We start from the raw sequence: 69,962 nt of genomic DNA on the forward strand, positions 1-69,962 counted from the left end.
CAAAATTTGTTTAGCATTCAGATCGTTGAACTTAGCAAATCGCTGATCCATGCTTTGCATTAAACTAGGAGAGAAGTCGCTGATCTGTGGCACCTTTTTGGCGCTATCAACGTCGTTATTAAGGTCGTCACCACGACGCTTACCATTGGCTGGATCCATAGTGTTCGTAAAAAACGGGCCAAAAATAATGCTCGAAGAAACTGGATGGCAGCTCTAACGCAGCTTAGATTATAATGACGCACAGACGCAAACCACAAAATAAAGCTTCAAGCGCAGACGAACTTCGGTGACTATAAAACTTTTGGCGGGAGAAGATACACAGTTGATGAAGGTGTGTCAAAAAATCAAGTGGACTGACAACAACAAAGCTAGATCACCAATTGCAATATACTGCCAAATTAGTAAAGTTGAATTAGAGATACCTGGACAGAGGATCTTATTTTCCACAGATAAATGTCACGCGCGTTTGTTAATGTTTAGAAGCAGGTTGTAAGAATCAAGGCTCAAAATAAACAATGAATTTGAAAATTTAAAGAGGAGCACAAATTACTTTAGCTTTTACACACCAGAGTTGCCAACTTTTTTTCTGTGTATCATGATAGTTGATATTTTTGTATTGTTGTATAAAATAATGTAAATAAATAATAGTAGTAAATATATTACTTACTTAATTGGCGCTTAACCGTCTAAACGGTTGTGGCCGTCCAACAAGGCGCGCCAGTCGCTCCTTCGCTCCGCCAACCGGCGCCAATTGGACACACCAAGGGAGTTTAAATCGTTTCCCACCTGGTCCTTCCAACGGAGTGGGGGCCGCCCTATACCTCTGCTTCCATAGGCGGGTTCCGATAGAAACACTTTCTTGGCCGGAGCATCATCATTCATTCGCATAACATGGCCTAGCCAGCACAGCCGCTGCGTTTTAATTCGCTGGACTATGTTGATGTCTGCGTATAGCTCGTACAGCTCATCATTAAATCTTCTTCTGTGTCGCCATCGCCAACGCGTAGAGGTCCATAAATCTTTCGAAGAACTTTTCTCTCGAACACTCCCAAAGCCGCTTCATCTTCTGTTGTCATGGTCCATGCTTCTGCCCCATATAGCAGGACGGGTACGATAAGTGACTTGTATAGTATGATTTTCGTTCGCCGAGAGAGGAATTTACTTTTCAATTGCCTACCTAGTCCAAAGTAGCATTTATTGGCAAGATTGATTCTTCGCTGGATTTCAGTGCTGATGTTGTTGCTAGTGTTGATGCTGGTTCCCAAATAAACCGCGTATGCGCTGACTCTTTGCTGGATGACAGCAGGTACTTCGTTTTGTCCTCATTCACCATCAAACCCATCTTTACCGCTTTTTCCAGCTTGGAGTAAGCAGAACTAACAGCGCGGGTGTTTAGGCCGATGATATCAATGTCATCAGCATATGGCAGTAATTGCACGCTTTTATAGTATATTGTTCCAGTGCGGTTAAGTTCTGCAGCTAGTATAATTTTCTCCAGCATCAAATTAAAGAAATCGCACGATAGGGGGTCACCCTGACTGAAACCTCGTTTAGTTTCGAACGGCTCGGAGAGGTCCTTCCCAATTCTGACTGAGCTGATGGTGTTGCTCAACGTCATTTTGCACAGCCGTATAAGTTTTGCGGGGAAATCAAATTCAGACAAAGCGGCATAAAGGCAGCACCTTTTCGTGCTGTCGAAGGCTGCTTTAAAGTCGACGAAGAGGTGATGTGTGTCGATTCTCTTTTCACGGGTTTTTTCCAAGATTTGGCGCATTGTGAATATCTGGTCGATGGTAGATTTATTTTTATTTATTTATTTATTTATTATTACGGTCTTTAAGACCTAGTTTAGGTTAAAATAAGAGATTAAACATAAATACTTATGTCACATTTAGTGACGTACAATATAAAAACAATTTTTCTTTGAACTTACTAATATTTTCACAGTCTTTCAAATCAGAAGGTAACTCATTATACATTTTATACCCTAAATATTCAAGAGACCTTTTGGCGAACTCAGTTCTTATTCTAGGCAGTCTTATATTATTGCAATTTCTTGTTCCATAATTGTGGATTTCATGATTATAATGTATTTTACTACTCAGGTAATTCGGTAACATTCCTAACCTAAGTTGGTGTATAAATTTCAATGTGAAATAACTAACTGACTGTTTAATACTAAGCCAGTTTAATCTATTGAGCATTACAATTTTTGGCGTTCTTGGAGGACATTTTAAAATAAATCGCATTGCCTTGTTTTGCTGTATTTGAAGTTTCTTAATATATATATCATTACTTAATAGCAGAATAGTAGGACAATAAATAAAGTGTGGTTCAATAATTGAACGATATACCAATATTTTATGACTTTGACTGATATGTTTACATGTTCTATACATGAAGCCTATTTTCTGTGCAATTTTCCTTTCCAGATAAGTTACATGCTCTCCAAAATTTAGATTATCATCAATCAAAACTCCTAACTACTTAATTTTGTCTACTCTTTGGATTTCCATGTTTTTTACCTTCAGCGTAATATTATTTAAACTATTGTTACTTATGATATTAGTGTTTTTACAAAATATCATGAACTTAGTTTTTTCGACATTTAATTTCAGTTTTCTAAGGCATAACCATTTGTATAGCGAGTCCAGGTCTTCTTGTACTTTCAGCATGGCACATTCTGCATATTTTTCACTTATGATAAGCAATGCATCATCCGCAAATAGACGTATTTTACAATATTTTAAGCATCTTTTGATATCATTGATATACAATGTAAACAATATTGGCGCCAAGACCGAGCCTTGTGGTAAACCAATGTTAACATCCACCACTGATGAAACCTCCTTACCAATTATCGTTCTCTGTTTTCTGTCACCCAAATAACTCCGGAACCATTCCAAAGCCTTTCCTCTTATACCAATTTTAAACATAACGTCCAATAGCTCAGATCTATCGACAGTTTCAAAAGCCCGTTTTAAATCCAAGAAGACAGACACCGTAAATTTTTTGTCCGCCATGTCTTCTTTCCAATCTGCAATTACCATATTCAACGCTGTTTCACAAGAATGGCTCTTCCTGAATCCCGATTGTTCTGGGATAATCACATTGTGCTTCTCTAAGTATGCCACAAGTTGATCCTTCACCACTGTCTCCATAATTTTTTCATCTGTAGGTAACGTGTTACCAGGTCTGAAGCCGCACTGATAAGGTCCAATCAGCCGGTTCACGGTGGGATTCAATTTTTCGCACAATACACTTGAAAGGACCTTATATGCGATATTAAGAAGGCTGATTCCACGATAGTTGGTGCATTTTGCAGTATCCCCCTTCTTGTGGACTGGGCAAAGAACACTTAGATTCCAACCGTCGGGCATGCACTCGTCCGCCCATATTTTGCTAAGAAGCTGCTGCATGCACCTTACCAACTCCTCGCCGCCGTACTTGAATAGCTCCGCAGGCAATCCATCAGCGCCCACGGCCTTGTTGTTTTTCAATCTGGTTATTGCTATTCTAACTTCGTCATAATCGGGCGGGGGGACATATATTCCATCATCATCGATTGCGGGATCGGGTTCTTCATCTCTGTGCGGTGAATTGCTGCCTCCATTTAGGAGAGCAGAGAAGTATTCCCTCCATAATCTAAGCACTCTCTGGACATCAGTTACAACGTCGCCGTTTTCATACCTACAGGAGTTTGGCCCGGTCTTAAAACCTTCCGTCTGTCGCCGTATTTTTGGTAGAATTTTCGGGCGTTATTCCTGGTGGCTAGCAGCTCAAGCTCCTCGCACTAACGCCTTTCTGCTTCTGCTTTTTTCTTCCTGAAAAGGCGTCTCGCTTCCCTTTTCAACTCACGATAGCGTTCACACACTCCTCTTGTCGCGCTCGCTTTTAACGTAGCCCTGTAGGCAGCGTCATTTCTTTCGGATGCAACGCGGCATTCTTCATCGTACCAGTTGTTTTTTCGTGGCCGCCGGTAACCAATTTTTTCCTCGGCGGCAGTACGAAGTGCTTTGGAGATATGCTCCCACTGCTCCTGTATTCCTTCAGGATGAGTTGTGCTCTCAGAGAGAAGGTGTGAGAGTCGAGTTGCGAAATCATTGGCAGTCTGTTGTGATTGAAGCTTTTCGACGAGTAAATATATTATATGTTGATTTATTTAAGTAACGTGTTGCGATCTATGAGTCGAAACTATATCAGGAGTCGTGTGGTTGTACTGTTGAGAAAGCAAGCTTTGTAGCCCGGCTTATCGCTACAACAACAACTACAGTAGCCCGGCTTTGCTCAATCCTGACTCCTACGCTCAATCGTGGCAGCAAGAGAGAGGGACATTATCGCATTAAAAGCTCCCCGGGATTTACAGTGTCCTTTCACCATTCTCACAGCGGCCTAAGGAGGTTAGCCATTTTAACAACTTCCCTGTCCCCATAGAAAACGCTTTGAGAAGGCCCCACGCCCACTAGTTTTTATATTGCTTAACTGAGTAATTTGAATATATATTATAAATATTATTTTTATAAATAATTTGACATATATTTACCTCATTTTGGCTATTTTATTTTGTGAGTCAAATGTGACTCATGAACGTAGCAAAAACAATTTTGTTTACCACGTTCAATGAGTCACATGTGAACATATAGGACCATAAGAAATAATGTGCATGACAGATAAGTTTTCGAGTCACAATAACGGTAAATTGATATATAAATGTCAAAAGCGTGTATTAGTGTGCTTTTTTGTTTAATTGAAGTTAGAAGTATATACTAAAATTGGAGAAAATGGCTAACAAAAGATTTACGACAGAAGAACTGACCCGATATTTAGAAAATTTTGATGATGAAGCATTTAGTGATGAAGAATATCTCCCCAGTGACGAAGATGAAGAATACGATGATACAGAGAAAATTGCAAATATTATAACAATTAGGCAAAATAGAAGTGAGGTGCCTTTACGACCATTGGAAGCCTTCTCGACATCTAACGCACCGAATTTGCAATGGAATAGAGATGTTTTGCCTTGGGGAGAGAAATATTTACAGGTAGTTACGGTGTACAAAATGTTTCCGCTATTACTGAAGATGGAAGAATTAGTTTGGAGAAAATTTATTCTAATTTTATACCTGATGATTTTATTGAAGAAATGGTTATTCATGTAGGGCAAGTGCATACTGAGTGCATAATGTGCAAAAAGGCCTTTTGCTTGGAATGCTATAACGAAAGACACGCTTGATTTTATTAATTTAAATGAATAAAAACATTCTCTTTGTATTTAATTTTTATATATTTAATGTTTCTTCTACTGAATAAAAGGCTACTATCAGAAAAAAATTTCTAAATTTTCTTTCATTTTGCTAAAGTTTAGGTCTTTTGATATACGCTCACATATAATTCACAATTATATAACGACACATTCATAGCAAGAAATCTCCTCTAAGTTTTACAGAGAAATGAGTCACATGCTACTCATGAACTTATTTCAATACGCTCTCGTGAGTCACATATGACTCATTGAACAGGGAAGTTGTTAAAACTATCAGAAAAAACAAAACAAGCCTCGGTTGAGATCACCTTTTGCTGATGACGATAATGCAAGCGTTATAAGGACTATGATTTCAGGGTCCTTTTTAAGCTGTCGAAGTCGGCTTTTTAAAATGACAAATTTATGCAAGCGCCTTAGCAGCTGCTCGCCACCATATTCAAAAAGTTTTGTAGAAAAACCATCATTAGCCGCGATATTGTTTTTCAATCTGGTAATTTCTATTATGACTTCATCGGGTGGGGGAACATTTTTCCATCATCATCGCCTTCTCCATTTAAGAGGGCTGAGAGCTCCATCCAAAATCCTGGGGGCTAGCAGCCTAGGCTCTTTGCGCTTGCGCCCTAAAGCTTCTGCTTTTTTCTTCCTGCTCCTAGAATGCGTCTTTCTCCTCTGGTAGAGGATGTATTAGATGTTTAAGAGCTTCGCCTTTAAGCAGATAGCGGCGAGACCTTCCTCCACACGAGTGAACGGCACTGCCTGCGCAGTCATTTTCACACCACGAATCCGAAACTGAAACTGCTGGTATTTGCACGACCACTCCAGTAAATGTCACAACTTTTTATCGTATTTTCTCCATATTTCATCTCGTGGATTGGACGAAGACATTCATCAGGCAGGAGTCGGCACAAATCACAATTCGCAGAGAACGAACATATCAGGTGAATGCCCTGAAATCACGTGCCTTTAAACGTTAACGTCATCAAAATAAAAGGTTGTTTTATTATCCGAGGCTTGGTTTTTCTTTTTTTTTTGACTCTGGTTTTACGTGGAGGGTCCCAAGCCCAGCGTCCAGCCCGCTTAGCGGGAATGAACGTTTTACAATATAAAAATATAAATATAATCCCATTATAGTATTAAAACAGTACCGAAATGATCCCGAAACATTCTCCATATCATCCGGAAATAGTTTTAAAATCATCTTTAAAAGGTTTCTAAATTAATTCAAAATAAATCTGCAAGTGTTTCGCTTGTTCTCATTTCCCTCAAGACCCACTTTTTCTTCTTTACTTAATCCCGCGAATAACTCACAGCGCTTTTGTTCTGCTCCCCTTCAAAAATCGTTGGAGCATGTGGTCCCCTTGTGTCTTACTGGAGTATTCCATGGATAACTCTGATGTAAAGCTGAGCTGGAGCATATGGTCCTAGGACATCGCAACGTTAATTGGACCATATTTTTTGCATTAATTTGGAGTACTCGCTATGGACCATGCATGCATGGAGTACCCGCGATTTTTGCAGGGTATTAGCAGCCGGCTACATATATGTACATATGTATGTGAAATATTAGCCGTGTTTTTTTTTTTGCACGGGTATACGTTTACGTTATACGCTTAGATAATGCTTAGGAGACCCATCTAGGGGCAGTGGTTAAATAACTAGCTACAAGAGAGGGTGTACCAAAAGCGCAGACACAACCCTCTGATGGCCATAGTGTATAACATATTGTGACGAATATTCACATCACTAAATAAATGCACAACAACAAAAACCTTAAAGCCAGCTGCATAAACACATTAATCATCATGTACACACATACATACAAGCAGCAGAGAGATACTCACAGACGCTTGTCATCATCAAGTAGTACTCACATATACGCACGCATAGTGTTACACACTACAAATACACGCGCGTATGGCTGGTGACCAGGTAGAGGATTCTAGAAGAAGAAACGTCTAGACATTTGGGCAGAGAGTATAAAATCAGCGAAAGCTGAGTAGTCAGTACTCAGTTTTGATTTAAGCACGCTATTGGTTGCGAAGTATAAGTGTTATTGTGAATTACTTTCAAAGTAGTCTAATAAAGACCATTTTTGCATTATTGAATATTCGAGTTATTTATTCAACAATTTAGCGATACGAACGTTAGTAGAAGGTGTAAAATAAGTGCAGTTTCCCTAAATTCGTTACAATATAGCTGAATCAGTTGCGATGAATAGTGGACCCACACAATTTTTAGAAGTGATACATAGAATTAGGCCACCGTGGTGTGATGGTAGCGTGCTCCGCCTACCACACAATTTTTAGAAGTGATACATAGAATTAGGCCACCGTGCTGTGATGGTAGCGTGCTCCGCCTACCACACCGTATGCCCTGGGTTCACACCCCGGGCAAAGCAACATCAAAATTGTAGAAATAAGGCTTTTCAATTAGAAGACAATTTTTCTAAGCGGGGTAGCCCCTCGGCAGTGTTTGGCAAGCGCTCCGGGTGTATTTCTGACATGAAAAAGCTCTCAGTGAAAACTCATCTGCCTTGCAGATGCCGTTCGGCAAAAAACATGTAGGTCCCGTCCGGCCGATTTGTAGGGAAAATCAAGAGGAGCACGACGCAAATTGGAAGAGAAGCTCGGCCTTAGATCTCTTCGGAGGCTATCGCGCCTTACATTTATTTATTTTATTTTTTTTACATAGAATTAGTTAGATCTGCGTATAATGCGTATTGAAATTTAGTAGTACTAATTTTATGCGCAGCAATTTCAGTAGAGTAGATACAGTTTGACGCTTAGCAGTCCATATAAAGTTTAAGCGTAAACGTCTATAGATGTAAAAAAACAAAAACACAGCTAATATCAATATCATCAGCGTACGCCAGTCGTACGTTCTTATAATAAATTATACAATCACGTTTAGTTCTGCTGGTAGAATTATCGGCATTTATCAACGCAACCGTTTAAAAAAAAAAAAAAAAAACCAGCAAGCCTTAAGTCTAATTGAGGCACAGTCGGAAACGCCTTGGCAGGCTGCGCCGGTCAACCCCGTTATCAATATTCGTAATCCAACAGTTGCAGAAGAAAAAAGGAGACTACACAGGGAGACAGGCGTCACGCTGGCTCAGCATCGCTCTTGCGTCCAACAGCTCCTGCATTGAGAGAGCTTGTGTGGGCTACTGACTGGCGATTAACCTGAATGTTGGATATGCGGCTGCCGAATTGCTGGTTAGATACTGGGTGGATGTTGGTGGTCTAGTTGTTGTTGTCGCCGGGTAGTTGCTTTTTGTTTTCAGGTCTTACCGGGACGAAGCCAAATCGGTAGTTCACCTTAAAACCAGCATCCCTAATATTATTGAAGAATACTTCGTCGATCGCCACGTTTAGTATTAACCACAATCCTCAGAGCTACCGCTAATGACTCGTCACATCCCAAATTTCAGACGGTGTTATGTGCTTTCAGAAGTTTAAACGCGAACGCTAAGTCAGTGCTACTGAGGAGATGCTTTGTGATGGTATGCTTTATAGTATACCCTGTTGTATGTATCGAAGGTATCACTCCATACCGGCTCCGCTAAGCCCTACTCGCCTCGGATCATCGAAGCCACCTGGCTCTCCCACGCCGGGTAGGTTTGCGCTACAGGGTTGCTGTCCTCTAGATGTCTCAAGGCTATGATTTATTGCTTCTATCTGAGAGTCAGATATCGATGAAGACCTTGTTATTGGCGTTTTTATCTGAAAATAAAGTCGCCCTGGTAGTTTTCCTCAGCTCTTTTACAAAATATTTTCCAATAAATAAGAAAAGGAGTATCTTGCCTAAATATAGAGTCATTTTGCATAGCTCCAGGTGGCCCAGTTAAAAGTTTGAATTTAAGAGTGCGACATGAAGGTAATATTTTTTCCAGAAAGGAAAATAACATATGTATGCCGTGCCTCTGGAACCAAAATCCCTGTACAACGAGCGTTTGTATGTTCTCGTCTGTTCGCTCTCCTTTGTCTCCCTGCCTCTGCCTTGCCTAGCTTTGTTGCCCCTGGTTGTGGATTCTCCAAAAGTATTATGTCGCTTATTGGGGGATGAGCGACTGTTGCTATCTCCCAAGTGTCTTTCAGGGGTAGATTGTCTGCTATTGTGGCGCTGTCTTTCTCTGCAGGACGAACGTTTTTGACTCTTCCGCCGTTCACCTTGCCCCTCACCAACACTAGAGGGCCTCCTTTGCAGGTCGTCGCATGAGCTATGGCTGGCTGTACCCTTTATGGTCTCTTGGTGCTTTGGCTCTTCTTTTTTGCGTTTTTGCCGCTCTTTCCAACAACGAATTGCTTTGGTACACCTGTGGTGATCAACTCACCATGATGTGGTTTAGCATCACTTTCTGATTTAGTGATGCATTACACACTGTGGTGTCGAGTTCTATTGATCGTATCCTTCTTCACCTTCCCTATGGTCCCACTCTCGGACGTTTGGTCATCATTGTTTCTGGTATGCTCCTCAAAAAGGCAAGGTCTTCTGACGTTGGATTAAAATGGCTTAGAGAGTAGGTCTTCTTTTCCTTTCGGCGTTTGTGGCTACTACCTCTTTTAATGCCCATTCGGCTCTCCCTTCTTTCTATTTGTTGTTTTAGTTGTTATTGGTTGATTTTGCTGTTGTTATTCATCATCTTGTTCGTACGACCACATGCTCGACGTGGGGAACTGAGGTCGTCCTCCGCACCAGAGTCCCTTGACGCGGTAAGACCATACTTACTCCCCAAGGCGGCCAGTGTTGTGAACCTCCTGCCTGCAAACCAGTCCAATGGGCTGGGTGCCGCATTACACCCTGGGTTGGGAGGTGGCAGTTCTTGGTTGCAGCTCTCATGCGGAATTGACCACCCCTATGAATAAGTCACAGCTTCCTCCATCAATATGGTCAACGCCCAATTATTGATGATGTATTGAAATGACCAAACTTTAGCCACTGTGCGAAATTTAGTTCACATTCATGAATGCATATGTATGTGTGCAAACTGGAAACGTACGGAAACATACGTGCTAGCCCTGAAATCAACGCTTTTAGCAAATGCCGCCACTAATATGAGTCGTCCTCTTCATCAGTTAAATAGTCAAACTATGTAAGAATGTAAAGTTGATGCTGAGCTGCAGTTGTTGTGATGATGGAAATTGCAATTTGTTTATGCAAATTTTATGTAAATTCAAGAGCTTTTTTAAGCAAACGCCTAACACAGAAGCCTGCGTCAAATACTTTAATAGCAATACATCAATCGTCAATAAAACTACATTCATTCATCCATATGTGCATACATAGGTTGGCATCTAAAGGAACTAAACAATAAGATTTGTGTCTAAATATAACGCTGGTCTAATTGTCGAATCGCCTTGCTTTTTTTATCCTCTTTGGTTCTACAAAGTTCCAAAGGTCTACAGTGCACCATCTTATAATTATAAAAATCTTTATTCTGATCCGCTTCTTTTTAGTTAATCTATCCACAAAACGTTTGTTGCCATAAAAAAATACTTGGCGCAATTTTACTCCGAGGAGATCTAGGCCGAGCTTCTCTTTTAATTTTCGTCAAATTGGCGGTTCGGATCTACATATTTCAAGGGAGATGCATTTTCAATGAAAAGCTTTTCATAGCACAAACACACTCGTAGTTAAGAAACATTTCTGTTAAATTGAGGAAACCTTTTTTATTCAAATGTCGACCAATTTTAATAAAATTTGTTAAGAATATAGTTTTTATGACATCAATTATTGCATAGCCTCTTACGGAACTCGTCTTTGAATATGTAAGTATGTATGTATAACTAATTTATATCAGCTTTTAAATCATTTAATTTTTTCCCAAATCATTAAATAAATTATAAAATTGAAAATTGCTTCAATAAATGTTTTTATACATTTAAAGCAATAAGGGTAGTCCCGCTTAAAACTCATATAAATCATTTAATGTTCGTGACGTTTTTATTTAAATGTGGTATATATGTGAGAGCACACAATTGGGTATATAACGTTTGGCTTCGCTCAAACTTAAATGCCTCACTTGTTTCCTACTAAATTCTAAATAGCCCAACTAAAAAAAGTTTCTTCACTTTTGGCAAAGATTCCGAAGTACTCACTTCGATCGAGTATACTCGATACTTTTACCGAGTATGACCACTAGAATCAATAGTTTGTTCCGAGTATTTTAAATGAGTACCGGTATCAATACTTTTTCTAAAATTTTGATCACTAATCCTAACTTCTGCTGAGAAATTTCATTTTGAGAAAACTTTTCCATTTTCTACACAAATAAAAAGCCCACATAAGAATAGATACCTTGGGCCTTGGGATAGGTTTGTAAGTAACTTCTCGCTGAGCTAACTTACCTATTAACTAGCAATTAACCGTTTAAAAGGTTACGTCCGTCCAAGAAGCTGCGCCAGTCGCTTCATCGCTCTGCCAACTGGCGCCAATTGGTCACACCAATGGAGTTTAAATCGCTCTCCACCTTGGCTTTCCAGCAGAGTGGGCCGTCGTCTTCCTGTGCTTCCATAGGCGCGTTCCGATAAAAAATATTTTCCTAGCCGGAGCGTCATCATTCATTCGCATAACATGGTCGTTGCGTTTTAATTCCCTGGACTATGTTGATGTCTGCGTAAAGCTCGTACAGCTCATCATTAAATCTTCTTCGGTACTCGCCATCGGCAAAGTGAAGAGGTCCGTAAATATTTCGAAGAACGCTCTGGAACACTCCCATGATGGAATAAATGTCGCCCCACCGATTATGACGAAGTCAGAATAGCAATAACCAGATTAAACAAGTAAGGAAGTCTAAGTTCGGGTGAAACCGAAAATTACATACCTAGCTGTACACTTGAAATGCTGTTGTTGTTTGTTTTGTGTGCTTAATAATGTTACAAGGCTGCGCAATAATACATATTCATATGGTTCTATTCTGAAATAATTTTCATTTAAAAGAAGCAAAAAGGATACAAAGGCTAACACCAATGACCTTGAGCGGGTAATAATGCAGTTTTCCTTCAGATATGGGGATTTCCGTATCGTTTACAAGTAAGTATACGCAAAAAAAAGTATAAACGAAAAAGAGTACATATTAACGAAATTTTCCAACTTTTACTATAAATAGAATTTTTACAAAGTCTTTTATATTGTAACGAATTTACTTGCAAGCGGCCACCGTGGTGTGATGGTAGCGTGCTCCGCCTATCACACCGTATGCCCTGGGTTCAACTCCCGGGCAAAGCAACATCAAAATTTTAGAAATAAGATTTTTCAATTAGAAGAAAATTTTTCTAAGCGGGGTCGCCCCTCGGCAGTGTCTGGCAAGCGCTCCGATTGTATTTCTGCCATGAAAAGCTCTCAGTGAAAACTCATCTGCCTTGCAGATGCCGTTCGGAGTCGGCATAAAACATGTAGGTCCCGTCCGGCCAATTTGTAGGGAAAAATCAAGAGGAGCACGACGCAAATTGGAAGAGAAGCTCGGCCTTAGATCTCTTCGGAGGTTATCGCGCCTTACATTTATTTTGTTTTTTATGATTGATAGCTCAAATGAAACTTTACCATCCAAAATAATACTGCTATTGCTCGCTAGATAGCGTCTCAATCGAAACTTGCCATAGCGCCTCTACCGCTGATGATTTATACTCTGTGATTTCTTCGTGGCATCTTCTAGGCGCTTCCAGAATTTTACTTAGTTATAAATTTCTCAGCTACAACTACAGATGTATAATTTCTCATTTGAGTAATACTTGCACAAATTATTGCCCTCTCTTGTGACAACTCAGATAAGATATATGCATGTGTTTGTGCATTGACTCTCCGCTGCTCGTATACATACATGGTACATATGTGTAGACGCAATTATTGTTTCGTTTATGTAGATACATAGTGATTGAATTATTGATGTGAATTCACGTCACTGCTTAGCATAGGCTTAGAGATAGCAGCACCCCTTAGTTTTTCTAATATTCGTAACAATATAAAAGAAGGCGATTTAACCGATTTAGTCCATTTTTACTGAAAATATTTCCTGTTAAAAGGCATATATGTGCACCAAACTTTTCGTCGAGTTATGGCTCCAGAAACGTTGGGAAATGCATTGTAATAAAGGGGCAGTGCCACGCCCATTTTTCAAGATTTGAATTTGTTCCCATTTCTTGTTATAATGGCACAAAATACGATTGGTACAAAACTATTTTTCGCTAAGATGTAAATTATTATTTTTGCCTGCGACCCCTTTTTAAAGTCATTTATATAAAAGTGGGCGTGGTCCTTAACCAATATTATCCATTTTTACTAGAAATATTTCCTGCTATAAAGAAAATATATGTACCAAATTTTGTTACGATATGTAAATTTTTCTTCGAGTTATGACTCCCGAAATATAGAAAATTGCTTAGTCATAAAAGGGGCGGTGCCACGCCCATTTTAAAAAATTTGAAGTTTTTCTTATTTACTGTTATAAATCCACTTGGGAAATGAAATACCATTGATATAAAGCTCGTTTTTGCAAATATATAGCTTATTTTATTCGTCCACGACCCTTTTAAAAATCTTTTATATAAAAGTGGGCGTGGTCCTTAACCGATTTCGTTAATTTTTCTTCAAAGCATTCATTATAGTAAAGGCAACCTCTCTGCCGAATTTTGTTACGATAGGTTTAACGATTTTTGATTTATGATTAATAATATTTGTAAAATTGATTTTATCACAAGTGGGCGGTGCCACACCCATTTTTTCAAATTTTTATCAAGAGTCTCAATATCAGTCCACACGTCAAATTTCAACATTCTAGGAGTATCATTTACTAAAGAATCAGGTTTTATGTGTTTTCCAAAATGTTATATATATAAAAAGTGGGCGTGGTTATCATCCGATTTCGTTCATTTTCTATTTTGGGGCCAGATAAGCTCGTGTACCAAGTTTGGTAAAGATATCTCAATATTTACTAAAGTTATCGTGTTAACGAACGGACGGACGGACGGACGGACATGGCTCAATCAAATCTTTTTTCGATATTGATGATTTTGATATATGGGAGTATATATCTATCTCGATTACTTTATACCTATACAACCAACCGTTATCCAATCAAAATTATAATGCCCTGTGTAAAAGTACAGCTGGGTATAAAAACAGCAAGGCCGCGGGCGCTGATTGCCTGCGGAGCTATTCAAATACGCCGGTGAGGAGTTGGTAAGGCGCATGCATCAGCTTGTTTGCAAAATATGGTCGGACGAGTGCATGCCCGACGATTGGAATCTAAGTGTTCTTTGCCCAGTCCACAAGAGAGGGGATACTGCAAACTGCGCTTACTATCGCGGAATCAGCCTTCTTAATATCGCATATAAGGTCCTGTCAAGTGTATTGTGCGAAAGATTGAAGTGCGGCTTCAGATCTGGTATATCCACCATGGACCAGATTTTCAAAATGTGCCAAGTCTTGGAAAAAACCGCGAAATAAGAATGGACACACCTCACCTCCTCGTCGATTTTAAACGCCTCGACAGCACGAAAAGGAGCGACCTATATGCCGCTATGTCTGAATTTGGTTTTTCCGCAAAACGTATTCGGCTGTGCCAAATGACGTTGAGCAACACCATCAGCTCAGTCAGAATTGGGAAGGACCTCTCTGAGCCGTGCGAACCTAAACGAGGTTTCAGACAGGGTGACCCCCTCTATCGTGCGATTTCAATAATTTGATGCTGGAGAAAATTATACTAGCTGTAGAACTTAACCGCTCTGGAACAATCTTCTATAAAAGCGTGCAATTACTGGCATATGCCGATTGATATCATTGGTCTGAACACCCGCGCCGTAAGTTCTGCTTACTCCAAACTGGAAAAAGAAGCGGTAGAGATGGGTTTTGGTGGTGAATGAGGACAAAACGAAGTACCTGCTGTCATCGAGCAAAGAGTCAGCGTATATGCGCCTTGGCAACCACGCTACTGTTGGCAGCCGTAATTTCGAAATAGTAAAAGACTTCGTTTAATTGGGAACCAGTATTAACACTAACAACAACATCAGCTCTGAAATCCAGCGAAGAATCACTCTTGCCAATAAATGCTACTTTGGCTAGGTAGTCAATTGAAAAGTAAAGTCCTCTCTCGGTAAACGAAAATAATGCTTTTCAATTCAGTTATAGTACCCGTCCTTCTATATGGCGCAGAAGCATGGATCATGACAACATCAGATGCAGCGGCTCTGGGAGTATTCGCGGAAAAGTTCCTCGAAAGATTTATGGACGTCAACGCGTTGGCCATGGCGATTACCGAAGAAAATTTAATGATGAGCTGTACGAGCTTTACGCAGACATCAACATAGTCCAGCGAAGTAAATCGCAGCGGTTACGCTGGCTAGGCCTTGTTGGACGGCCATAACCGTTTAAACGGTTAAGCGCCAATTAAGTAAGTAAGTAAGTTAAGGGCACACCTTCTGCTAAATTTTGTTCCATTTATTAAAAGGAAGTGTTTCAAATGTATTGTAACGAATTCTATGGGTATTTATGCACCTTCTGCTAACGTTCGAATCGCTGAACTGTTGAATAAATCACTCCAATATTCAGTATTGCAAACTGGTCTTTATTTAGATTACTTTGGGAGTAGTAATTCACAATTATACTTCAGAACCAGTAGCGTGTTTAAATCAAAACTGATTCGTTATTACTCAGCTTGCACTGCTTTTATACTCTCCGTTGTTTCGTTCACAGCGGACCAACACCGAATTGATAGACTATTTAAAAGCATCAACCAACTTCCTATATTCACTGGCCAAGGCGATGTAATAGTGAATTCATTCTTCTGCAGTACGGAATATTTACTATCAACAATCAACGGTGAAAAACTGAAGAAGGAGGCAGTAAGGACAATCTTTTATAAAACTGTTCAAGGCGAAGCAAAAAATGTCATCATTAACATACCTCAACCGGACAACTGGGGGATGATAAAGGACACATTAAAAATGAGGTTCAAACCCGACACGGAGCCGCATGAAATATACCGGAAAGTAAAGCCGGAGTCATTGGTGCCGTATGTCGTATCGCTGTTTCCGTATCCCTAACGTAATCAGCTGTTTATCGTTACGACGGTAAACCAAAACCCAATTGGTTGGCTACGATACGGTTACGACCTTAGCGGCACCAATAATCGATTGCATTGATTCTCATAAGATTGGTCGAATCAGCTGTTAAAAGGTTACCGATACGGATACCGATAAAGCACCAATGTCTCCAGCTTTACTAACCTGCGGGTAAATACGGTGAGTGAACTCGCGGTTGAATTACAAAATATAAAATATAAGGCAGATGAATTGATTGTGTGTTATAGAGGAGGACAGGGTATCGACCTCACCAATATCGAAAGTTTGTTAGTAAATACGTCAAAAGAGATGACACAGGGTACCTTGTTAGATAAAATATACGGATGTACACAATTAGGGGAGATAGTAAAAATTATGAACCATAGAAGATTTGAGGACACATGCATACGACCAGAATACAGGAAAATAAATAGAAGAGATGAAGGGTCAAGCTACAGGGAATGGAAAAGGAAGAATCTAAACACAGACCGATACGACTACCAAAAACCTCAAAATACTACTGATAAAAATACAGGATATCACGACAAAACTTCAGGACAAGTAAGACAGAATTTTAATCAAAATACTAATCACAGGCAAGCTAGCTCAGGGCAAAACAGGCCACCCTACCAATATTCAAACCAAAATAAAGACAATATGTCTTACCAAAGAAGGCAGGGACCTTCAAATAATCCCCAAGTTTCGGGAAATTCAGGACAACTTCACAGGTCCCCAAAGGTAGGAAACCCTAGGCCAAATTCCGGCCAAAATCGCAGGAATCAACCTAGGCAAGACCGAGAGGAACCTATGGAAGTAGACAACCTGGAGAAGGTTCAAAGAAAACAAGACTCTAGAATGTGCTTGTACGATATCGGTATCAAATGAAAGGTGTTAATGAGTATTTTGAAATGGAATGGGCCTTAGTTCTATAGGTGAACGCCTTTTCGAGATATCGCCATAAAGGTGGACCAGGGGTGACTTTAGAATATGTTTGTACGATATGGGTATCAAATGAAAGGTGTTAATGAGTATTTTAAAAGGGAGTGATCCTTGGTTCCATAGGTGGACGCCGTTTCGAGGTATCGCCATAAAGATGGACCAGGGATGACTCTAGAATGTGTTTGTACGATTTGGGAATCAAATGAAAGGTGTTAATGAGTATTTTAAAAGCGAGTGGGCCTTCGGTGTATAGGTGGACGCCTTTTCGAGATATCGCCATAAAGGTGGACCAAGGGTGACTCTAGAATGTTTGTACGATATGGGTATCAAACGAAAGGTTTTACTGAGCATTTTAAGAGGGAGTGGGCCTTAGGTCTGTAGGTGGACGCCTTTTCGAGATATCGCCATTAAGGTGGGCCAGGTGTGACTCTAGAATGTGTTTGTACGATATGGGTATCAAATTAAAGGTATTAATGAGGGGTTTAAGAGCGAGTGGCCCTTAGATGTATATGTGAAGGCGGTTTCGCGATATCAACCAAAATGTGGACCAGGCTGATCCAGAAAATCATCTGTCGGGTACTGTTAATTTATTTATATATGCAATACCACGAACAGTATTCCTGCCAAGATTCCAAGTACTGTTGATTTCGCCCTGCAAAACTTATTAATTTCTTTCCACTTAATATGGTAGGTGTCACACCCATTTTACAAAGTTTTTTCTAAAGTTATATTTTGCGTCAATAAACCAATCCAATCACCATGTTTCATCCCTTTTTTCGTATTTGGTATATAATTATGGCATTTTTTTCATTTTTCGTAATTTTCGATATCGAAAAAGTGGGCGTGGTTATAGTCAGATTTCGGCCATTTTTTATACCAAGATAAAGTGACTTCAGATAAGTACGTGGACTAAGTTTAGTAAATATATATGGGTTTTTGCTCAAGTTATCGTGTTAACGGCCGAGCGGAAGGACAGACGGTGGACTGTGTATAAAAACTGGGTGTGGCTTTAACCGATTTCGCCCATTTTCACAGAAAACAGTTACCGTCATAGAATCGATGCCTCCACCAAATTTAAGAAGGATTGGTAAATTTTTGTTCGACTTATGGCATTAAAAGTATTCTAGACAAACTAAACGAAAATGGGCGGAGCCACGCCCATTTTGAAATTTTCTTTTTATTTTTGTATTTTGTTGCACCATATCATTACTGGGGTTGAATGTTGACATAATTTACTTATATACAGTAAAGATATTAAATTTTTTGTTAAAATTTGACTTAAAAAAATTTTTTTTTTTAAAAAGTGGGCGTGTTCTGCATCCGAGTTTGCTAATTTTTATTTAGCACATATATAGTAATAGTAGTAACGTTTCTGCCAAATTTCATCATGATATCTTCAAGGATTGCCAAATTACAGCTTGCAAAACTTTTAAATTACCTTCTTTTAAAAGTGGGCGGTGCCACGCCCATTGTCCAGAATCTTACTAATTTTCTAATCTGCGTCATAAGGTCAACCCACCTACCAAGTTTCATCGCTTTATCCGTCTTTGGCAATGAATTATCGCAATTTTTCGGTTTTTCGAAATTTTCGATATCGAAAAAGTGGGCGTGGTTATAGTCCGATATCGTTCATTTTAAATAGCGGTCTGAGATGAGTGCCCAGGAACCTACGTACCAAATTTCATCAGATACCTCAAAAGTTACTCAAGTTATCGTGTTAACGGACGGGCGGACGGACGGACGGACATGGCTCAATCAAATCTTTTTTCGATACTGATGATTTTGATATATGGAAGTCTATATCTATCTCGATTTCTTTATACCTGTACAACCAACCGTTATACAATCAAAGTTAATATACTCTGTGAGCTCTGCTCTGATTCGATTAAATTTTCTTAATTTCACATAAGTTAATAAAATTGAAATGCAATATGAAGGCACCGTGGCAAATTCTAGCAAAATATATTTAAATGCATATTTTTGGCAAATATGAAACGAATAATTGCAATTTCTCACAGATTACTATTAGAAAGATTTCTCACCATAGCAAAAAGATATCTAACCTTGGTAATTTGCTACCCTTGAACACTAGAAGCATATGTTCAATTTGAAAACGACATTAACGGCCTGACTCTGAACGTTACCGGAAAATTTGTAACCGGAGTATTATGTCACCGAAAATCGTTACCAGTACTTTTATTCGCGATTCTTGCCTAGGTGGTAACGCTGTCATCACGAAAAAGCTCACCAGTGTCTTTGGGGAAATTTAAAATAGAATACATACATATATAAGTGTGTAACCAAACAATAAAAGCGGCAAAATGGAGATGAACAAGTAAGTAAATTCTGTGAATATTTTTGAAAGTTCTCAGCAAATTAATAAATGCATATAATTATAGGAATTATGCACGCACTACCCAAGCGCAGCTGCGATGGTATATCACATTTTGTAAGGACCATCCCGAACTAATGCAGGTAAAAAACTGCCCCAAATAGCCGAACCAGATTCAATTTTCACTACAATTCTGTTTTGCGCTTAAATTGTTTTATTTTTTTTGCAATCAACAGCTGTTTACCACTTATTTTAGTGGGTAAACAATTATCCGGCTACTGTCGTGGGCAGAATACCAAAAGGTTGCAAAAGTTTCCACATGAAGAAAGTTGCCGTGGTGAAGAAAGTTGTTACCACAACTAAATCTATTTTTAAGGAAATCAAATATTGGTAAGTAAAAATATATAATATATGTACATAAAAAAGTAGAGTTTGATTAATGATGACATGTAGAATAAAGTGTGTTATGCGGCATACTCGAAGATTGCCGAGCAAAGCTCGGTCGCCCAGTTTATATTATATAAACGACCGATCTTGACGATTTTTTTAGAACACAATATTTGAGTTATATGTAAGCATCCTGCGTTACATGAAGCTTCTAGCTTTTAAAATGAGGAAGAAACCCTGAAAAATCTCTTGTATGGGATATTTATTATGTACATATGTATATGATCGATCTTGGTGGCCGCCGTTGTATGGCGGTAGCGTGCTCCACCTACCATACCGAAGATCCTGGATTCCCGTTCCGGGAAAAGCAACATCAACATTTTTCAAACAAGTTTTTTCAATCGGCAGTTATTTGCAAGCACTCCGAGTGTATTTCTGCCATAAAAATCGTTTCAGTGAAAACTCATCTGCCTTGCAGATGCCGTTCTGAGCCGACATAAAACATGTAGGTCCCGTCCCGCCAATTTGAAGGAAAAATTAAAAGGAGCACGACGCATAGAAGCAGAGAAGCTTGGCCTAAAATCTATCGGATTTTATTGCGCCTTAGATTTGTATATGGTCTATCTTGGCTACCTCTTCAGGCAATAATGTGTGCCATATATCAAAAATCTGAAGAGTTTCTTGGGTCGGATATATATTATATACATTACCGATCTAGACGATTTTTTCGATTTTGTGAAGTTTCAAGCTTCCAGCTAATAAAATGAGTAAGAAATTATGAAATCCCTCTTATCCGAAAATTTGTTGTATAGGAGATATGTATTTGCTATGGTAATTCGATCCGATCGTTGTCCGCAAATGATCAATTGGTCACGCTGGTAAACCCGCTCACCGAATTTCACCAAGATATCTCAAAAATTGAGGGACTAGTTTGCGTTCAAAAAGACAGACGGGCATGGCTAAATCAACTAAGCTCGTCATTCTGATCAATTCGGTAGACTTATTGGTGGGTCTAGATCTTCTCCTTTAAGGATTTATAATTTTCAAATTTCGGACCAAAGGAAAAAAAGAATACATGTGTACATTTCGACAGATTGGCAGTTCTCTGGAAGTGAATAACATAAATGCGTCAATCTATTTAGGTACTCACCATAATATGTAAGGCGTATAATTGAGATAATTTTTAAAAAGACAGCTTTCTAGATACCAACATACTTTCATATATGTGAACGTAATAAATGCATACATTAGCGTAGAATAATGAGATTATACTTATGGACATATGTAGATGAAAGTTTGTGAGCTTAACCACATTATACACATTAAACAATTTGATTACGTTGATTGAAATGATGTGGACTATAGTTTGAAGCTGGTATGGTAGTGGTAGCTACTGTTTATTTTACAACTTGAATATACTTATGTATATACTTATGTAGGTACATACATTAGGGTGTCCCTTAGTTTGTTCAGTGTTATCCCAAAATATACGCGAAAAGCTGAAATGGTATAAAACAAAACAGCAGGTTATAATATTGTTACGAATATTAACAACACTAAGAGGTATTGCCATCTCTAAGCCGATGCTAAACAGTGATTTGTATGCACATCAATAATTCAATCATTATGTCTACACACATGTCCATACGAGCAGCGGAGAAGTAACGCACAAACACATGAATATATCTTATCTGAGGTGCTCACAAGAGAGGGCAATAATTTGTGCAAGTATTACTTTTTTTTTTTTATTACTCACGCGCATATGAGAAGCTATAAACGTAGTTGTGGCTGGTGATTTTGTAGCTGATAACTAACTAGTAAGTTCTGGAATGGAAAAGCCTAGAAGTATGCAATGAGAAATCATAAAGTATAAAAGGCCGCGACAGTAGAGGCGCAAAAATCACTTTCATTTAAGCTATCAATCAGTTGAGTAACGCAAGCTATCAGCTATCAGTAAGCAAAGTATAAGTGTTATTGTGAAGTACTTTAATAAAGGCCATTTTTGCAATATTGGAGATTGGAGTTATTTATTCAACAGTTTAGTGATTCGAACTTAGTAGAAGGTTGCAAATAATAGGATTTGCAGTAAATTCGTTACAATATCTTTATAAATAGTTGGGTTCGCTCCTAGACAGGGGCGGATCGAGAGAGATATTTGGGGGGGTGGGGGGGGGGGAGGGTGCGGTGGTAGGGTTAACTTCGCGAAGAAGAATCTGATTCTTCCGGTAGCTTTTTTTAACTTGATTGGAGGTAACGTCTAACAATTTTTTTATATAGCCGATGAAAATAAAAAAAAAATTTTATTGCTTATCCATTCATCAGTTCATCCGTCAGCTTCTCTGTCAGAGGAGTCATCCTTAAATGTTTATTTTGCTATTACTTTCATTCAAAGAATTAAATTTTAGTCTACATTTGTAGAAAATTTGGAAAAAAGTCAAATAAAATAAAAAGTTCGAAAAAACCAAGGCCCGAGGTATTTAGTAGCTCACTAATTATTTTTTCTAAGTCGATTAAGTGCATACAATTATTCGAACTGTTATTTTCCTGACCCCTAATGGCCCTATTTAAAAAGGAAAAATTGTTATGCACTAAGCTGAAAATATTTTCACTACCAGGCCCCGCATCGTGTTAAATGATCACGTATCTAAAACCAATTTCACTCAAACGACCACTTTGAATCTGTCAAACTATTTGTAAATATGCCAATAAAAGAATTAAGGGAGCCCTTCCATAGCACCGTGCAGCATTAAAAATTGTCAATCGCTTAGGAGCAGTGGTCGACGCAACAAACCTGAAGAGTAGGGGCTTGGCATCGGTCCGAGGGGCGGTAAAAGCAGTCCGAACGCAGTTCAAGGCGTTTGCTGAGGGGGAAGCTTTACACAGCAGAATGAAACAAGCACGTACAACTATTGAAACGGCACTAAAACGACACTTTTCTGCAACTTCTGATGCTTCCAACGAAAAACAACTTTGTGCGCACTGTGAACTGTTTGAAATAACTCGAGGTTATTCCGGTGTTTGGACGCTTTTACGAAGATGAGATGTAAAATTAAAGCTAAATAGCCAAAGTGGCAAGATTTAATTGACTTCCCTTCTTCCAGTAGTTGAAACTGGAAAAGCTGGCGTTCAAATTAAATTGAATTTTAAAATAAAAACTTTAATAATACACACAAAACAAATAACGTAAAAGAATTTTTTCCTAAACACCATCTTAGTTTTACAAGCAGCAACTGCTTGCTTTATCACCCGGACACATGCAGGTTAAGAGATATTTCCTTAAGTTATAAAGCTACAAAGCTAAGGTTGGTTTAAAATTCGTATTGAATCATTTTAAAAAACGGGCGTGGTAACGCCTTCTACGGCCGCTCGTACCGTTCGTGCAACACTTCTTCTTATTTTATCCATTCCCACATATTGTCCTCCCCCCCCTCCATCTCACTCCCACTCCTAACACCCGAATTGAACAGGGCCTAGGTTAGTAGAACTCACTGTGCGAAGAAAACACAGTCAAAAATATCTAGGATTCATTCTAGACACTAGACATCAAGCTGTAGTGAAAGGTCAATGTAAAGTGAAGAAAACCTCCGCACTATATATGCATGTTAAAGAATGCTGCGGTTTAAGTGGAGCTTATGGCCCTCCCTCTCTGATTGGATATTTACAGCGGTTGCGAAGACTATCCCGTACCACGGATCCCTTATTTGATGGACAGCCACATATCTATTAAAGAAATTATGCTAAGACGCTTTAGTAGGTATGCAGACTACAATTATCAGTGAATGCCATTTTGCTCATGGGGATAGTTTGAGGTTATTCCTTCATACTAGTATGGCGTTATCGAATATTGAGCGAACAGAATACCTTAAAAAGTATCAGCGTTGACATAGGGATCTTGGAGCCAGATAGAGAGTGTCGAATGTGGAAATGGAGTACGATACGATACATATATATATGTATGTATAAACCGGTACTTTCTAACTAACGAAACGGGTAGAGTCTGCAGTGTACTGTGCTGATCCGATAAACATAGTGTTTTCAGGTGGAATGGGTAGCGCTAGACCCAACCAATGGAGCGGAGATACTACGTAAACAGAAGCCGCTTGAATTTTTACATAGACATTCAGAATGTCTCCATAGTACAGCATCGGGAGATGTGTTGGAGTTAGAAACTTCTGTTTGGATTCCGGTCTTATCGGTAAAGATGTTAATGAAACGTTTAATGAGCTGGCAAAGCAGGGTGCAACCCTTGAACCAAATTTGTATGTGTATGTCGCAATCACAGAGTAAAAGAGACAAAAAGAAAACGTTTTGTTAATCGGCCTAATGTACATATACATACATATATGTATGTGTCGATTTCCTTGCTTTCTCAATCAACGTGAACAAGTTTGTTACTGCGTGGTAAGCCACTTTTATTCCTGACACGCTCTTTACAAGATTAATTACATTGTCTCAATGCAAATCCCATAGTCATAAAGTGCAGATTAAGGGACATTTCCTTATCCTCCTACCTGTCATCATTTTGTCCTTCCTTTTATTTTTTTCTGATCTTTGAAGGTTCACATCAATGGAATATGATTTGATTCAATTCTTTGTTTGAGTGCTACCAAATATGATGTCCTTTAATACAAATTAAATAAGTATCTGTAAAAATTTAGTAGTAGGTGTTACTTATAGCTACATCACTATTTTATTACCTTTATATTAAGTCCCTTTCATGTTTGTCCCCTCATTTCCATACAAATTTTTGACCCAAGGAAAAGTCTTTTTCGGTAACTTCCCTTTAAGCTAGACTAGAACATAGTTCAGATCTGGGAGACAGTACAATGCAAGTGAAAAAAAAATGCGCTAGGTGGCGCACGGATTGAGATATACAGAAAATTAATTTTAAAATGGAAATTTTTAAATCGACTTTTAACTAACTTGTCGATGATCCAGAGACTTGAAACTTAGCACATAGTTTGCGAGTCGATGGTACTACAATTCGTGGAAAACAAAATGCCGCCAGGTGGCACACGAATCGAGATAAACGAAAATCCCTGAAAATACGCAGGGAATCTTGCGATCGATTTTTAAGTAACTTGCCGGTGAGCTAGAGACTTGAAACTTGCGCCGTAAGTCAGAACCCGGTGACAATGCAATATTTGATAAAAAAAAATCGCTAGGTGGCGCATGGATCGATATATTAAGAAAATTAGTTTTGATTTGGGAATCTTCCAATCCATTTTTAACTAATTTCCCGATTACCTAGAGAGTTGAAACTTGGCACATAGTTCGGGGCTTGGCGACAATGCAATCTAAAACAACAAACACAAAATTCCGCCAAGTGGCGCGCTAAGTGAGATAACTACCAATCCTTGAAAAACGAGGGGAATTTTGCAATCGATTTTTGAGTAACTTCCCGGTGAGCTGGAGATATGAAACTTGAGCCGTAAGTCAGAACCTGGTAACAATGCAATATTTTGTAAAAAAAATTCCGCTAGGTGGCGCATTGATCGAGATATTAGGAAAATTAATTTAAATTTGGGAATTTTTCAATCCATTTTTAACTAACTTCCCGGTTAACTAGAGACTTGTAACTTAGCACATAGTTCGAGACCCGGTGACAATACAATTTATAGAAAACAAAGTTCCGCTAGGTGGCGTGCTAATTGAGGTAACTACAAATCTCTGAAAAACGAGGGAATATTGCGATCGATTTTTGAGTAACTTTCCGGTGAGCTAGAGACTTGTAACTTGGGCCGTGGGTCAGAATCCGGTGACAATGAAACATTTTATCAAAAAAAATCGCTAGGTGGCACGCGGATTGAGATATTGAGAAAATTAGTTTTAAATTGGGAATCTTGCAATCGATTTTTAACTAACTTCCTGGATATCTAGAGACTTGAAACCTGAAACATAGCTTAAAACGGCGACAGTGCAATGTTTGATCAAAAAATTTGAGCTACGTAACGCACAAGTCGAACTATTTAGAAGATCAATCCATACCTTCGTGGCTAGCCTCCTGAGTGTTGCAGGCGTTGTAAAATTCCACCTCGTTGAAGGCCCAATTCAATGCACCTCCTTGCATACTTTTAGGCGTACGCGACTTTCACCACAATTCTTTTAGACATTCAGGCGTATGTGAATTTCACCACGATTTTCAGCTGTGCAATTTAAGTAGCTGACAAACGAGGTGGAATTCTGTTGTTTTCCCTTAAATCTTGCTATTTTGAACAAATAAATAAAGATAAGAATTTTCACTTAAGAATTACTTAAATTACTAATCAAAGTTGCAATTGCCTTTTTGTAGGCAGTATTAAAAAATTGAAAATAAAACGATGATAAAAAAATTTTAAGGACTACCTTTATATAAATGGACCAAAAAATAGAAGGCAATTTTTCCTTTAATGCAGACATAGCCTTGTTGAATTTTGACTAAAAAACTTTAACAATAGCTCTTGTAAAAGAATTTTGGGATTTAAAATTATAAATGTAGAGTGCGTGTTTAAATTTTAAATAATCAATTAGTTAATCTCAAGTACATGGTTTGCCTTAAATTGAAAGATTGCGCTCCACCTTTATAGTTTTAAATCCCAAAATTCTTTTACAAGAGCTATTGTTAAAGTTTTTTAGTCAAAATTCAACAAGACTATGTCTGTGTTAAAGGAAAAATTGCCTTTTATTTTTTGGTCCATTTATATAAAGGTAGTCCTTAAAATTTTTTTATCATCTTTTTATTTCTTATATAAATGTTATAGAAACTTAGGGGTATAGAGATATATTGATGATCTACAAGCACGAAATCCACAGGGATTCACAGGGCTTGGTGACCGATACCAAGATAGAATAGGACGACTTTTCTAAATTTAAATCGCCGCGCCCTGATGGTATATTTCGACGGATGTATGAGACTGAATCATGTATCAAACTCTTGGAGACCTGCTCTTGTCGTTTTCCTACCAAAGCTGGTGAATATCAGTCACCTGTATCGCAAAGACTACAGACCCATTAGCTCATTTCTGCTCAAAACCTTTGAGAGGCTTATGGATCTGTATATTAAGTCCAACAAGGATAAAAACTGTTGTCCAGAACAAGAAATTCGTGTGCCTATGTTACCGTATGAAGTGCCTTTTTAGTGAGCAGGTATACAAAAACGAACCTACCTCAAAAAATTAGAGAAGGTATGCAGCCTGTTAACGCTTAAGATAACGGGGCCCCTGAAAGCAACCCCGCTGCACTGTATGGCCTCCTAAAAACACACTTGTAGACCTTGTGACACTCAATACCTAGGGGCATCTTACGCGGAGCCCATACGTCTCACATTTTTTGTGTGACTAACCCTCAATACCACTGACCACACACAGGGCCGTAGAGAGAAAATCCGGGGCCGGGACTAAAAAATTTACGGGCCCCCTATAAAAAATCCACTAAAACATTTCATTAACTTGAATTAATGACGTCTCATTCATGAATCATTATAGATGGATTACATCAAAACAAATTTTTGCCACATCAACTAAATGATTTTTGGACTAAGAGCTGACAATAAAATTAACACAGAATATTTACTATTTATACTATTTTAATGTAACGTAGAAATAAAATTCTCTTTTAACAGCCAAAATTGTTTCAAATAATCTTTTCTAGTTATTTGGTAACATTTTAATACATTTCTGATAAATTTAATGATGATTAAAAATTCTGTTCGGATATCAAGAGTGGCTTAACTTGCTTTTTTCGCTGCAAAATTGTTTATAATAATATCAAAATTTAACTGTCTTGCCAAAACGGATTCAACACAAAGCGTGGCAAGTCCTGAAACTTGCTCTCGAGATGAACACGATCTATGAAAGTTTTTGATTCTTGAAAGGACGCGGAAGGAACGTTCTGCACTAGCTTCAGTGACAGGTATAGTGCAAAAGATACGTAAAGCAACACAAATGTTGGGGAAAATCGTAAACAGATTTTGAACATATGTAGATGGCATTTAGTAATTCCAATGGTGACAGACCTTTATCAAAATTTGCTTCGTAAATGTGTTTCAAGTGAATTATTTCGCATTCTAAGTTTTGAGAAATTTCCGACTTGTATTTTTCGACAAATTTTGCTGCGCTCACCCGAACCGTATTTTTATCCATCTCTTCAAATTGCCACAAAAAGGAAAACGTCTCGCTCAAATTTCTCTTAGCTGCAAATCGTTCAGTAATGCCAGTGATTACCGAATCAACGATCACCAGGAATGTATTGGTTTTAAAATCAGAGTCTGAATCATCCGTAATAATCTCATTTAAATTATCTTCAGAACGTCTTTTGAGGTTTCTCTTTCGAATGTCCGGAAACTTTGGCGAGATGTTCAATTGAATAGCAACTGTTTTGCATTCGTTTAAAATTGTTTCCCATTGGTTTCTCATGAACTTCAAATCAGCTAATAAGGCATCTAGATGTCGGACCTTGGAGGATCACGCTTCTTTCATTAATGGTAGTCAGTATTTTGAACCAAATTGAGGACAGCAAGATATATTCGAACTTGTTAATGTACTTGACAATGTCAGTAACATCGCCGCATGCTTGCGCAGTCAAATTTTACTTTTGGCTGAAAGACTATGAAGAGAGCTCGGTAACTTTGTTTTGAGGATATCCCATCGTTGTGGAGTGCTACTGAAAACAATAAAACATTTTTGTACAACTCCGAAGAAAGTAATTGCAGCCGTACAACATTCTGCAGCATCAACACCACATAAACTGAGACTGTGGGTTGCACAAAGCGAGTAATCAGCATTCGAGTTTTTGTCGAGAATGTGACGTAGAGCTCCGTCGTAAGCTCCTTTCATATTGGCGCCGTTATCGTACCCTTGTGCACGACAATCTTCAATCAAGTATGGCAAATTAGATCAGCGATTTTCTGACCAGTTTTTTGGTTACAATTCAGGAAAGCCAAAAACCGTTCTTGAATTGTAAAATTTGTTGCTTTCGAATTGAAATGAACGTGACTAGCATCAGGCATAGCATCAATGACAATAGCAAAATACTTGGCTTTCTTGCCTTGATCTAATATAGTTTCCCTCACGTGTTTTGCGCAAATTTCTATAAACTCGTTCTGAATGTCTGGGGAAAGATAGTGAACTTGTAAACGTTTGTGCTGCTGTTGTGAAATCCTGACTTTCCCCAAATGATCTCTAAGTATCGGATCATATTGGCTTATGAGACATTAGATGCCCAAAAAATGTCCATTGTTTCGTTCACCAAGATATATACTTTCACCTCTGAAAGCTAGGCCTTTTTCACCCCAAAAATAAAATAATGTCCAAAATTATATATAAAATTTCTTTCCACTTTTGAGTTTCAGTGATTAGCTGGTCATTGATAAGTGTATCAATTGTAGCCTCCTTTTGAATTAGATTTTGTAAAGATCGCCATTGAATATAACATTTAATGTGATCTTGAGTATTTTCGTGTGATGGCAGTTTATCATATAGCTTCTTTCATACCTGGAATTTCGAATATCCGCACAACAAATTTTAGGTCGATTTAAAGTATTGGTGCTTAACAGACGACATGGTAGGCAATAAAAAGCATTGCTACTGGCACTCCACACTAACCAGTCACGTTCCACATTTTCTCCATTTGGCAAGATTCTGTTTAACAACGAGGTAGAAAATGCCTCGTCATGACAATCACGTGGAAAAATAGCAGGATACTTTTGATGACCTCGACGAATTATTTCGTTGACTTCTTCAGATCGCAAAAACTCATTATTCACGGTACCGATATCGAAGTCGTTTAAATAATCTGGACTTTGATACAGAGCTGATGGTATTGTTGGAGGGCTTTTTGAAGATGAACCTTCATCAGAGTCACCACGAAAACTTTACGATTTCGGATTCATGTAAACATAAATTTTTGTTTGATGTTTTTATTGTCTCCTCAGGCCCAGGCAAAAAGTCATTATCAATATTCGTTGCTTTTGAAATTCGACTTAAAATTTTCACATGGACTAAATACTACAACTAAATACTCTCCTGAATTAAACCTGAGAAACCCCGGGCCCGGGGGAATCCCCCCATTCCGCCCGGCCCTCTCGTCTCGTTATAAGTAATTATAGAAGTACACATAAATTTGTTCCCATCTGTCGGGAAAATTCAATACAAAAATTTCGGGTATTTTTTTTTTTGGTTATACATACATACACATGTATCTCGTTTAATACGTTTTTTATACTCAGCGTGCTTTGCACACAGAGTATATTAACTTTGATTGGATAACGGTTGGTTGTGCGTGTATAAAGGAATCGAGATAGATATAGACTTCCATATATATCAAAATCAGTGTCGAAAAAAAATTTGATTGAGCCCTGTCCGTCCGTCCGTCTGTCCGTTAACACGATAACTTTAGTAAATATTGAGATATCTTCACCAAATTTAGTACACGAGCTTATATGGACCCAGAATAGATTGGTATTGAAAATGAGCGAAATCGGATGATAACCACGCCCACTTTTTTAGTAAATAATACACCTAGAATGTTGAAATTTGGCGTGTGTACTGATATTGAGACTCTAGGTAAAAATTTGAAAAAAATTTTTTAATGGGCGTGGCACCGCCCACTTGTGATAAAATCAATTTTACAAATATTATTAATCATAAATCAAAAATCGTTAAACCTATCGTAACAAAGTTCGGCAGAGAGGTTGCCTTTACTATAAGGAGTGCTTTGAAGAAAAACTAACGAAATCGGTTAAGGACCACGCCCACTTTTATATAAAAGATTTGTAAAAGGGTCGTGGACGAATAAAATAAGCTATATCTTTGAAAAAAGAGCTTTATAACAATGGTATTTCATTTCCCAAGTGGATTTATAACAATAAATAGGAAAAACTTCAAATTTTAAGAAATGGTCGTGGCACCACCCCTTTTACGACTAAGCAATTTTCTATGTTTCGGGAGCCATATCTCGAAGAAAAATTTACATAACGTAACAAAATTGGGTACACATATTTTCCTTACAGCAGGAAATATTTCCAGTAAAAATGGACAGGATCGGTTAAAGATCATGGCAACTTAGATATAAAACAAATTTAAAAGGTTTAAAAAGGTCGTAGACTATAATAATAAGCTATAACTTAACAAAAAATAGTTTTGAATCAATGATATTTCACTTATCAAGTTTTATTGTAAGAGGAAATGGGGAGACATTTTTTTTTAAACGGGCGGTGCCACGTGTTATGTAGAAAGATAATTTATCTGAAATGAAATGTGCAATTGAAGCTCACGCTGAGTATATAATGTTCGGTTACACCCGAACTTAGACACCTTTACTTGTTTATTATATCTTTTAAGATTAAATATCTAATAAAAATCAAATTTACGAGCATTTCTTTGTAGTTTCCATAAAAAACAGGCATTTTCCTCCACAGATAATTAAAAGCATAAAAAGTATGTAAAAACTTATGAAACAATAAATTGATTATGATGACGAAAACTCGTGCATATCATCGCTAACAAATGGCATATGTGCATACAAAATATTACTACACAAACAACAATGGTGATTATAAAGTAACTAAAGCTTCAATAATGCACACCGATACACCTAGAGTAATATCAAAGTTAACGGGTGTAGTGTAACCATACGACAGCTAAAATTTCTAAGTTAAACTTAACAAAGAAATATACGCACATATACATACATCAATGCATGCACACATACACAGCTATGTGCTCCAATGAAGCTCGACATTCGACATTATGTTTAGTGTATGTATGTATACATGGACATACATATGTATATTTTAAAGTGTGTACTAAACGGAACGATTTTAACACCGAGGGCGTATGAGCAACTACAAGCCACACCATACCCATACATACATAAATAAATAACTTCAAAGCTATAATGGCAAACATAAAAAAATCGCCGCTGGAAATGCGAACCAATCGGAATAATGCGTAATTCCTTCCATCATCCAAGTTGTGTTTGTTGCATATAAAAACGCGTATCCTGTTGCATTGCGTTTCATTCAAATAAGTGTGCTGAGGCGATATAGTTGCATAATCTACTACATAAAATAAGCATCAAATAATTTAAATTACTCGTTGAAACGTTGAAGTCAAGTGACTGTTATTTTTGAAATTCTTTTGTGAAACTCACAACTGCAAAACACAAAAAAAAAAAAAAAAAACACAAAGCAACAGGTGCGTTGAGAATATAATGCAAATATTTGTTCGAAACTTATTCGCCTAGATATACTACTAAGTTTGCTATTCAATATGGATACAAAATGCTATGCTCAAACAATTTGACTCAATACGAATATGAACTATATATTCTAAAAATTGAAAACTGAATAATAATAAGAAATTAGTATTAATATTAAATTTCAAAAAAAAAAAAAACTGCTTTTGGTGATAGTTAACATTTGGATATCAAACTTATATTATCTACTTTTAACACCCCTAAGTGTTATATAGGATTATAGTAGAGCCCTTGGCACGCCTGTTTCTACAATTTTCGAATAAGTTTATTTCATAATTACAAGGCTGCATAGCAAAATAAACAAAAGTAGTACTTTTTTTTTGAGCTTACTTAAAAGTAATGGTTACAAAGTATAACTGCCTTGGTATTGAATTGTTCATGAAATGCACACACAGTAGCATGTTCCCTAGTGAAACGCATGTGCTCTTGAAAAACATGTTTCAACTTTTCATGCTCGAACTTTTAAGTGGTACGTTTTTATGCCAATGTTTTTATTACCCCAATTAAAATTGTTTCTATAAAAACGTTCAATATAAGCTGCCTAAGGGAAGCTTCACGAGAAAGTGAACCTTGATGCAGAGATTGTTAACTGGATACAAATGTTGTGAAAACCTTCAATCACCCTAATGCCAATTTCACAATGAAATAATAGGTAAACTTTTCTGAAGTAAAGCCTCATTGAATTCAATCTTCCTAGCAGAATACAGATTTTTAATTATATTCTAATTGATTTATTGTACAGGATTTATTTAACAATGACAAATACGCAGAAATAATTGTAATAATATATGCTATAGATTTATGATTTGGTGATTGTTTAGGGAATGATTTCTTCATCAGGGATTAAGAAACAAACGCTATTTATAAAAGAAGATATTTTGGTAGCTCCAAAAAGCTTTCTAAACACCCTTTGAAATCTGCAAACGAAAGAGATCATACCAAGATACGGGAACTAAAGTGGCATCATCGAGCGTTCGATATCGACTTGAATATCAATCAACGAGTGTCGACTATCGAATTACGGAAAGCCACCCCAGAAATACCCAGCTGGTTTCATCAGAATACTTCAACAAAAATGAAATAATGCGCACCCGTGACGATGGAACATCCCCCAACTAAGTTATTTTTCAAGTTGTTTTATAAAAACGACACAATGTATAGGAGATACGATACTGAAATAGCGGGCTGAAATCGTTATAAAACTCTGTAAAGGGGTAAAATATCCCAAGTGTACTATATTTTCGATTCTTCCATTGCATAATAATATATACTCGTATATCACTGGTGAAGTTGAAACGTTAGTTCTACAAGAACTAATGCAACGTTCGACATAAATTTGTACATTTACAATAACATTTAAATTTAAGTGTGTACTACGAAAAAAAGTGGAACATCCGAATGAGGTTCAATTTCATTTTTGACCAACAAAATACATCACCGCAGAAATAAAATTGATACAATTTTTAATCATTAAATATTCTTTGAGGAACCACTCCTAGAACATGCAGCGCTAATTCTAATAAAATATTATATCACCTTAATTATCTGGCACATTTCCAGAACGTCCGAACAGCAACTTAAGGTCGCCATAAAGTGGCTGCTTATCGCTAATTGAAAATATTTGCGATTGATTTGGATAGATGAATGTCATTTATGACAAAGTAAAATTGTATATCCAATGCCTATTATAATTTTTATACCCAAAAAAGTGTGTCAGGATGGAACGTCCAAATGACGAACATCACACAGAAACTATTCTCAGATGTTGCACTAACCAAATATTTACCTACATAAAAAAAAGACATACTACCTTTTGCAGCAAATGTTGTAAATATAATTTTTGATTAGAATTTGACATTGATAATAACATCGGAACAGCCAGGCAAAACCGCCTAGACTTTTTACGCCATTAGGTATTCAATAAAGCAATAATGAGATAATTAAGAATATATATTTTGTATGGAAGATTGAGTTCAATTAGGGTTTTAATGCAGAAAACTTGACTAACTATTTCAATAAGACTCTGTGTGAAGTAGGCGTAGCGATGAAAGGTAAAAGGTAAAAAAAAAAAATAGCTTACTTTTCATTTTAAACAATTTTTTTTAAATTGTAGTATAAGTAAAAAAAGCTTGAAGTTTTCCGATGAAAAAAATGGACTTGAGCATCACTTATAAATACGATTTAGTAAGATAAAATGATAAAAAGATTCGATCAATATGTACGTATAAGATATATATCAAGCACTCAAGCCCCTGTATCTTGGCAACCTGTTGTTGTTTTGGCATATAAACTGAGGTCCAAAAGCACAGCAATCCTACAAATTTTCATCTAAAATCGAAATACAAAAAAATTTGAGATATTTACTTCATATATATAGCTTTGAAGATCAATTTAGAGAGTAAGGTGGATATATTAACAAACGCTACTCCTTTTTTCTGCATCTTTCAAGCATCAGGACTCCGTCGTACATTTTTTAATTTGTATTGGCTGTATTAATTTTTTAAAACTGATCAGTAACTTGCCCCACGAGAACGAGTATTTTCCAAATTGTTTACAAAAAAATTCATTAGGGCTATTCTTTCTCTTCAGAAACTATCAAAAATGTAGACAGTTTTCCTTTATGCTGTCAAAACTTTCTACACGCAACAAATAAATACATTTGTCATTTTTACAATTTCTGCACTCAATGCCATTTAGTTTTGAACGGAAATATTAGGGCGATTATCTCAGTCTAGTATCCATAGAAAGAATGGAAACCTTTTATAGGCTAAATGTAACTACACAGAGAAAGCGCCAATCACACTTTCGATTTAAAATTGTATGTATTTGGAACTCATGTATGCATAATTTCACCCATTTTGCCTGCATCCGAACTGCGGCTTTCCTCGTCCAACTGCGGGATGTTGCCCCATAAGGTCAAACAGTTTCTCAATGTAGTCCTTCTTGAAACCTTGTTTTTTCTATAAATGTATTCCAAATTGCTGATGATAGTTTGTTTAAATTAATTAAAAAAAGGTTAGCGGGTAATCATTTTTTTTTTTTAATTTATACTTATTATTAAGAATTCATGAGCTTAACATCGGCTTATAAATAATAAGCATGAAAACAAATACCAGCAGGATAGCCTAGTGGTTAAGGCAACTGCAGTTTCACCGTTTGATTCGCGGTTCGAATCTCGGTGAAACCTTTGATAACATTACGAAATTGCCTGATGATGATTACGTTGGCGGTTTTCGAAATGGATCCATCGCAATATGCCAGTAAATGTTTGTTTCCTTCTTCTTAGAAAAACATAGTAATTTTAATTTTTTACGCATAAAATGGCCCGAGAGGATCCGAAATATAAGGCCCGATGCATAGTTTTTTTGCACAGAACCCCTTTCCGCGGTGGAGGCCTTCGGCCGCAATTTATAACAATAACCCTCAATGGGTCCAGCACTTTTCTACATTAGTGTGTGTGTGCCCAACAAATCAGGCAAAATACAACAACCATTTGAAAATTTGAACCGATTTTTTGCTTACATCTTTTGACAGAAGTAAAATTTTTAATTTTCGCTTTCAAATTCTAAAAACCTTTGATAAGATTTGATAAAAATTAGGTGGTGCACCGTCTTGTAAAATGTGACCTTTTTTTTCCAAAAAACAGCAAAATTTTCTGAGACAACTGCTAGTAATCAGTTGTCAGATTTTGATATCTTTGCCAACTACGTCAACACAAGGTTGTAAACGGTAATGCCATGCAAAGTTGTTAGACTAGGCAACTTCAACCGACAAGTTGAGTTGTAAACCGTAATAGCGGCATAGGAAACGTAAAGGCTGAACGAAAATGATAAGAGACTACCATTGTTTGAAGAAATCGTTTGTCTGAGCTATGGTTAAAATACAGATTTTATATTTAACTTTTGGCGCTAGATGCATAATCAGATCGAAAGAAAATTTCTTGGTTAATTTGGGCATTCTCTGAGTGTAGTATATTTGGTCTAGAAAACGTGGAATATTCTCTACATTTACTATGATTTCTAGACTCAAAGCATTGGCCTGAAAAAATTTTGGAAATGTTGGGTTTGGAATGGCTCGTCGAAATGAAAATATGCTAGAAAATTTCAGTTTTCCTAATACTCTGTAATATTTTGGCAATATTTCTAAGGATACTTTATTGGACGAGCTATTCTTTAAGTAGGAAAATATCTTTTATTCAATGCCAATAAAAAACTTGTTTATGGTGGGGTTAAGTATTATAAAGTTACGGAGCTTGGATTTCTTACAGGTTTGACATGGCGTATGATGAACATTGCATTTTTTATGTTTGTAAATTTTTTATACTCAGCGTGCTTTGCACACAGAGTATACTAACTTTGATTGGTTGTACAGGTATAAAGGAAACGAGATAGATTTAGACTTCCATATATCATCAGTATCGAAAAAAGATTTGATTGAGCCATGCCCGTCTGTCCATTAACACGATAACTTGAGTAAATTTTGAGGTATCCTGATGAAATTTGGTATGTAGGTTCCTGGGCACTCATCCCAGATAGCTGTTTAAAATGAATGATATAGGAATATAACCACGCCCAATTTTTCGATATCGAAAATTTCGAAAAACTAAAAAAATGCGATAATTCATTACCAAAGAAGAATAAAGCGATGAAACTTGGTAGGTGGGTTGACCTTATGACTCAGAATAGAAAATTAGTAAAATTTTGGACAATGGGCGTGGCACCGCCCACTTTTCAAAGAAGGTAATTTAAAAGTTTTGCAAGCTGTAATTTGGCAGTCGTTGACGATATCATGATGAAATTTGGCAGGAACGTTACTACTATTACTATATATGTGGTAAATTAAAATTAGCATAATTAAAAAAAAGTTTAAAAGTCAAATTTTAACAAAAAATTTAATATCTTTACAGTATATAAATAAATTATGTCAACATTCAACTCCAGTAATGATATGGCGCAACAAAATACAAAACTAAAAGAAAATTTCAAAATGGGCGTGGCTCCGCCCTTTTTCATTTAATGTGTCTAGAATACTTTTAATGCCATAAGTCGAACAAAAATTTACCAATCCTTGTGAAATTTGGTAGGAGCATAGATTCTTTGACGATAACTGCTTTCTCTCAAAATGGGCGAAATCGGTTGAAGCCACGACCAGTTTTTATACACAGTCTACCGTCTGTCCTTCCGCTCGGCCGTTAACTTGAGCAAAAATCGATATATCTTTACTACACTTAGTTCACGTACTTATCTGAACTCACATTACCTTGGTATAAAAAATGGCCGAAATCCGACTATGACCACACCCATTTTTTCGATATCGAAAATTACGAAAAATGAAAAAAATGCCATAATTCCATACCAAATACGAAAAAAGGGATGAAACATGGTAATTTGATTGGTTTATTGACGCAAAATATAACTTTAGAAGAAAATTTGTAAAATAGATATCTCGAAAAGGCGTCCACCTCCCTTTTAAAATACTCCTTAACACCATTCATTTCATACCCATATCGTACAAACAAATTCTAGAGTCACCCCTGGTCGACCTTTATGGCGATATCTCGAAAAGGCGTCCACCTATAGAACTATGGCCCACTCCCTTTTAAAATACTCTTTAATACCTACCATTTGATATTCATGTCATACAAACACATTCCAGGGTTACCCTAGGTTCATTTTCCTACATGGTGATTTTCCCTTATTTTGTCTTCAAAGCTATAAGCTGAGTATGTAATGTTCGGTTACACCCGAACTTAGCCTTCCTTACTTGTTAATATTATGTATTTTTAACTTCTAATAGTTTCCTCTCTAAAGAAACAAATATAAATTCAAAACTGCATTTTTGGAAACGCAATAATTCCAACTCTAAATGATGACCGAAAGCGATAAAACTTCAAACTTATTTTGCATCATTTGGCTTAATTACTTTTTTAATGTTGCAATATTTAGACTGAGTGATTTTGGAAAAAAGGTTGGGTACTTATCGAATCCAAATCTTATCTCAGCATACATTCGAAGTAAAAAAGTGTCACAAAGGAGAACTAAGTAAGATCGCTTACACTAGTTATGAGCTCGTTTAAGAGCCTGAAATGAGTGTTTTTCTCCTCTTACAATGGTCGTCCGATATGAGCCTTATTTCATACGTTATGTGAGCCAAAATGGGAGTCCAATCAGACTTCTATTGTGAGCGCAACATCTCATAATTAACTCCTTATACGACTCTTATCGGAGTCATTTTTATGCATTATATACAGGATTAGGATTGCAGCGGATTTTTGACAATAGGCATATCAAATGGGGTAGCATATTGCGAAACCATGTAGGAAGGTATCTTGGAATGAAAGCACTTAAAGGTGAGGCATTTCGACGTCAGCGTTAATCGAAGACATACAAAGGCTCGACACACCGACCGGAGTATACCGCGGACGTAATTTGTTGTTGCAATCAAAAAAATCCAAACTACTTAATGTGCGGATAATTAAGAAATGATTAGACGAAACGTCCATGAAAGAAAAAGCGACCATACTAATTTACAAAGGGAACAGCCAGAGACGTTATGATTATATTTAAATTTAATTTAAACGAAAATTTTTCCAAAGTAAAATATCATATCTGCTCTGAAGTTGCTTTGCTTGCTGAACACTCTTGGCTCAACGCTAAAATTTTTCATCATGTCATCATATGATCATATTTATGAGGCCTCCTCTCGCTTGGTTTTTAGAAAGTTGGCGTAAACTGGAGTTTTAGAGGTAGCTGGAGGGTTAAAGTACCTAAGTATTTTACGGAAAACTTTAAATATGAGTGGAGTCGGAGAAAATATTTGTTCATAAAATGTCAAAGACCACAAAAAAAAAACAAAAATACACCTTCATTATAGAGTTAACTTATTTCGCAAAACTAATTGCCCAGTCTTATAATAAAAGGGAACATTTGCTCATTAAGTTTGGTGCTTAATATTGCATACGCAATTCGGTAATATGTATAATGTGAACAGATGCAGATCACATATTACAATTATTGGAATTTTCTCAGGTATAAATCGCTCACATATACACACATACATTCATATATTTATGTATGTGTATAGCGTGCATATGAACAAACCCGAGTGCATATTTTTTTTTGGCACTCTAAATAATGAAGTCGAATATGATTGCAAACGTGATAGATACGCCATGAGGTTTGGGGGTAAAATAACTTATGGCTATGTGCATTCTAAAGCCTTTTTTGGGCAATTAGAACACGCACCAATCCACATCATTATGTTTGAAAATATGCGTGCGTGCAAAATCAATTAAAACACCGAAATATTTGTAGGTGAAGTCAAACATTAGTGCATACATATTTACTTAACAAGGCGATCTCAAAACATGAATCATTTTTGAAATCAGCTGTTTTTAATGTACATACATACATAGTATTTTGATTCACTATATAACGCCCCCTATTTGGCCTTAAATTCTTCCAAAAAAAAGCTCGCCATTGCGGGAGTCTTAAACATTTTGCTCAAGATTTACGCAGCCAATCCTAAATTTGTTTTCCGCAGCTGTTCTTAATTCTCTTAATTTTATTTGAGTGTCACGTACATACACGATCACAAAGCAATTACTCATCATATGGCAAATCGCCGTAAAATATGCAACAGTTTTACATTTCCTTTTTATGTATGACAAGCATAGCCATGGGCAAAGTAAACAATGAGAGTTTTTAGATTTATCTGAAATACTTACATACATAAGTACAATATAAGCTGCTTTGCGCAACTTGTCATTATCACCTGGTTCGTTTTTTTTTGCTTTATTTGCAAATGCGTTGATTTATATATATATATGTACATTAGAGTGTTTAATTTTGAGGTAAACATTTTTTTCTTCGTCCTGCTTAAAAATCTCATTCTTTATAAGTAATAAATAAATATAAAATTTAGAATGCAATTCAACATGCTTTTCAGACTTAGGTTAGGTTGAACTGGCCGGTCCGTATGGGCTTGTCCCTAGGAATTTTCTTCACAACCAAACTGAATGAGCTCATTCTGTAAAACGGCCTAGTTAGAAATTTGAAAAGAAGGGCGAGTTTTCGAGTCTGATGAAATTTGGTGGTAGATAAACTAATTTTTTATCTGTTAAGAATGTTGATAACGTTATACAACTACATTTTTAAACAATATATAATTGGAATATTTCTTGCTATGGCCATTTTTAGTCTAAAATATTAGAGCTGAGTGATTTTGGCATAAGTTGAAAATATTGTTAAAATACCTCGGATCAAGATACGCATTTAGGTTATACTCTCACTGCACTTACTGGCTTTCAGGAATTTTGATGGAAATAAACTTCTGGCATCCACGTTGGACATGTTGCAACATGACTATAACATTGAAAAAGGGCGGCACCGTTAAATTTATGGATTGCCGTATGGAATTAAGGCATTATAAAGATCTTGCGTCCAGTTTTTTAAGTCTATACGTAAATAAAAAAGCATCTCTGACATAGAAAAGAAAATTACGTAGGGTAAATTAAAAAATGAATCATTGAAATTTAAAGACATAAGTTTTGTATGTGCTTCAAATATTTTAAATTTCCCCACAAAAAAAAAAAAAAAAAGCACAGTAAATCAATTTTCCAAGGCAAGAAAGTAGAATAAAAGAAATATTACTGCTTTTTGTACTCTGAAATTTCATTGTACATAGAAATGTTATATATTAAACATTAAAATAACATTATAATAAAATTTTACTGAACACAAGATTTTAAAGCAAAACGGCAGTTTAAGTCAAACTATTCTATAAAAAAAAAGATAAAAAAGCAGTTATCTCATTTTATATGACATTTGGGCAATTCGCGCCTTATTTCAGGCACCGAAAAGAGTTATTTAACTAAAAATAATTATTAACCTCCATAAAGTCAATTAATACACTGAAAGAAAGAAACTGGTAATTACGAATAGCGAAGTACGCGTCCACTCAATTTGTATCCATTGTAAATAGCTGTTGAATTAACTTCGCACAAATTCTTCATTCTGAATTGAGGTTTAGTTAAATCAACAAAAAAAAAGTTAATCAAATGTAAATCACAGCTCTGTTAAAAAACAAACATAAATATAATATTTGCCGGGGCTACCCCGCTAAAAACTTTTCTTTCTAAATGAAACCACATCTTCCTAAAGATTTTGATATTGCTTTTCGAGGCCTTGAACTCATGATTTTGGGTGTGGTTGGTATAGCACGTTACCATCACACCACGGTGGCAGTCTACCTCTGCTCTGCTAACTAACAATAATTATTATCACCCTAAGCGAACTTCGGGGAGCTTCGGAAAATTATTCGCCGTTTACCTATATGTCATGTGAGCGCAAATTTGTTTTCCTAATGAAAAACTCGGTTGAATAAACATGCGATCAATTTTGCTAAATACCTGTTAACTCAAGGACAAAAACATAGTAACATATTTTCTATGTATAATAGTTTAATATGAAATAACTTTTAAAATATAACTACATTTTACAAAAATAACAAACTGTGGAGGTATTTGTCTTCAAAACTAGAAGGCCGAATTCGGATCTGATTATGTCCTTATTATCAAGTAGTCAAGTAGATATATCAAGCTAATTAAGCCTTTTTATTTTTTGTTCGACTCAACAGCTTTCTATTAAGACATTCAGATGGGACAAACTTAGAATTTCATCTGAATAAGAAACACCATAATATGCACACTCTTTTGCATCGCCTATGTATGTATGTATGCTGTGCCTCAAGGAATTGATTGCTATTTTGTGTATTACAGTCATGATGGTAATTTTTATCTATTATACCGTTATCCTGTTGTCTTAGTACTGATATAAGTTACAGCAGAGAAAGAGCATACCTATACAAACATTATGAAATAATTTTACCACGAGTCAAAAGATTACAACTCCCTGCAGGAAATTTGTAACTGCAGACAAATTGTTACACCTATACCTCCCAATAAACATGAACATACGTATACCTACTATGGATCTAAGAATGAATCTAAGAAAATGGGCTTAAGGTTCGGAGGGGTGACAAAAGGTCAACGGCCATAACGTCAACTGATCTTATGATCACTTTCTGATACTGAATACTAACGCTCCTATCTACCCATCTTGCAGATATTGTTGTTTCTTTCGTGTGCTGGCATTGATTTTGTTACTATGGAGCATAAAAAAACTTAGGAACTCGGGGAAGCCAGTGCATTAAGTACCACCTCAAGTTCCACAAAAGCAGTGTGCTTACCATTGCATTCCACAGAAGAGGCCATAGCACACGTATTCAATATATATAGAACAAAGTTATTAATTATTAACTAAGTTTCCTTTGCATTCGTTTTCATATATACAAATATAATTGAGCTATTCGTGACAGCTTGCTTATACGTGCGTTATTCGCGTAAACAGATCCCGCTTTTTTCTGGGCACGAAGTGATATTTTAATCGGTATGAAAAAGTCATAGGAAGATGAATATTTACCATCTTACAAATTATTTGTTTTTTCCCTCTCGTGTATTTTGGTTTTACTTTATTAAACCCACTCCTTCCCAAATTAAGAAGGATCTGTAGAAAAAATCAAACTGACTTTTTAATAGAAATGGTATCAAAAATAACCTTGTATTAAAAGTGTTTTGATAAATGCGTCTCAGTCGGTAGTACGAGTTGTGATTTAATACATGAAATTTAAACATATTTGGCAGTTTGAAATGTTTCACTTATTTATAGTTTTTTGCATTATTTGTGTTTTGTTGATTAAAAAAGCAACATTACATTTCTTACAATACATTCTAGGAAATACATCCCTGTTATTGCAATATTTGCAACTTTCTTTTATCTCAATTGGTAATGGGAAATGGTCACCATCATCATACTGAACATCTGGTATGAGTCTTTTAGTACTGCCTTTCCACTGTCTTCTTGGAACCGGACTGTTGCTGTTGTGATGTTTTTCCTATAAGTTGTAAGAAAACTAGAATTTATCGGGACCTACTATTTCCGCCTTGAGTTCTTATAGCGATTTTTGGCGGGCACTAGGTTTTCAATAACGTGCCTCTTATAGAAAGTCTTTGACAACTCAAAAAGAGTGCATCCAACATATCGCTTAGGTCCATCTCACCCATGAAGAGCACATATTGTGTGACAATATTTGGCTGCGAAACTTTTTGCTACCTCGAAACGTTTTCAACTGGATCGATTTTATAAACTACGGCGCAAAATAAAATAGATTTTTTTCTAATCATTTGACAACGCATATTTTTTCCCCTCTTTCGGTTCTAAAGCCAAATCGTCCTCTACTTTGGCATTTTAGAGCTTGATGTGTACCATTTATCTGGGAAATTTTTTGAGGTTTTAATTTTCAAACAGGTTAGGTTAGGTTGAGCTGGCCGGACAATAAAGACCGCAGTGGACTGAATGTGTCCATAGTGTTAGCAGATTTTTTTTCACGACCAAACGTAAGGACCCAAATCAGGTGCCAGAACTTATGTTATAGAACAACAACGTCCTCTTGGCAAATACTAGAAGTTTTCTAGGATCTAGCTTAACTGCAACTCTGCCGCCCTTAATAGCTGCGACCTTGGCCAGGCAAGCGCAGGACACAAGCACAAAGGTGCACAACCGTTTCTTCTTACATCTCGCACTTCCTACACCTGCTGTTACTGACAAGGCCTAACTTAAAAGCATGGGACGCCAGAAAGCAGTATCCAGTTAATATGCCCGTCGTGAGCTTCTCTCTCTTCAGAGATATGAGACACTTTGTGAGTCCAATATCGTAGGCTTTTTATATGTTCTTAGAAATTTGCAGCGCCGCGCTTTTGTCCATGCCTTTCCTGCTTGATGGATCCTAAGCAACTCCTGTCTCCTTTTGTTTCTGCTAAACGGACTGGGACGTCTATCGTCGATTTAACGAATGTTTCACCCTCCTTTCCCAACTCATAGGCATTTTCGTTCCCTTCTATCCCTTTATGGCCGAGAGTCCAGTATAGATATATGGTCCGGCCTGAGCGAAGTTTTTCCAATGCTTCTTTGCATTCCAGAGCACTCCTTAATGAAGTACTGTGTGAGATTATAGCCTTAATCGCTGCCTGACTATCAATACATATATTGGCGCGGCTGCAGCTTAAGCACGCTTCCTCCGGTCAAAACTTTTCAAAAATATAAAGTAAGAATTATTTGGGGCGCCTTTTTTTTTCCTTCTTATTACAGAAATTTTGCAACCGGACGTTCAAATAGAACCTTTTAATTTGGTAGCCAGATGGCTTCAATGGTAGCAAATGGTTAATAAGCACCTCAACTGTATGGAGACTTTTCTCACGAGGTATTCCCATGAGAGCTTGCATTTTATATGTAATTTTGTGACACTAAATTCATGCTTGGCATAATCGCATATTTTGTTATTGCTTCCATAGTTATAAAGAATATATATGTAGTTGAAAAAGAGGTGCGGAAATGCGACTTTTATATCTTATCAATGACAGTGATATCATTGGATTTGGAGTAGCGTCTTCTGCTCCTCTAAATAAAATCTCGACTGATGAATCAGTTTAACTTTGATATATGTATTGGCATTTGGTGCACTTGCAGTTAATACAGTGTGAACAAATGTACATAGGTGAACTAACATATACTGTATGTCATCTACTTACATATGTATGTATGTATGTACTGATATTCCTACATTTGATAGGAACTCCAATAAAAGCAGATTAATGCCGAACCCGATTATAAGGAAAAGGCAACTGTGTTGGGCATGCATCCATTCTTGTTCGCACGTACGGCTCTAACTAACGAACAAGTTCAGTTAGTCTCCTGCGAGCTAGACAACAACTCCAACCATCAAAGTTTGGCGACCACGTATATTTTGCAAGCTATAACCAAGTGCTTCAACTGCACGCTTGTGTGACATTGTACATTCGACCGTCGCACTGCTTTTGCTAATGTTCTAAGATGATGGTGGTTCTTGACTAGCATATAGTATGAATGTTGGTGATTTCGAGTTCAAAACTCAGCTCCCGAAAATCAAGCTGATGAAAAGTGATATTCAGAAACATATCCTAGTAACCATCGCCGTGTGATTGAAGGGGGAATATCGAATATTTATTTATTTTATTTATTTATTTATTTGTTTAAGTCTATGAATTTTAATCCTTACAGACTATGATACAATGAAAATTTAAAAAATACTCATGCCTAAAAGTAATCGGCGTACAGACAGATTCCAACATATTCATAAATTCATCTCTTTGTATAGAAAAATCAAGAGCAGCGGAATTACTTATTGAGTTAAGCTACCGAATAGCACGCGTAATGGGAGCATTCTGCGTAATTCGTTCTGAAATAATCGTAATAAAATGGAAATGAATTTCTGAGAGATCTCTGGGGAACATTAAATCGAATCCTTTCCAGCAAATATGGGCAATCAATGTAGCCATTAATAATATTATACATGAATGACAAGCACAGTATAGATCTACGATTTTCCAAAGTCTTGAGGCTTAAAAGTAAACGGCGTGCAGAGTAGGAAGGAATCGGCTCCGAAAAGTTTAAGGGCCGAAGGTTATATGTGGGAGAGGGGGAAGGGGCGATGGTAAAGGCGCAATTGGCTTGCTTTAATGCGCAAGAGTAAAATAATACACAATTCACACATTCATGTTACTACCCGCATTTAATGTAGTTTTTAAACGTTTTATTTAGTTTGACTTGACAGGGTGGACGGCCAGCTGGCACGAATTTTGTAATTGAAATTTAAGTAACTTCCCGATAAGCTACAAGTTTGAAACTTGGAATATAGTTCAGAACCCGATGACAATGCAATAATAAGAAGAAAACAACTCCCATAGGTGGCGCATGAATCGAAATATTTCAAAAAATCGTATTTGTAGTCCGATTTGGTTCATATTTGGAACACATAATACCAGGGATGCACCTTAACGTTAAGCTAATTGTTTATCAAAAAATTTCCACCGTTTCCGTTGAAACACTTCGAAATATTATCAATAAAGAAATTATCAAGATAAATTGCATCTCGTTTTTAACCGAAACAAAAAGCTTTCGTTAACGTTAAAAACGTTAACAAAAACGTGATACTTTATGTTTGAATCGTGCTGGCAATGCTATAGCCGTGGTGAAGCCGTAAGGTGGTAACAGCGAGCGGACATACACACAAACTCCATGTAATTTGTTTGTGTAATTCGTTGGTGGTAATGTTCATACTGTCAAAATTCATGAGAAAAGTTGCAATCAGCTTGGCTAATGCTTTCACCTTTAATGACTCCGCCATCAATCAGCTTTGCCAGCATAGTTTGAAATTAATAATCAACATAAACGATTTGATTCCGTTTTGATATGGCAGAAAACGAAACAAAATCATTTCGTTAATTTGACATTCTTAACGTTAATAAACGAAACGAAATGACTTTGTTTCGTTTACTAACGTTAATTATCGTAACGAAATGATCGGTTCGTTGGTTAAGCATGCCTGCATAATACATACAAGAATAGAAAGTGACCTATGAAGAAAATTGCCGCTAGGTGGCGCAAGGATCCAGGTATTCAAAAAAATCATATTTGTAGTCCGATTTGGTCCATATTTCGAACACATAATACATACATGAATAGAAAGCGACATATGATGTCCGATTTGGCTCATATTTGGAACAAATATTACATACAGTCCGGTAGAAGTGACATCAAAATATTTTGGAGTTCGAGGAGGGACAAGCATACGTGGCGCAGAGTAGAGTAAAGTCTTTGGAAGGATTATGTTTTGAGGACTTAGATTGTAACAAATTGTCAGGAAAGAGTCCTTGTAATAATGAGTCACTAAATGAACTAAATGGAATAAGAAATAATTGGCAATTAAATAAAGATTAAAAACTTGAAAATAAAATAATAAAAAAATGTTTTTAAGTTAAACGGTTTTATTGAAAACAATACTTACATGAAGTAATAATAATACTAAAATCTAGGTCCCGGCTACTAGTCATCACACTCCTTATCAATCTAGGGCATTGATCAGACAATTAAATTAAAGCGTTGGACGCGTAAAATTTCTATTGATAGTCATAAGTAAGCCCAACTGAACCTTAATAAGGTTATGCTACGCCTCACATTTTAGAAATTTCACGCGCTCAACGCTTTTATTTAATTGTCTGATCAATGCCCTAGATTGATGAGGAGTGCGATGACTAGTACCTGGGACCTACCTAATTATTTTCTAGCTTTTAGTATTGTTATTATAAATTATAATATTCAGTCAAGACTTCTTGCGCTATCCTATGGCCATGAGTAACATGCATATACATAACTTCAGTCAAATCTTTGGAGTACAAATCAGATTTATTATACTCAGTTGAGCAGAGCTCACAGAGTATATTAAGTTTGATTGGATAACGGTTGGTTGTACATATATAAAGGAACCGAGATAGATATAGACTTCCATATATCAAAATAATCAGGATCGAAAAAAAATTTGATTGAGCCATGTCCGTCCGTCCGTCCGTCCGTCCGTCCGTTAACACGATAACTTGAGTAAATTTTGAGGTATCTCGATGAAATTTGGTATGTAGGTTCCTGAGAACTCATCTCAGATCGCTATTTAAAATGAACGAAATCCGACTATCACCACGCCCACTTTTTCGATATCGAAAATTACGAAAAATGAAAAAAATGCCATAATTCTATACCAAATACGAAAAAAGGGATGAAACATGGTAAGGTAATTGGATTGTTTTATTGAAGCGAAATATAACTTTAGAAAAAACTTTATAAAATGGTTGTGACACCTACCATATTAAGTAGAAGAAAATGAAATATTCTGCAGGGCGAAATAAAAAACCCTTAAAATCTTGGCAGGTATTACATATATAAATAAATTAGCGGTATCCAACAGATGATGTTCTGGGTCACCCTGGTCCACATTTTGGTCGATATCTGGAAAACGCCTTCACATATACAACTACCACACCTCCCTTTTAAAACTCTCATTAATACCTTTAATTTGATACCCATATCGTACAAACTCATTCTAGAGTCACCCCTGGTCCACCTTTATGTCGATATCTCGAAAAGGCGTCCACCTATAGAACTAAGGCCCACTCCCTTTTAAAATACTCATTAACTCCTTTCGTTTGATATCCATATTGCACAAACGAATTCTAGAGTCACCCCTGGCCCACCTTTATGGCGATATCTCGAAACGGCGTCCACCTATAGAACTAAGGCCCACTCCCTTTTAAAATACTCATTAACTCCTTTCGTTTGATATCCATATTGTACAAACAAACTCTAGAGTCACCCCTGGTCCACCTTTATGGCGATACTTCGAAAATGCGACCACCTATACAACAACCACCACTCCCTTTTAAAACCCTCATTAATACCTTTAATTTGATACCCATATCGTACAAACACATTCTAGAGTCACCCCTGGTCCACCTTTATGGCGATATTTCGAAACGGCGTCCACCTATAGAACTAAGGCCCACTCCCTTTTAAAATACTCATTAACACCTTTCATTTGATACCCATATCGTACAAACATATTCTAAAGTCACCCCTGGTCCACCTTTACCCATTAACTCCTTTCGTTTAATACCCATATTGCACAAACGAATTCTAGAGTCACCCCGGGCCCACCTTTATGGCGATATCTCGAAACGGCGTCCACCTATGGAACTAAGGATTACTCCCTTTTAAAATACTCATTAAAACCTTTCTTTTGATACCCATATTGTACAAACAAATTCTAGACTGGTCCACCTTTATGGCGATATTTCGAAAATGCGACCACCTATACAACAACCACCACTCCCTTTTAAAACCCTCATTAATACCTTTAATTTTATACCCATATCGTACAAACATATTCTAGAGTCACCCCTGGTCCACCTTTATGGCGATATTTCGAAACGGCGTCCACCTATAGAACTAAGGCCCACTCCCTTTTAAAATACTCATTAACACCTTTCATTTGATACCCATATCGTACAAACATATTCTAGATTCACCCCTGGTCCACCTTTATGGCGATATCTCGAAAAGCCGAACACCTATAGAACGAAGGCCCACTCCCTTTTAAAAATACTCATTAACACCTTTCATTTGATACCCATATCGTACTAACAAAGTCTAGAGTCACCCCTGGTCCACCTTTATTGCGATACCTCGAAAAGGCGTCCACCTATAGAACTAAGGCCCACTCCCTTCTAAAATACTCATTAACTCTTTTCGTTTGATACCCATATTGCACAAACGAATTCTAGGGTCACCCCTGGTCCACCTTTATGGCGATATCTCGAAACGGCGTCCATCTATGGAACTAAGGATTACTCCCTTTTAAAATACTCATTAACACCTTTCATTTGATACCCATACCGTACAAACGCATTCTAGAGTCATTCCTGGTCCACCTTTATGGCTATATCTCGAAAAGGTGACCACCTATACAACAACCACCACTCGCTTTTAAAACCCTCATTAATACCTTTAATTTGATACCCATATCGTACAAACACATTCTAGAGTCAACCCTGGTCCACCTTTATGGCGATATTTCGAAACGGCGTCCACCTATAGAACTAAGGCCCACTCCCTTTTAAAATACTCATTAACACCATTCGTTTGATGCCCATATTGTACAATCAAATTCTAGGGTCACCCCTGTTCCACCTTTGTGGCGATATCTCGAAACGGCGTCCACCTATGGAACTAAGGATTACTCCCTTTTAAAATACTCATTAACACCTTTAATTTGATACCCATATCGTACAAACGCATTCTAGAGTCAACCCTGATCCACCTTTATGGCTATATCCCTAAATGGCGTCCACCTATAAAACTATGGCCCACTCCCTCATAAAATACTCTTTAATGCCTTTCATTTGATACACATGTCATACAAACACATTCCAGGGTTTCCCTCGGTTCATTTTCCTACATGGTTATTTTCCCATAGCTCTCAACTGAGTATGTAATGTTCGGTTACACCCGAACTTAACCTTCCTTACTTGTTTTTCAGTTGAATCTTTGTTCACTTTTCTCTGACTCCATCCGTACTTATGTGAACTATGTAGCAATTTGTTTGAGAAGTTTAATATTCATAGGGTCTGACAAATGTCGAAAAAAATCATGGTACGTCAAGTTTGCAAAATCAAATTGCACGATCATAATGTGCGTCATGTTTCACACATCGAAACGATTCCTTTCGTACGTCCATTGCGAATTTAGTAATGAAAACACTCGCTCACAGCGTTATGAGCTGGAATGGAAAAAAGAACTGAACGATTTTCAAAATCTCAGAAAAGTAAGCCAAATTCGGATTCGCAGGCTTTTTTCTCGTCTTATTTTGAATTTAGTAAAAACCGGGACGTGTCACCAAATCCGGGACATGTATCGGATTTCCGGGACGCATGGTCACCCTACTCTATCAGTAACAAATATCAGTAACAAAAAAAAATTATCTTTTCATATTTACATTTTAATATGTGAATGTGCGAAACAAAATAATTTGCTTTATGGCCACTTGAGAAAAAGGAGAGTTGATTGAGTGGAATGAAGAACAGCAGAGTTGCTTTGCATCAATAATATATATAAATGTAGAAAAAATTACTAAATACTTGAATATTAGCAAACATTTTCTCTTAATTACTGTCAATAAGTTGTCCTAAACGCTATATGTTCCAAAATTATCACAGTTTATGTCTGTCAAAAAATTTAACTTGACTTTCCCTAAAGATTTTCGTAAAATGGCCATTAGTGATTTGCGTGTGTGTGTGTTAATTTTGAGCGATCAGCTGTTAGTTGCGGTGGTTCTTGTTAAGGTTTACAATGGTCATAATATCGTTGACATTGTCTCCATTTCAAGTTTGGCGTTGTGACCATTTCATATGGTCATAACTTCAATTGACTTTGTGGTCATTTGAAGTGGTCATGAGGTCAATTAACGTTAGGACCATTGACCTTATGCCACCCCTTTTCTTAAATATTTACTAATTTCATCCGCCAACTGGGCTTTTTAAAAAATGACTCAATTCGCCTCTTAACATTACACATACTAAACTTTAGCCTCATCTGATTATTTTTTGGAAAAATCGTCCCCCATTTTGGATAAGCTTCTTCACTGGGCCTCGTAAAGCCATTAGTTTAAAGTTTGGTGCAAATATATATCAAAGTTTGGCGTAGATGTTTAGTTTTTTTCCGCTTGTCAGTGCAATTAAATACACTGTGCGCCGATCCAGCCTGAATGTATTTATTTCTCCGAATTATTTGAACAGTTGTCTCAAAATATACCAAACTTTAAATACCATTGGAAAGTGTTGACTTGATGCACATTTACATATGTAAATATGAATGTGTATGCATGCATTTATTTTTGTAAAAGTGCTATTTGAGCCATTGGTAACTTTATGGTATTTCATTCTGGCCCTTTTTTTAATATGGTTGATGCATTTATGTACATATGTATGTCTTCCTATAACTTCAAGTTATTTCATAGTTTTTAAGTTCATTAACTTACCCTATAGCTTTAACAAAACATTTAAACAAACGAATACGTCATGAATAAGAAATTATCCATTCATTATTATTATCCCAATGGAAACTATGATAAATTGTAGATGAAATAAAAGAAGTAAAACAAATAAAAAAGTGTATAAGAAATGTAATATGCTTGTTTTACAATTTGCAAATGCTGTGTGTAAACAATGAACAATGCTAGGGAAGAAACTTTGAATTTATTCACGCGCAAGTGATATTTGTAACAAGGACGAAGATTGAGTTAACTTTTAAACGTGACAAATGGGAGTTTCCACCAAATCTGACCTCTCTTAGATAGTAAGCAACGTTTATATACGCTCAAGTAAGGCTACTCAATTATAATTTAACAATTTTTTGCATTTGGATATTTTGACGAAGACGTAGGTTCAGCTCAAAGTTGATAACAAAATAATTTGAAAAACCTTCTTTTATAGACATCAAATTAAGCTGCGATGGATTTGACATACTTTTTCCATAATTCGAAACAAATCTCAAGATCTTTGGAAGAATGTACGGCTCATAGTAAATATCTACATTTTAATAGAAATGGTGTCGCGACCGTAACAGGAAAAAGAGGAAACACTTTAATAACACTAGAACTAAAATTTTTGCATACTAAATTCTTAACATACGTGTCAAACAACATCTAAATACTTCAATACCGAAATTTCATTAAGCCTTAACTTTTTTTGAGACTGAAGGCACTATACTTAAATCGGAATTTTTGTTTCAATCAAGCGGGAAATGCTACAGATTTAATTATACCAAGTCCATTTATTTTATAATTTTCTTATCATTTTTTTATGTATGACATGGTTATCGAGATAGCGACCAAAGTTTGAATCTGGATGACCTTAAAATATTTTACTTTAATATGGGTATCACACGAAAGAAGCTGTTCAGACTGTTGTGGAGATATCGATTAATATACACTTTAAGTTAAGACAATACACATTTGGCTTACATACCAATATATTTAATTGCATGGAACCATATGGTCTCAGTAACCAGGTACCCTAACAAAAATCGTTTATAAGTTTATTTGTAAACTATGATAATAATAATAATAAGAATAATAATAATAATAATAATAATAGATTGGGTATAGATGTTATCTTTTTGCAAAAAACATACTAGATAGAATAGTGGTATGCTAATGAAATTTTTGTATGTCCCACTTCTCATGTTAAAAAGGGCAAATATAAAATTTCAGCGAAATCGGGAGACGTTAACAAAGCTTTTATCAGGAGGCAAACTGTATGGGAGTGTTTTTTGTTTTTTTTTTTGTTTTAAATACTTACGCCGAGCTTTACATTTTGCATTGTCACGAAGTTAGTTTCAGAGATATAAAAAAATGTTTGGTGTGGGTATAAACCTGGACCTCTACTTTCTATCCCTTTGTGCACGCAACTCCTCAATTACTAGAGGTTTGTTTTCCAATGACAGCAAACCTTTGATATTCCCAAATTGAAAAAATTAAGACGGTTTGCTTTTTTGAAGCAAGGAAAACGGGAAATAATTCACTCTGCTCCAGCGGAAATTGTAATAGAAAACCACGAGCCGGACCCGTGCGCATCATCCGCAACCAATATACATAAAATTCTCTTATCAAATATCAACAAAAATCAGCTGCTCTATCAATCAATTAAAATGTACAGCTTGCGCTGCCATCTAGCGTATGATAGCAACTGCCAGTAATGCAGTGCAAATATTCACAATAGTGCCATAGTACAAATATATTTCTTTGTGTGCTCACAATCGTTTAGTTTTAACAATTTTTTTTAATAAAATATAGCTAAACAAAAGCTCTATGACCAAAATTGCCCAAAGCTCGCTAATAGCCCGAATCTCCATCTTTACGACCAACACTTTATTTATAGTTTGGATTCCAAATAAGAGCGGAAAAGGGACCCGTACATAAAAACAGCAATTAGAAATAATATACATTGTAACGAATTTGTTTCCCCTTATTTGCAATCTTCTGCCAACGTTCGTAAACTGTTGAATAAATAACTCCAATATTGAATAATGGAAAAATGGCCTTTATTAAAGTACTTCACAATAACACTTATACTTTGCAACTCATAGCTTGCTTAATAACCCAACTGATTGATAGCTCAAATGAAACTGACTTCCCGCCTCCACTGCTGTCGCCCTTTTATACTGTCCGACCTCCTCGTTGCATATTTCTAGGCTTTTCTAATTCCAGAACTTATTAATTAGTTATAAATTTCTCAGCTACAACTACAGATGTATAATTTTTATAGCTTCTCTCATACCCCATGCGCTTGTATGTTTGAGCGACACTTCCACAATCACAATTGCATACCTTTAGGAACATTTCAGATAAGATATCTGCATGTGCTTGTGCGTTGCTTATTCTGTAGACAAAATGATTAAATTATTGATGGGCATTCACGTCACTGCTTAGCATCGGCATAGAGATGGCAGTACCCCTTAGTGTTGCTAACATTCGTAACAATATGATCTTCAGTGGTATAACTTTGTAAATACCAAAAGATTTTGGGAAAATATTTATACGTTTTTAATAAATATTTCGTGAAATGATAAAGAACTATATAGCAAGCAATTTTCTGATTAACTGATTCGATAAGTTTTGTTGTTCCTAAGGCGATTTAAACTCATTACCCAAACAAAAAAATTATTTTAGAGAAACTTTTCCCTTAATTTCAATAATTGTGGAAATTTTTTTTTTAATTAAATGTTCTTTATTTCCCTAATTTGAATAAAAACTTTATTGTAGTAAAGGGTCCAAAGGTTTTTTGCTAAGCAAAAACCCAAAACTTTTCTCTAATCTATAAATTTGCAAAAAATATACTTTCACATTCTCATTTTTGGGGCACGAATTCATTCGCATTTTTGTATTACTTGATTTCCCACTGGCGCTTCCTGTTAACCCAGCTTTGGCAAGATATTGGCGAAAGTATCTCTCTTTGCCTCGCAAATAGCTTCCTAGGTTTCTGTCTACTTCTGATGAAATGTTTTCTTGCTTTAATATGAACCTGCTTTACCAATATCAACTTCCCAAAATATCCTATCGAATAAGAAACTTTTGTAAAAAAAAATACTGTCTCTCTCGACTCTTTTGGTCTTAACGCTATTTATATTCCTGTCGAAATAGTTTCTAAATGCTGTGTCGCCTTCGTGTCTAAATGTGATTTCGCTTTGGGAGAACAGTTCTTCCGGAAAGCTATGAGAACTCGAAACAACGGTGATATCTCTGGCGATAATTTCTTCAGAAATGTCGTATCGAATAAGTTATTTGCGCGATAGAAAATACTAACAGGAATATTACTTATGCCATTATATAAAAATTGGTTTCAAAAACACTTCACTTTTGAAATTGATTTAAAAACGTATTATCACAGAATTTGTTTCAAAAACGCTCTATTTTATTTATGCTCATATAAATTCAATACATTTCGACAGGAGATAAACCAGTTTTGAAAAAGTTCTGAGGTAGGGCGTTATTCAACCTAATTCTAAGAAATTGCGCTTTTGAGATTAAAATAAAATATTTTGAGATATGGCGATTGTTAACTGGCAGTTGATAAAGGGCGAAACTTCCCTCAGTAGTCAACGTTATCTCACAAAAAAAGAGAAATGGCTCATTTTCTTAGAACTTTAAATTCAAACTTTGACTTTGATAGAAGAGTTCGGCTTATGTGCGGTCCTGCTACACAGGGACTGCTTTATTATTGTAAAACTTCGAAAAGCTTTATTCCGTTTAACTATTCATGGAAGCTTTTCGGATAAGCCATTAATTTGGAATATTTCGACATGTTTGTTTGATACTACTTCATGTAATCCGAATACCCAGAGAATATATTTAAAAAATAAAAACGATTCCTTAAATACTAAATAAAATAGAGACGAATATTCCAAACATACGTAATAAATAAGTTAAAACGCTCAATGAGTGCAACAATTCGTTATGGTATCTCTATCTTACACTGGTAGATCCGAGTAGTTGTAAATTTGCCGCCTCCTATGTCTACTACCAATATTTTTTTATAAGATGGAAAAGAAATAACGCAGTTAATGGGCATCAGTTCGATTTGGGAGCAAGATTGCTGCAAATGTCATTAAAAATTTCCCAAAATACCACCCAATCTGTTTATTTATCCGATTTCCACGAGACTTGTTGATTTGTTATACTTCTGGACTCCAATATGTCAAAAAGTAAAACATAAGAACGGGTTGCCAAAATAAAGAGCTTAAAAATTGTATATATCCCTAATAGGTAGGTAGATTTTTATTATTTTATTTAATCGTATTTATAACAACAAAAAAGTTCTTTTTGTTGAAAATTAAGCGATTTTTTAAACGGCTTTATTTAGCTTGAGTTGACAGGCTGACTGGTTGCCACGAATTTTGTAATTGAAATTTAAGTAACTTCCCGATAAGCTACAAGCTTGAAACTTGGAATATAGTTCAGAACCCGATGACAATGCAATAATCAGAAAAAAATCGCCGCTAAGTGGCGCAAGGATCGAGATATTCAAAAAAATCGTATCTGTGGTCCGATTTGTCTCATATTTAGAACCCATAATACATACACGAATAGAATACCTAGGACCTACCTAATTAGTTTCTAGCGTTTAGTATTATTATTACTTCATGTAAATTTTGTTTTCAATAAACCCGTTTAACTTAAAATTTTTTTTTAATTATTTTATTTTATTTTATCTTTACAATGATTTATACGTTTTGATGGATACACTTGGGAAATTTTACCGCGTACATGGAATCAGAAAGTAAATATGTACATATGTATAAAAATGCATTTCAACTTTATTTCAGCATGTCAAGCCAAATGGTCGCCATCTTCTGTTTCGCAATCATTTTGATCGCTACCATGCACACCGCCAACGCCATGGGTGTGCCACCATTCTGCCAGACTGGTATGGTGGAAGATATGCCAACGCATATTCAAAAGGTCTGCTCAGCTCTTTCCAATTCAGAACAACTGGCTACAGCGTTAAAATCGTATTTAAATAGTGAAGCTGCAGGTAAGGAAACATTTTTGATAGAATCTGGATCATTCAGTTTAACACAGGGGAAGCTCAGAATTTTGTGCATTTGGTGTTGGAAACATTGCTTGATTTTCCGACAGGGTGGATAATTGATGTATATTGGAATGATTTTCTGTCATCACGCTTCACGTTTTCAAAAGTTGTCTGTTGTTGTTGTTGTTGTTGTATTAACGATAGAGATACTGTTGTTGTTGTTGTAGCGATAACGACAATCCCCGAAGGCCTTGTGGCATGTGTGTGTTAGCGATGTTGATGGTCCTTTGCCGGAAGCAGGTCCGGTACGTTCCGGTAACAAGCACCATTAAGGCACCAGCCCGACCATCTCGGGAACGATTTAACATGACCACATGAAACCTTCGAGGCCATCACGCCCTCCCACCCCCTAGATCTATGAGGAACTTGGGGTCGCCAAAGCCTCGGCTGTTAAAGTAACAGGATTTGCCTCGCGTTGGTGAGGCTGACAATTGGGTTGCGGAAGCTTTGAAGCTATAAAGCTTTGTAATACGCTTATCCAACCCCTTGAATCCCTCACTAGTTTTCTCTATTTATTTTGTGATAACTTGCCAAATATTTAGGTATAGATTCAGTATGTAATGGAAGTTAACGAAAAAACTAATAAAATATTGCTAGCCTACACTAGCCTGCCGTACAAGAAAATATTTTTGGGACACCGGTATCCACATGCGTGAAAGGGTTAAAACTGTCACTCCACGGTACATCCCTGCAAAATCGTTGGATCATGTGGTCCACTTGCGTCATACTGGAGTACTCCATGGATTACTCTGATGTAATGCTGAGCTGGAGTATATGGTCCAGTTCTAGGACATCGCAATGTTAATTGAATTGGACGATCTTTTTTGTATGAATTGTGGTTAATTTTGGAGCACTCGCTTGGTCCATAGCGAGTACTCCATATATGCATGCATGGAGTACTCGCGATTTTTGCAGGGATATTTAGTCTTTTGGACCTCAAATATTTATTAAAAAAAACCGTCTGAATTTTTGCTATTAATTAATTAATTAATTAATAGATTTTAGTTCAATCCAGTGTGCTAGAGTGATCCAAAATTGTATGTAAATACTTCGCTCATGTATTCCTGGAGTCAATAAGGACAAAAATATAAGATACATTATTTGGAGTTTCTAATAACTTTCTCGAAAAATCGGTGTTCAAGTCGCTCATGTAAGCCGATTGTCACTCATCACATCTCTGTCGATTTCAAATTGCAAACATTCAACAAAGAGGGCGTATGCGGTACATGCAAGATAATTTTTTTTATGAACCCTTCATTCAAAACTGAATTTCGATTTTGAAAATCGAATAATTGTTGAGTTGGGATTATTCTAATAATCTAATGAAATTTACTATTCGAATAGTGAAACTCGATTTATATAAATTTAAAATCGGCTATCTCGATTAATCGAATTATTCGAATATTTTTAAGAGCGTTTGTACAAAGGTAGTAACTCAAAAAGTATTTATTTTCAAGATTTGTTTAGACCAATTTAAAACTTTATGCTTTGCTGGGTTCAGTTTTTTGGTCGTCTAAATAATAAGCAAACTTTTATTGTGCTACATTGCTTCAATGCGAAGCATTTTTTTTTTCTGTTTGGTATCAGCGTCTCAAGTTGACTTATGTCCTGTCTATCAAAAATTGACTTAAACCGTTTGTGCCTAACTCCACAGCATTGATTTCATGTAAAAAAATTGTCTCTCCAAAATCTATAGAAAAGTTTTTGAGGCCTGTGGTCGGTGGCTAATTCGATCCAACCCTGAATCTAACCCTGGCTTATATTCAAATTTGAATTGTTTAACGATGGCTTGCAGTAACAAAAAGGAATTGAGTTAGTCATCATAGACTTCCATAAATGAAAAATGTTTAGTACTATACAAGATTTCGATTCGTTAGTACGATAACTTGAACAACAATTTTGAGATCTTTGCGAAGTTTGCTTTTAAAAATGTGCGAATTAAATAAAATTAAAAAAAATAGTTTTTTATACGTAATTGGTAAAGTTAGAGAGTTGAGTAAAAAAAAACGCTGTGTTAGTATATGTATATGTATGAATGTTCGGTGAATATTTTTTTCTAAACCATTTTATTATATTCTCATTCCATAGCCATGCTAACCGATCAAGCTCCACTTAAGCGGTCCGATGTTGATCATGTTTTCTTACGTTTCGGAAAAAGGCGCTAAACTTGAAATACGATTTTCAACCAACTACTACACATACATGCATACACCAAACAACACCAACTTTAGACGCCGATACACCATTCTTTGAAAAGCTTCCTCGAACCATTCTTTGCAATATCCATACACGCACCCATTTCAGCACGACCGCCATGTGAATGATTACATAAAAATAAAAGAACGTTACACTGTACTTAAAAACATATATTAATTATGTTAAACACAAAAATATTTATTTATATATCTATTATATATATCTACAAAAAAATAAATAATAATAAGAAACAAGAAATTCAATATTAATTAATTAAATTTGAATTTGTAAATATAGCACTGTTTTATGGCAAAGAAAAAATTGCATGCCTTCAATATGCAAAAAAAAAAATTACTAAAATGTTTTAAAATGCAAAATGTTAAAAACTAGAAAATCGAAAAAAATTTTTAACAATTATTTTCTTTGAATGTATTACACAAATTCCTTTGTTGATCTCTTGAAATAAGATTGTTTTTGTAATTTGAATTGCATATGTTTTAGATGTTTGGAAACAAAAAATGCATGTGGGCTTCAAAATTAAAAAAAAAAGAAAAAATTAAAAACATAACTAACATAACGATGAAATATATACATAAAGGTTTCTGAAATGAAACGGTTTTTTGTTGTACAATTCTTGTTAGGCAGAAGTAAAAAAAAATAAAGACTATGATTTGTATTTATCTTAATAAAAAATAATAGAAAATATATTTTCAAGAAATAAAAGAATTAAATACCACAATGGAGTGGAGGCGACACCACTACAATAAAAAAAAAAATAATAAAAATTTGTACTCAATACTTAGTGTATAAAAAAGGCATCAGAAAGGCTAAACCAAATTATTTAATTTAACATATGATAACATATACAAATAAATATGTGTAAATGTATATATGTATGTAGTTATGTCAATATAATCTATGCAAAATTAATATTTATTAGATACATATACATACATACATACATACATGTGCATTAAACTATAAATATGTTTTGCAGCATTTATATATGTACAATTCAAAAAATGTAATACAAAGCTCATACTTTGTAATAAAACAATTTTTTCTTCTTCAATTCCGTTCACTTCTTTTAATTGATGGTGTGGAGAGCAATTCGATCTGCTGAATACTTTAACTTGGAATTTATGTGTTTATCTATATCCACTACTATTACTAATAATATCCATGCCAGAACCATCCCTGGTTCCGCAATGGAAGCAAAATACTTAGGGGTAACACTGGACAGAGCCCTCGTGTGGAATGATCCTCTAGATGCTCACTTAAACCCTGCATTCGACTATATGGTAAAATATGGGGGCTATCTCCCAAAATTGTATACTGGACCGTGTAACGTTATACGACTGAAAATCATTTTCACTCAAACAATAACTTTGCAACTGTCAAACTACTTCTAAAAATTTTAATTTACGGACCTAACAAGTATGTATTATATGTCGTTAACCCACATATAACATTAATCCGGACCATCATTTCACAGCTATTGTAATTTAAAAAATGAGTTTCGAAGACGAATCGTAAAACGTAATACGGGCCATTTGGACATTTATTACTGTGGCGAACATTAGCATTGCGATACATCACTATGCTGGTAGTAAATAAATGCACAACAATAGCGAAGTACATACATATAAACATCAAAGCAAGCAGCCACACATGCATATAAAGAGCGAAGCTAAGAGCAAAGTAGAAAGAGAAACATTGACGCATTATGTAACCATACCTAAGAGCAAAAGTTATTACTCACACATATTTACGCATAAAACTAGAAGACAAGCGTGAGTGTCAGATACAGATATAGGAAATAAATAAGCACCTGTTCGAGAAGGTTGTTCGTCTAGACCCTAGAAGAAATAGGCGAGCCGGGCAACTAAGGGTATAAAAGTTCCGCAAGCTGAGGAATAATCAAACAGTTTGATTTCGCCACGCTATAAGTAATGTCCGCGACTAATACAATTGTGAAATACTACTACAGTAGAGTTGTTGATAAAGAATATTTTGCTATACTGAATATTTGAGTTCAGCGTTTCGAACGATAACAAAGGTACAAAATAATAAAGAATTCCTAAAATTCGCGACAATTGGTAGAATTAGTAGAGGAGGAATTGTTGAAAAATTGCAGAGTAGCAGAGGACAACAAAGCCACGTTCAAGCTGAGTGAATAAAAGATCCAGAAACTGAAGGATTTTTAGAGCCGTGGATTGAATACAACCGGCAATAAATCCGAACTTCAAGCACGACTATGAGAGGTAATAGAGTCGGAAGGAATTAATGTGGAGGAGTATTTCTTTCAGAAGAGGAAGGAAGAGGCAACGACAAAAATTGAGGAAAAAAGGGAAACACCGCAGACAGTGATGACCACAGACTTGAGCATGATGTTGGCTGCAATATCTGCACAAACATCTACAATGGCATCTCAACTGGAATCGCAGAAGACTTACATATCATCACAGCAGGAATAACAGAAGACATGCATGGCTTCGCTAGAGATGTCGTCACAAATAATATCTGAAATTGAGCACAAGAGGCACGTATATCCGAAATGTCGGCACAAATTTCAGTACAGGTATCATCGCAGATCTCTGCACAACTGGAAGCGCGTATGGAAGAGAAACAAAAGCAGTTTCAGGAATGGTTCAATGGTCGACAAGATGAAATAAAGGTCAAGATCGCTGCTTTGAGAGATCGGAGTCAGGATTAAAAACTGAGCCGTCCATTCACTTCAACGTCTTTTCTGAAGGTAAATACCCAACGTTTGATGGTTCTGTTCCTTTCTAGGTATTTAAACTCCGATTTGAGAAGACGTTAGCAGCGAACAACTAGAAGGCCGAAAATAAAGTTGCTGCATTGTTCGTCGCGTTGAAAGACCTGCTTCTGAGATCTTAGGGACCATTCCAGAGGAAGAAAGGAACAACTACGGAACATTGATGGGCGCTTTAAAGAGGCAATACAGAAGCGAAAACAGGAAGCAGATATACCAAAAATAATTGCAAAACGGTTACCAAAAAGCTAATAGGACTTTGCAGGATTTTGCCTCGGATGTTGAAAGGTTGGCTCAATTGACAAATGCGGACTCACCCGTGGAATACACCGAAAAGGTAAAAGTTCAGAGCTTTATTAATGGAATACGGGATGTTGAAACGAAGCGAGCGACATACGGAAACCACCCCAGCGGGTAAGGGGGTAAGAATATACCCGCGGTAGGTATGCCTGTCGTAAGAGGCGGCTAAAATACCAGATTCAAGGGGTGTGTAGCGCAACCCTTCAGGTTGCCAGCGCAATATATATGTAGCTTCTCCAAACCCAATTATCAACCTCACCTATCCGCTAACAGACGAGGCTCTGGCGACGCCAAGCTCCTCATGGAACTTGGGGTGGGGAGGGAGGGGATGGCCTGAAGGTTTAATGTGGCCACATAAATCGTTCCCGAGATGGTCGGGCTAGCACCTTAATGGTGCTGTGGTACCGGAGCGTACCGGATCTGTATCCGGCAAAGGACCATCACATCGATAACACTCTCCAAAGCCTTCGGGGAGCAACCTTATCGCTACAACAACAAGAACAACAACAACATACGCAAACCCGAAACCTACATTCGCATAAACGGTATCATATACTGCCTCACTATTGAGTAAACCAGTATACAAAACTTATCGCCTGGAAGTAGATTGGCACAGTCTGGGTAGAAAAATTTCGGAAGCACTGAAGGGATTGCAACAGAAAACTGTCGGAGTTTCAAATGTTTCAAGAGCGGTAACCCAGATCGCATTGCACGTCATTGCAGCACCGGCCGTAGTAGTTCCAACTTAGCTGGTCGTAAACGTAAAGCTGAAGGGGATGAGCAAATCTCTAAACCCACTCAACCGTTAATCGAAGGTGAGCCAGCCGTAAGGGGATAAAGCTGGTTCCGGCAATTGAATGCCCCATAATATCCGACTCACAAATCGGAGGAAGGTTGAGCAATCTTACTGTCAGAGGTCATGCCGATGGAAAGGAATGTTTACTGACTGTAGATACCTGTAGAAGATAGAAACTACGGGACAAACAAATTGTTGGTTATCGAGGCAGCAAACAAATCAACACCGAATATACCTGAAAGAAAAACCCTTCCTATGACTTAAACAAGATGGACGTATTCCGCTAAGAGTATTAAATGACTTCAAGTCACCACTCAAACTGACCAAAGGAACTATATTGGGAAGATGACAACAGGCTAAAGTAGTAATTAATTGAGACCAGCTCAAAGAAGATATTTCCACTAGCAAGATTAGTCATTCAAATGAAGACAATCAGAGTAAGTCCAAACAACTTTTCTTGAAGTACGCAAGCATATTTAACCAGGATGGATCCAAGCCTGGCCGCACCAACGTTGTGGAATATCAAAGTGAAACTGGTGATTCGAGGCCAATCCGACAAGCTGTGTTCCATTGGCCAAGAAGGAAGTTTTGAGGCAAATCAAACAAGAATTGAACGACAGAGGCGTAATCGAACCATCAGCTCACCGGTGGTACTAGTGAAAAAGAATGATGGAAAAATGAGGTTAAATGACGTCGCGAAAAAGGGAAGCTACCCATTGCCAAGAATTGACGATAATCTCGACTCGTTATCTGGTGCGAAATGGTTTTGTACACTGGACATAAAAAGTGGCTACTGGCAAGGGGATGAGGAGTGTCTTTTAGGAAGAAATGAGAGAAATGCACGATCTTTTTAGACAACGAACCAGGATTATGAGTGACAATATGAATGCCAGCTACTATAAAATAATTAATTTGCAAGATTTTCTGGCAGGGGAGTTGGTGCAGTTATACAACCCACAACGAAAGAAAGATTTTGTCCCCGAAATTTCAGTGTAATTGGAAAGGCCCATACAAAGTTGTAAAAAGGATCAACGATGATGTTAACTGCATACAGATTATTGACAAACGATCAGGAAATTTGTCTGATCGGTACGATCAACCTTAGGTGGAGGGCAGTGTGGCGAATATTAGCAGTTTCGATATGTAAGTCACTATGCTGCTAGTAAATAAATGCACAAAAACACAGCAAACACTGGCATAAGCGGTTGTAAGCAATAAGGAATACTTATTTATTTAACCGTTCAGCGCTTCCAACTGTCAGTTAAAAAAAAATAAATAAATGTAAGGCGCGATAACCTCCGAAGAGATCTAAGGCCGAGCTTCTCTTCCAATTTGCGTCGTGCTCCTCTTGATTTTTCCCTACAAATTGGCCGGACGGGACCTACATGTTTTATGCCGACTCCGAACGGCATCTGCAAGGCAGATGAGTTTTCACTGAGAGCTTTTCATGGCAGAAATACAATCGGAGCGCTTGCCAGACACTGCCGAGGGGCGACCCCGCTTAGAAAAATTTTCTTCTAATTGAAAAATCTTATTTCTAAAATTTTGATGTTGCTTTGCCCGGGAGTTGAGCCCAGGGCATACGGCGTGATAGGCGGAGCACGCTACCATCACACCACGGTGGCCGCCCTGTCAGTTGGTGCAAAATAATTAATAATTACTTAAATTATCAACAATACTGAAGCAAAAATCACCTATGTCCCCTTAGCTTGGTGGACAAAGACCACGCAAAGAACAGCAATGATAAAATTAAGCAATCTACATCGACTAGTTTGTATTGGCATTACGGGTGCGTCCTTTGCCGTTGCACTTAGTGCTTACTGGGAATACCTCCCTTCCCTATTCTAATAGAGAAAGAGGCAATACTTGCTGCACTAAGGCTTCAAAATATCTCTGGGTTAAATAGCCAGAATGACAGAAAATATGAAAGTAATAAGAAAATTCATAGGAAACCCCGTATTGCAACTATATGATTCAATGGCTCCTACGCGACCATTGTGGATAGAACTCTTTGGGAATCCATATACTGACCCTGACTCAGAGGACAGGTTCACGCATTTATCAAAATTTGACAACGCAAAAACGGGGGCTGCCATTTATAAGCCGAACCGCAAGTAATCGATACAAATGGGATGCTGCCCCACTATTTTTCTAGTAGAAGCCGTGCGGCTTATAGATGGCAGCCTCCGTTTTTGCGTCGTCAAATTTTGATAAATCCGTCCTCTGACTCAGGGTCAGTATATGGATTCCCGCTTTCCGAAGAGTTCTAAGAGTTCAGAGCGCAGGAGCCATTGAATATCTACGAAGAGGCTTAACTCAAGGAGTCTCCTCATTATATCAGACAGCTAGACAGCCTTATGTATCTTGCGGTCTTACACAATTACTTATAAATAAGTGGATGAATGATGTGGAATACTAAATGATCTGAGAGTCAAAAATATAGAAGATGAAATGACCATTGTACTGTTCGAAAGAAAAGACATCCGAAATATTTATGGTCCTGTCCATGAAGAGCTTATGATTATGAGCTTTATGAAATTTGCGCAGTCATGCGAATATTATGGGAATAGCCAAGAAAGTATTTCTATCGAAATCCGTATCTAGAAGCATAGGAGTTTAGGCAGGTGGTGGAAACTGGATGGCGGTTAGGTTATAAATAATGATGATGACTTGATGGCGGTTAAACGGTATTTAATGACGATGTCTTGAAAGTATAAAATAATAATAATAAAAGAAGGAATTGTAAGACCACCTTTATATTGTGACGAATATTAGTATCACTCAGGGATGCACCTTAACGTTAAGCTAATCGTTTATCAAAAAATTTCCACCGTTTCCGTCGAAACACTTCGAAATATTATCGATAAAGAAATTATCAAGATAAATTGTATCTCGTTTTTAACCGAAACGAAAAGCTTTCGTTAACGTTAAAAACGTTAACAAAAACGTGATACTTTATGTTTGAATTGTGCTGGCAATGCTATAGCCATGGTGAAGCCGTAAGGTGGTAACAATGAGCGCACATACACACACAAACTCCATATAATTTGTTTGTGTAATTCGTTAGTGGTAATGTCAAAAACACTCTGAGAAATGTTCGTACTGTCAAAATTCATGAGAAAAGTTGCAATCAGCTTGGCTAATGCTTTCACCTTTAATGACTCCGCCATCAATCAGCTTTGCCAGCATAGTTTGAAATTAATAATCAACATAAACGATTTGATTCCGTTTTGATACGGCAGAAAACGAAACGAAATCATTTCGTTAATTTGACGTTCTTAACGTTAATAAACGAAACGAAATGACTTTGTTTCGTTTATTAACGTTAATTATCGTAACGAAATGATATCGGTTCGTTGGTTAAGCATGCCTGGTATCACTAAGTGATACTCACATCACTAAGCGGTTATTAAATAAAGGCACAACAAAAATAAAGCAAGCTGCCAATCTTGGTACGTAAACAAATCTATCATCATTTACACACATGTGCATTGTACAGGTCTACAAGTAGGATATGTAGCAGCACGCACATACACAGCCACGCTCACCTGATAAAATGCTTGTTCTTGTTCGTTTTTTTTTGTGGATGCTATTTGGCACTGTTGTACTTCTTAGGACAAAAAAAAATTTAGTAGCTGCTATCGAAAACTGCTTAAAATTTTTTTTTCTTATATTACAAAGAAATATACTTATTTACTTTCAAACGAGCACTTAATTACATCTCTCTTTAATGACCATATATTTTGGACAATTTTAATTAACAAATTGTGATACTTTATTACCGGGTACGATTGCTAAAACAAGACCAAAACCGTCGGGGGAGTTATTAATGGACCCGTTTTGGCCTCGCTTCCAATAATTCCAATACTTTTTCTCTTCGGACTATTGACAACAGGACAAAACGTGTCTATTCATTTTTCTTTCCGCTTTTTTTGACGGGTTATTGCAGTCGACCTCGGTTTCAAACTGTTTTTCGCGGAGAACTTTTGAACGGGTAGAAAAACTTAACTCACGTGTTTGTATTCTTAATTCTGAAATAACTACGCGTCCTCAGATACCCCAATTGAAGACTTTTTTATAATTTTCTAAAGGACCCATATGGGTGCACTTAAAATTTCCTACTAAATTCGTTCAAAAAAATTTACCATCACAGCAACCCATATCTGATATTCCGATCCCTTTCTTGCTTCCCTGTGTCGCTTTCGACGAAGCAACCCCGGTAATTTTGACACTTCGTTCAGTGTCAAAACTCATGTTCCACGCAGGTTCCACTGGGTTCCACGCTAGTTTGACACTGACCGAAGTGTCAAACTGCCGTGTGTTAGAAAGGGAAAGAAATTGTTTCCCTCTCATACATATCATACTTGTAAACCTGTACAATGCACATGTGTACGTACAAGGCAACGAAGAGATACTCGCAAACACATGTAATCATGAGCCGAAGTAGTACTCACATATACACGCGCATATGGCTATGCGGGAGGCTATAAACTACAAATACACATGCATATAGCTGGTAACCAAGTAGTAGATTCTAGAAGGAGAGACGTCTAGACATTTGGAGAAATATGCAGACAAAGCAATAGAGAGTATAAAAGCAGCACAAGCTGAGAAGTCAGAAATCAGTTTGATTTAAGCACGCTATTAGTTGTAAATTATAAGTGTTATTGTGAGGTACCCTCAAAGTAGTATAATAAAGACCATTTTGCATTATTGAATATTGGAGTTGTTTATTCAACATTTTAGCGATTCAAACGTTAGCAGAAGGTGGAGAAGGCACAATTTCCCTAAATTCATTACAATATAGATGGCCCAAATCAGCACACAGTGTGTTCTAAAACAAAAGTCATGATAAATTTCTGTTAAAAGTTTTGATGTTATGGGCTCGCAAAGAAAACTGCAATAACTTTATTATATGTTTTTATAATTGTATATATGTATGTACATATTTTTACATAATCATAGTTTATAGTTGTTCAGTAAACTTAAAGCCAGGTGTTTATACTGCTAAGGAAATATTTACCTAATATTATAAACCCTTTTATTCATAAAAAATTAAATAGGTTTGTAAAGCTCTTGTTGTTAGAATTTTGCATTAAAATATCCTTTTAAAAAGCTCTATAAACCTTTTGTATTGTTTATGAATAAGGGGGTATGTGTTTAGTATTCGAGTTAATGCAGCTTAATTATCAATCCTTTTCACAGCTAAAGCTGGATCTGGGGCGTTCATTGCGTAACCCAAAGTTTGTAAGGCACGTCTTAAACATCCAAATACAGTGGGATCCTCAATTGTAGAAGGTAATACGACTAATTGGTTTTTCGCGAAATCTGCCAAAGCTTTACGCATAGTTTTGCCGGATCGTGTACGTGGTAACGCCTCTACGGGTGCAACCAATCTAAATGCAGCGATGGGCCCAATAACATCACGTATACTTTTTATAATTTCCGTAGACAATTTAGCATCAGTCTTTTCACTATCCTCCTTTGGTATGTAAAGACAAAGCGGAACTTGTCCTTTTGTTGGTTCGGGTACACCAAATACGGCGGCATCGACAACATCGGGATGTCTCAAAACGGCATCTTCCAAACTCGATGTAGATATACGGTGACCAGCTACGTTAATGACGTCATCATCGCGTGCCGTTACATAGACATAATCATTTTCATCTTTATAACCAGCATCCATAGTGTCATAATAGCCCTGAAATCAAAGGAGGAGGAAAAAGAAAGTAAAAAAACTAATTTGTGTATTTAACTGCAAACTACAGGATTCTCTTTTCTACTAGAAAATTTTGGAACGCTGGGGAGCTCGCTGAGAGATTCAAAATCGCAGCTCTCGCGGAAGAAATATGATTAGCTACCTTGGCGTATCCCCAGCGGCGTAAGAGGCTCAAAATATTCCCGTGGAAGCCGGAGGTCAAAAAATCATTTCCCCGGCAGTCGGGCTAATATTAGAAGGTAGTAGTGCTGAAGTGAAAACGATTACAATTTGGCAGAATAAAGTCTTCCTCCGTAACACACACATAAACCTTTGTGAAGTATTTTTGGGGTTACAACAGGACTTGTCAAGGCTCGTGTCTCCGGTGGCACCGCATGCATCAAAATAGTGGCATATGACCCTTTAAGCAGGAAAGGCGTGGACAGAACAAAGTTGTTCATATCTCTGAAGAGAGAAGTCTTAAGGCTTACTATGGTCATACTAACAGGACACTACCTTCTGGCGTCACATGCTCATAAGTTAGGCCTCATCAGTAGGAAGAGCTACAAGAAGAAAAGGCTGAGCACGTTCTGTTTCAGCTACTAGGGGCGGCAAAGTTAGAAGATCTAGAGGCAATAATTAAGCTAGGCCCAAAAAACTTCTAGCATTTGCCAAGAGGAGTGTGTTATTCTATAACATAGGTCCTGGTACTGATTGGGGTTTTCCGTTTCGTCGTCAAAATAATTCTGATATGTGTGAGGTCTGTATTGAAGGAGTGTTTCAAACTAACCTAAACTAATAGGTTGAAGAAAACGTGCACCAAACACATGTGACTTTATTACTCCCACAATAGAACAGAGATTTCTCTAAGTGAGGTAAGTTAAGAAAGTATATTATAGCCACAATTACAGGGCACTGTGAAAATAATCTGAATGACCTTTAATAGCGTGTGTAGGAGCTGCGGCCAAACGGGTTGCAAGGAAACGGTCACCCATTTCCCTGCGAGCGTCTACCGACCGAATATCAGGTGCCGAACTTTACGCAATTTTGTGCTGCCCAAACTAAGGGCGGTACCAAATCAAAAAATAGTTTGAAGAAACAGCTACAACAGAAAAAATAATAATAGGCTCCCGAAGAAAAATCGCCAACATTGGATATGTCTTACCGTATACTTTTGAAAGTATGTTTTCTTAAATAGATCATCATTTTTATACAGAGTGTACATAAAACCTGGTGGAAGCGGCAGCTTCAATGCAATACGACCCAATTTTCCAGTCTCACATTCTTCACCATTTGGTTTTAAGACCTTAACTAAAAGAAAAAAAAATTTATATTTTACCTCGTTAGATACTCTTCTAC

General features: G+C 36.8%; 2 protein-coding genes across 3 annotated transcripts in view; one reads left to right on the forward strand and one right to left on the reverse strand.

Moving 5' to 3' along the window:
• Positions 1-16,376: 16,376 nt before the first annotated feature.
• On the forward strand, positions 16,377-60,105 carry Ms (Myosuppressin). Of its 2 annotated transcripts, XM_067763882.1 has the most exons (6): positions 16,377-16,500; positions 19,278-19,594; positions 19,659-19,734; positions 19,828-19,981; positions 56,572-56,780; positions 58,926-60,105. In XM_067763882.1, the coding sequence occupies exons 4-6, from the start codon at positions 19,911-19,913 to the stop codon at positions 59,000-59,002; spliced, it is 357 nt and encodes a 118-aa protein (XP_067619983.1). In that variant the 5' UTR covers positions 16,377-16,500; positions 19,278-19,594; positions 19,659-19,734; positions 19,828-19,910; the 3' UTR covers positions 59,003-60,105. The 2 variants fall into 2 exon arrangements, with proteins under 2 accessions (XP_067619983.1, XP_067619984.1); XM_067763883.1 differs by lacking the exons at positions 16,377-16,500; positions 19,278-19,594; positions 19,659-19,734; positions 19,828-19,981 and adding an exon at positions 31,991-32,151.
• Positions 60,106-67,812: 7,707 nt separating this feature from the next.
• The window catches only part of LOC137247610 (acyl-CoA synthetase short-chain family member 3, mitochondrial), a 20,486-nt gene continuing 18,336 nt past the window's right edge, over positions 67,813-69,962 (reverse strand). The window contains exons 5-6 of the mRNA XM_067778589.1: positions 69,769-69,914; positions 67,813-68,606 (exon numbers count right to left, since the gene is read on the reverse strand). Coding sequence (XP_067634690.1) covers positions 68,088-68,606; positions 69,769-69,914 — 665 coding nt within the window. The 3' untranslated portion in view covers positions 67,813-68,087. The remainder of the gene's footprint in view (positions 68,607-69,768; positions 69,915-69,962) is intronic.

This window comes from Eurosta solidaginis, chromosome 1, assembly GCF_040869045.1.
Source record: "Eurosta solidaginis isolate ZX-2024a chromosome 1, ASM4086904v1, whole genome shotgun sequence".
Classification (NCBI taxonomy): Eukaryota; Metazoa; Arthropoda; class Insecta; order Diptera; family Tephritidae; genus Eurosta; species Eurosta solidaginis.

What these genes read in the sequence shown, in the direction of transcription:
- Ms (XM_067763882.1), top strand. Translation starts at nt 19,911, where the DNA reads ATGAAGAAAGTTGCCGTGGTGAAGAAAGTTGTTACCACAACTAAATCT. An exon ending in TTTAAGGAAATCAAATATTG is followed by an intron (nt 19,982 to 56,571) that starts GTAAGTAAAAAT and finishes ACTTTATTTCAG; the next exon opens with CATGTCAAGCCAAATGGTCG. An exon ending in TTTAAATAGTGAAGCTGCAG is followed by an intron (nt 56,781 to 58,925) that starts GTAAGGAAACAT and finishes CTCATTCCATAG; the next exon opens with CCATGCTAACCGATCAAGCT.